The sequence below is a fragment of the Bactrocera latifrons genome, unplaced genomic scaffold (assembly GCF_001853355.1).
Source record: "Bactrocera latifrons isolate USDA-ARS-PBARC rearing strain unplaced genomic scaffold, ASM185335v1 scaffold_13, whole genome shotgun sequence".
Classification (NCBI taxonomy): Eukaryota; Metazoa; Arthropoda; class Insecta; order Diptera; family Tephritidae; genus Bactrocera; species Bactrocera latifrons.
Window position 1 is genome coordinate 2,226,356 of NW_017534741.1, and position 72,089 is coordinate 2,298,444.

The 72,089-nt window shown below is 36.5% G+C and overlaps 2 protein-coding genes across 2 annotated transcripts; one reads left to right on the forward strand and one right to left on the reverse strand.

Moving 5' to 3' along the window:
* Positions 1 to 25,768: 25,768 nt before the first annotated feature.
* On the forward strand, positions 25,769 to 37,253 carry LOC108978921 (glycine-rich cell wall structural protein 1). Its single transcript, XM_018949437.1, has 5 exons — positions 25,769 to 25,955; positions 26,049 to 26,117; positions 35,056 to 35,683; positions 35,816 to 35,884; positions 35,953 to 37,253. Exons 2-5 carry the CDS (start codon positions 26,109 to 26,111, stop codon positions 37,152 to 37,154), a joined length of 1,908 nt encoding a protein of 635 aa, XP_018804982.1. The 5' UTR covers positions 25,769 to 25,955; positions 26,049 to 26,108; the 3' UTR covers positions 37,155 to 37,253.
* Positions 37,254 to 46,811: 9,558 nt separating this feature from the next.
* Positions 46,812 to 50,580, reverse strand: LOC108978944 (signal transducer and activator of transcription C). Its single transcript, XM_018949464.1, has 4 exons — positions 50,194 to 50,580; positions 48,030 to 48,293; positions 47,680 to 47,935; positions 46,812 to 47,612 (listed from the first exon to the last, which is right to left on the reverse strand). The coding sequence occupies exons 1-4, from the start codon at positions 50,212 to 50,214 to the stop codon at positions 46,993 to 46,995; spliced, it is 1,161 nt and encodes a 386-aa protein (XP_018805009.1). The 5' UTR covers positions 50,215 to 50,580; the 3' UTR covers positions 46,812 to 46,992.
* Between the last annotated feature and the right edge of the window lie 21,509 nt (positions 50,581 to 72,089).

The window sequence follows — 72,089 nt, forward strand, 5'->3', positions numbered from 1 at the left end:
GGGTTTGTGGTTATGTCATAAAAATAAGAGGAACATCAATTTCATATACATAACTATACATGCCAAACATTTGGCGACTGCGAGTTACATAACAGAGGAGCAGTGTGTGTATATGTGCGAATGCGTGAGAATTTCTGTAAACAGTTAAAAGGTCTTTTGTAAGAGGCAAAATTCGCATGTAAATATATGAAAGCACAAACAACAACAGCTAAATGTATACTTTCAACATGCAACATGAAGCTGCAAACTGTATTTAGGTAATAACAAAACGAGCAGCAAGCTGCAGCTACAGTTATCCATCGATCACAGTGAAACAAATTGCGATCATTTCCGCTGTCGATTACTGATAACATTCATCAATGATTCTTCAACTTTGACTACATATTCATCACTTGCCACAAATGCGGCGTGCCGCATGTTGTAATGTTGCTCTCGCTTACAGTGTTGGCGGCCGATGTTCGCTGATTACCATTGGCAACATCACAACCGATTGCAAAAGATCGTAATTTTTAATATGCAACAACAAAGCTGTTTTTATCTATCAAAAGAGGATGCGAACTGAGAAATGTCTGCAATAGAAAAATACAAAAACAAAAAAAAAAACTTTTTGCCACATTCGTTTTGCAATCGCGCAATCGCAACGAAAATGTCCTCTTACTCTGGCGCTCACTCACTACTCACCTACTTTTGAATTGACGAAAAATCATTGATTAGATTTATGTGCATTCTCGAACCCTGAGAAATGTTGCCACCAACCTCGAGTGCTCACTTCCATCCATATGATGAGATGATTGCTCAACTACATATAACTTCATATAGGGAGGTATATGTAACACATGTGTATTTCCATAAGTGGGGGTATATTTGTGTGTGTGTAGAACACCGATTATCTCAGTGATATTTTCAGTGATTGGTGTGACCAACAAGTGATATGTTTACGATTGCTTACACAACTGCTGAAAATTTAGTTGTTTTGCTTAAAAATTCATCGTCTTGTGGTCATAATTTTCTTTACTTAATAACTTGTCAAGATTTGCAAATCGATTTTTATACCCTGAACAGCGTATATTAAGTTTGCTACGAAGTTTGTAAGACCCAACAGGAATCGTCGGAGACCCTCTAAAATATGCGCACATACATATATATAAATGAACAGCTTGGCGAGTTGAATACATTTAATCATGCTCGTCTCTCTGTCTGCGTCTTAGATATCAATCTGAAACTCTCAACATTGTCAAAACTGCCTATATGGAAACACCGCTGCATATACATAGCTGCCATACAAACAGAACAATTGTGGAAAACTGCTTCGTTTAAAGAGATATTTTCACGAAATTTTGCTTGAGCAATTTATTAGATCGATTGACTTATACGAAGCATATAGCTGAGATTCAAACTAACCGATCCAAGCGTTTGTAAGGGATTTTTGTAGCGGGTGACCCATGTAGAGGAAAATTTTTCACTGATATCGCATGAGTTGTGTCAAGTTGTCATGCTATTTTTGTTCAGCATTATTTTGAATTTCATCGTAAGAAGACTTACGCCTCAACACGTTCTATATAGAATGTGTTTTGCATGCTTCGCTCAACTTATGGTCAACATAATCGGGTACTGAACACATTATTCGCAACATCATCACCCATCTAGACACCCAGCATTAATTTTTGGATAATATTCAACCGAATAGATCACGTGCAAAACGGAGTGAAGAAAATATAGCAGCCGTAGCTGAGAGTGTACATGAAGATCGTGGAGAGTCGATTCGGCGCTGTTCGCAACAACTCGGATTGACGTGTGGGACGACTTGGCGCATTTTACGTCGATACCTTAAATTGACAGCGCACAAAATACAGCTCGTGCATGAACTGAAACCGTTCGATCTTCCCAAGCAACATCGCTTCGCTTTATGGGGTCTTGAAATGTTCAAAGAAGATCCGACCTTTTCGAGGCAAATTTTGTTCAGCTTAGTGGCCCATTTCTGTTTCAATGGGTATGTAAGTAAGCAAAATTCTCTCATTTGGGACGAAGAGCAACCTGAAGAGATTCATAAGCTAATATTTTATACAGAAAAAACAACGGTTGGTTCATATTTCTTCAAAAATTATGCTGGTGAGAACGGTACACTTCCCACACATCCCATCACTTCGGTGAGCAGAGAATTTCACGTTTTGGGGCTATGGCTTGATCACCAAAATCGTGTGACATTGCGCCGTTAGTCAATGTGGATAATCCCTCTTTGATCCAGCCTTTGATAACAGACATTATCCATTTAATTTGAAGTTTCTGTGTTGTTTCTTTAAAAAGTAGGGAACCTCAGAATACATAGATCACCTATTACATGTGAAGGATATTATAGCTTCGGTGTAGAAGTTAAGGTTTTACTTATTTTTTCTTATTATTTTCTATTTTAGATTCTTTTTTGTGTATATAAGTATTGCACAAGCGATAGTAGCTCTTCTAGGGCTAAGTGTTTTTGTTTTACAATACTTTAACAAATACAAAGGTTTTACAACTGCCAAAATGACGCTGATAACTCATTAAAATTAACTAAACTGACTACTCAAATGACATACATAAAATATTATATACTTTTATATATATAAGCATACATATATATTTTAATAGATATTTTACATATCCCCCAAAGTGATTATTGTCTCAAAGGTAGACATCTGCCAGGTGCAGTTGCTACTTGTTGTTGCTGTATAAGTAATGACACTGTACTAAAACTTTGCTCACGTTCGAAAAACGTTGTTGATTGTTTTTGTATTCGCTAATTGTTTGATTCTAACTACTATAAATATTTTTGAGCACCACGAATATTTTAATGTCTAAGGCATGAGGCTAGATGCTTTTCACGTGCTAAAAAGGTCGTGGTTATGTACATATGCATATCTTTGAGCACGCTAAAGAAAATTTAAATTTATTGCCTCACAAATCTTAAAGTCAAATTTAAATTATCAATTATTTCGGAAACTTAATCATACAAAAGAGCTGAGCGGAGTAGAGTTGTGGAAGATGAAATTTTGCAATTTGTAAATTTGAAACATCAATTCTGCAACTTCAAAACCAAGTTTTTCAATGTCTAGAGTTAGGCTTAGGATCATTGTCCTGCTGGAACCACGATTATAGTGGCATATCCTTTTCAGCATACGGTAACACCCCATTGTTTAAAATGTCGGTGTAAACAAACCGGTTCCTTATTCCATCTATTATATGAATATGTCCAGTCCCGTGCCCAGAGAAAGTGCTCCAGACCATAACATTACCACCGCCATATTTAATGTTTGCAATTTAATACTTAGGTTTGAGTTATTGTCCTTTCGGACTTCTCCGACATCTTATGCCATTCGATTTTTATACCCTGAACAGGGTGTATTAAGTTTGCTACGAAGTTTGTAACACCAGAAGGAAGCGTCGGTATAAAGTATATATAGTATAAAGTATATATGTAAATTATCAATATGTTGTGCTGAGTTGATTTAGCCATGTCCGTCTGTCTCCATATATACAAACTAGTCCCTCAGTTTATAAGATATCGTTGAAATTTTGCAAACATTTCGTTTTCTCTTCAAGAAGCTACTCATTTGTCGAAACTGCCGATATCGGAGAACTAAAACATATAGCTGTCATACAAACTGAACGATTGGAATCAAGTTCTTGTATGGCAAACTTTTGTATTTGACGTGGTATCTTCACGAAATTTGACATGGCTTACTGCTTAAGGTAATAATACGAGTATAATCTCTTAAAAAGCTTATCAGATTGGATTACTATAGCATATAGCTTCCGTACAAACTGAACACATAGTTACTAATAGAAATGCACCTATGAAGGGTACATTAGCTTCGGTTAGCCGAATTTAACGTTTTTTCTTGTTTAATATTATATTTGGATTCGTCTAGGAATAAAATTGTATTCAATTGCTGAATGATCCAATCGAGATGAGATGTCGMAAATATGAGTTTTTGCTGAAATAAAGGACTTTCTGGCGGGACGCCAACAAAACAACCCGCCCTCAACAGCTCGTCTTCTATTTGTTCGTGCATTAATTAGTAAACAAAAGGGTTTCTGATTTAATTGGAGAAGACTGTGGGATAAATTTGGGTAACTTTTTCCATCAATGACTCGTCTCTTTATAGTGTTTTTTGCTGCCTCCTCAGCTGTGCCGAGAAAGTACATTGCAAGTTTGCTGAAATTTATTTATTAATCTAGTTCACCACTGATCTTTTCACCGAATAATTTTAACTAATTTTATGTTGTGATAAACTGTTTTGCCAATCACTTATTACTTTATTAGTAAAGTCGGCTGAATAAGTACTTTCCACCATTTTTAATTTTTAAACCCTAATCGCAACTCAACAGTAACGTCGGCAAAAATCACTTTACAAGATATCCTTAATAATATTTGTAACGGTTTATTGCTCCCGACTTCAACGAATAACATATTTTTACAGTGCCGTGGTACTATTTTTCCTAATAAATATTTGGGGGTGCTTTAGTTTTATCCACTCAGATTTATACTTCTGAAAAGTTTTCTGTTTAAAATTTTGTATCTGAAATAATAATTAATATATGTAAAAATAAATTAATATATGTACATAATTGTAACCTATAGTAATTGTCCAACTAGTACTGTTATATTTTTCAAAAGTTTAGACATAAAAAAAACATAGTAGAAGGTTCTTTAGTTTTGTCCAAACTGTATATTCCTATATCTATCTCGCTTAGTCTTAGGCAGGATATGATGAACAAGGCAATAATACTTTGTTGCAACTGGTGGTTCGGTCGAATATTATCCAATAATGAATGCTGGGTCTCAAGATGGATGATGCTCTTGCGAATAGCACGCTTAGTAGCAGGGATAAAGCGATGCCAAACTTATTTCAGTGTGAGAGCACCTCAAAATACGCGTTTTTTCATATCATTTTCCCTTATAGCCAGATCGGAAAATTTTTGGGCATATAAATTAAAACACCCAATATTTATGACGATTACTTTTGACATATATGATAAAACTATCTAAATTTTGTTTAATAATTTTACGGTATATTAAAAAAAACTGAGTTTTTAACTTTCAGTATTTAATAAAATGAATTCAGCTTGTTAGCTCTCAATTAATAAATGCTTTTAATTATTTTTAATTGAAAATTAATATTACTTTGCATCATATTACAAAACAATTCATCAAATACATTTTAATTTCGCAATATCTTTCATTGCTTTACATTTTTTATTAGTGATCTTGAACGGCGGCAACAAATCCCTCCATTCGCATATATTTTTGTCACAATTTCAATCTAGCCGTTCCAGTTGTTCCAATTGCGAATCGTCAAAACCTACCAGATCCAGTCAACTGTCAAAGTGTGGTAAGTGAGAGGCTCTCTCATTTCCATTGACAGGAAAGTTGGGCATCTCGTTATCTCTGCTAAGTAGGCCGATTATGCTATCTATAAGTTGACCGAAGCGAACTGAATTTAGTTTAGAAAAACGTTGTTCATTTCTAAGTATTTCCATGATGCAATGCAAAAGGATACCAGAGATAAAGAGATGTTTAACTCCTCTCTCACTGGAAGTGAGAGAGTAATTGTTAAACGTCAAAACCTAATGAACTTTGACAGCTAATCGAGTTCAGTAGGTTTTGACGTTTATCAATTGGAAACGAGAGATGGCCAGATTGAAATCTTACCAAATAATATGTAAACGGAGGTATTTGTTGCATCGTTCAAGACCACTTGTCTTGTAACAGTTTGTAATTTGAAGCATCATCATAGTATTATTTTCAATGGGAAATTATTAAAAACATTTAATGGTTGAGAGCTAGCAAGCTTAAATCCTTTTATTGGATATTCAAAGTTCAAAAGTCAGTTGTTCTAATATACTTTAAAAAGATTAAAATAGTTTCTCCATATTATAAATAACCATTATATAGTAATTTTTATTCGCACTAAATGTTGGGTGTTTTAATTTAAAATGCCCAAAAATTCTTATTTTCTTCGATCTGGCCATATGGAGAATGTTGTAAATGCTTATTTTGAGACACTCTCACACTGGAATAAGTTGAACATCCCTTTATTCCTGAGAATACTGAACAAAATAACACATAACATTACCTTAACCTGTCGCGCCGTTTTGTTTCCAAAACTGTGGAGGCCAATGAAAGGGTGATGCTGCGCTACAGCTGTGAAGGTAAAAACTGGATCGAAAGAAGAGCTGAACAAAATCACTAAAAATATATTTTTTAAGTGGTTTGAAATATCAAATTTATTTCTATAAAATCTGGTCTAATTCCTTTTGTAATTGTTTTTTTTTTACTACGGATACGATAACATGATGGATATTTTGATGAAAAACTTAATTAAGCAATTTGAGTATAATTTCCTCACCTAATAAAGTATGCCTAAATTGGTACATTCCGTCCACTAAACTTCAAAATAATGGTCGAGTTGAAAAAATTTTGAATAAAACTGTCAGTGTGGTAACACACTATAAAACAAGTATAGTGGCGAAGTAATCAAATATGTCAAACTTTGGTCTATATGTTTTTCTAAATTATTTATTAAGTTTACTAATTCTTCTATTAAAGCTATTTTTAAATGGATATTTAGCCAATTACAAGTAAAGCAAATAATGCAATAATTTATATATTGAATTTTCCAAGGTCTTATAAATAAAACGAAGAAATCTGAATGAGTAGTGCTTTGACCGATTTTGTCTATAAAATAAGCGCGTCCTTTATATTAGTCACATTTTGTACTATCTTATGTGATATCTGATCTTATAGCCAGGTCAGGGTATATTAGCTAACTTATCAGCACTGACGATATGCAAAATGTTCTCTAAATAACAATAACAATATTGCCAATTAAATAATTAATTTTTTGATTTGATTCCGCCACCAAAGTGTTTTTTTAGAGATTGTCACACGCACCTTATGGCTTCTTGTACAATCGTGCTGCAAGCATTTAGTATTTGAAAAAATTAAAAAATTAAATAAAAATCATAAGTAGCGAATCATTTGTTATTAGAAAGGTTCCATATTCTGTTTAAAGGTGATATGAATAATGCTTTCGGCGTAGAAACCACAGTAGACCAGGATAAAATCTTAAGGAATGTTCACACTGCAACTACGGTGAAAGTTAACCATCAAGACTTATTCATAGAAGTTTTCGAGAAAACTATCTCTTGAAAATTCAATGTCTCTACAGGAACTCCATACATATAATGGGTACATATATTACAACAAATTTCAGTTTTGTCAAATATAACTATGTACTTCTTTATATTTTCATAACAGTATGTAAGCATACATATATAGTCGTGTGCTCGACATTTAGAAACCTGAGTTTCATCAGAATTAATAAGATAAATGACACGAAGTATCTAGTGAGCAAAGAAGCCAAGTTATAGAAATTTAATTACATAATTAATGTTTCTGAATGTTTCTGAATGTTTATGCTAATCGAATTTGAGTGTTATTTAAATACTCCATATCTCGTTCACAATATAAATTGATTGGTCTGCGAATACCATTTATCCATTACTAAGATTAATAAATAAATATAAATAATTATAATTTTAGTTTTTTTTTTTGTTTTGTTTTTTTTTCACTTATTTATATTTGAAAGTATGGATAATAAAAATTTCAGCTAGCATGTTCAAAGAAGTGGCGTCGGCGGTGCCAATTGGCAATGCCTTCCTTAAGCAATGAAAATGTTAATTTACTCCTGCATGTGCATTTTACAGTTTTATGAGAAGCGGTGTTCGCTGTTAAGATCGCTTGCACATTTTCAGTAATATAATATTGAGATACAGCTGAACTTGTCATAATTTTTTTGAACGAACCGAACAAAAAGAATTTAATTTCAATTCAAAACACTTGGGAATATTTCGTCGTGCATTTTGGGTTGACAATTGTCGAAAAACCGTTATCAATTTTGAAAAAATCTCTTTTAGAAATGGCCAAAAAATCTTGAAAAGTGGGCGTTGCCCCGCCCGATAATAAGTTTAATCTGCATATCTCCTACACCACTAAAGCTACAACAACCAAATTTGCCTACCATAAATATTATAAGAACCCTTAACGGCAGTGCGAAAATGAATGAAATCGAAAGATAAGCCCGCACGCAACCCATATGTAATGGTACCGATTAAAAAGTACTAAAAACGTAATAGATCAGTGACTACGAAGGGTTTTCAAAAAGTATCGCGAATTTTGAATTTTCACGGGTTACGTATATTCGAATTTCGAATTTTTTCGGGCGTTATGTTGGTACTCATGTCTCTCACTTATGCCGCCAAGCTCGGCCATTTTGAATGTTCGTTTCATTGTTGACAGCTGCTTTGCTTGCACGTGTTTTGGATCGTCTTCAATTTTTACCTATTCAAAAAAATGGATCAAAGAACCTGTATAAAATTTTGTGTGAAAAAGGAAATTAAGTGCGCGGATGCATTCCGAATGTTGACTGTGGCATACAGAGAAGCTACCTTGGACCGAAGCAACGTTTATCGGTGGTACAAAATGTTCTCAGAAGGCCGAGAAGATGTGAAAAAAATTGGCTTTTGCACCACGATAACGCCCCTGCTCACACATCGTTGCTTGTGCGCGAGTTTTTGGCCAAAAACAACACACTAATGATGCCGCAGCCACCGTTTTCCCCAGATCTGGCCGCCTGTGACTTTTTCTTGTTCACTAAACTGAAACAGCCCATGAAAGGACGACGTTACGCTTCTCTTGACGAGATAAAGACGGCATCGAAGGAGGAGCTGAAGAAGATAATAAAAATAATTTTTTGAAGTGCTTCGAAGATTGGAAAACCGTTGCCACTAGTGTATAATATCTTATGAGGATTACTTTGAAGGGGACAAAATAGATATTCATGAATAAATAAATAATTTTTGAAAAAAACACAAAATTCGCAATACTTTTTGAACACACCTCGTAAATACCCCAGGGACATTCAATTTTACATCCGATATAGTATGGAAGGGATTTATGGGAGCTGTTGTGAAAATTGGTTGATGGGCGAGGCACCGCCTACTTTTTGGTGCAGTCACATGCCCAAAGACCCGTCATACCGATTTCGATTCAATTTTGGTCGTGACATTCTTCTTACATCTCAACATAATTTTAAATTCTATTTGATGCTTTCACTTTCCAGTATACAAATCATGAAGCAATTGATATTACGGGATAAAATTTTGCACTAATAAGCGAATACGTGAACCCCAGTATCTATAGTTGAGAACCCTTTCCTGACCCTACTTAGCTATTATCAGGGCTTTCGAACTACCAGGGAACACCTTTTAAGTATGTGGCATAATAATAATTAATAGATAAAATCGGTTTGATACTGCCGCAACTCCCAAATGATACATACATATGTGTATAACAAACCTTATACCGAATATGTCGGTCATACACTGATAAATATATAGTATATGTATGTATATATAACGACATTGAAGAACGCCACTTCTTAAACCCATTTCTTACTTTAAATTGAATTGTACTAAACAATCTGCTATGGCATTCTCAGGAATGATCCCGCCCTACTTTTGATCTCAAAATCAACTTTTTGCTATGAATAGTAAACAATTTTGATTATATTGATTAAATGTGTATTATTTATGGGTCTCCACAATACAACATACAACGGTCAATTCAAAAACGTTTATATTTATTTTAACCCACTTCTTCAGCAACTTCCGTCTTAAAAAAAGTGGAACACTCGAAGCTAAAATCATTGAATTGATTTATGTCTCTCTTATTTGACATCCTACTGTGTCTAAATTATATTGCCTTTATGATGTGTGTCATAAAAACTAAAATATTAATAATAAAAAGCTATTAATCATTTTATGTACAATAAAAACAACACTAACGATGCCTGCCTAGCAATTAGTGGCGGCACTTCAAGTTTGGTTTACGCTTGCGAACCGAGCACAGCAACACCCCCTAATTAAATGCGCTGAAAAGTTAATAAGTAGGATATTAATCAAATTACAAATTAAATTACTAAAATTATGGCTTTTATGCAGATCTTAACGCTGTGTGCAGTTTCAATAATGTTCTCACCTCAGCATCTGCTGCCGATGCTGCCTGGGCGAAGATTAACATTAAACCCCTTGAATGATTCAACGGTGCATGAGCAATGGCTGAGCGCGATGCTGAGCCGAAGCCTAATCGTCGTCAGTGCAGTTATTGAATTTGCATTCAAAAGTTGCTGCATGCTGTTATAAATATTCGGATATGTAATAACCGCATTACAAAAAAGCTATAAAGAAATCTATAAAAATCAGCACCGCTTACAGGCGATACTTTGTCGTTCAGCTTGATTTTTTTGGCTGAAATATAGGTTTTGAAATAGAATTTTGCATTTGAAAAAAATACAATGTTTCTTATAAGAGAAGAATCAAATAAAAAGTGCTCATAAAGGCAATCTGCGTTGTTGTTAAATCCGTTTCGAAATGAATTCCACTCAAAATTTGATCCGGCAAATATTTATGCATATCAGTTTGAAATCGCAACAATTTAGAATGTTACAAAATTCCATTATTTTGAATCCATGTTATCCAGGTATGAGTATTTTTTTTTTTGCTATTTTAGCCATATGTGAGCATTGTTGCCATACAATTAGTAAAACAGCTCGTAATCAAGCATTGTTTGACTAATAAACTAATGAAATTGTTTGGGTTTGGGTTTTTGTTGGAACAAGGTAGCGTGCATAATTGATTTTCGCTAATTTAAAGTTAGTATGTGTAAATATTTTTATAGATTTAAAGTTTTATATAATTTGTTTGATAATATCTACATTTTTTTGCTCAACTTAAAACAATAAAGTAAACACAGAATATCTATGCAAATTAGTCTTGGTATACCGGATGTGAATTCCCTTCAATTAAATAATGTTCAACTTGTTGTTTAAGCAAAAATTTCATTGTCAGAGTTTGGTGGATAAAACTTAAATTGAATTGAGAATAGCTTAAAGCATTTACCGCTAAAGTTAACTTAGAATATGAGTAAAAACCTGCAAATATTATTATACAATTTTTGAGAACTTTTCAATAAATGTTCAGCCTCCCGCTTGCACAAGACATAATAATAATAATATATAATAATATTTTAATATATATTTTAATATTTGTCCTTGTACATGGATTTGCTGCTGAAGTCACTTGTAGAGACTTCCGCAAGAGTCGTTGTAGAATGCTTTTAGTAAAGGCCACGCTGACGTTATATACCGCCACATATAGAACATTATTTTAAAATATTTCCCTATCCTTCCCTGGTTATAAATTTGTTCAGCTTTTCTTGATTGATCTTCAGTCATAGAATCAATATGAGCTCTTATGCAATCCAACTGGCATGCAGTGTATACATAAACTTTAATGACACCTTACTTCCAAATGTAGCGGCACGTCTACAAAAGGCGTTGAAAGGCAAACGGTTTTCCTCTATTAATTGTATGCATCCGCCTTTTAATGCCTCAAGTGAATGGCTATTGCTGAAACGCGATGAATCAATAACATAGAAGGCAGAAAAGGCCGCATTAACCATTGTTGCAGTCAATGACACCGGCAAGAGAATGCTTCAGATGTGTCAACGCTGCAGACTTTATGTACTTACACACCTACTATTTTATGCAAGTTCTGATGCGCGCATAGACGCACACACACGTACGACAGCAACGATGATTTCTGCAATAAATAAGCCGTAAAGTGTTGCTACAATTCTTTGGCGCTATTGTGACACTGAAGTCATGCAAATGTTGCGATAATTGGCATACGCTCGAATTTTCATAATATTCTATATTTGCTAATTGCGCATGCGCGCGCTCTTAAAACACCCATACACATACATGAACAACTGCGAAATGAAGAAACCCCGAGAATTTGTAATTCAAAATTCATAAAATATTCTGCATATATTTCCGAAGCGAATGTGCAGCTATACGTACATATGTGTCTAAGTGTGTGTTTCGGCCAAATGATTAAGCGCGTCGCATCATGCTGAGCCGATGACAGAGTGGTGAATAGTCGATTGCAACAGAATTATTGCACTCAGACAGCGGTCACAGCGCGCGACAAGTAGGCAGACGAGTGCAACTATCACACACACACACACGTGTTTATCTGTTTGATGGTTAGCACGTGTGGCATGCGGCAAGTGGCGTGCGGCCGGTGGGCGAAGCAACATTCAAGCTGTTGCTGCAATCCATCGCTGGTGATGATCTATCAAAACGACATAACTGCATTCATATACATAAATACATATGCATATATGTGCAGTTCAACTGAAATCCACACTCAGAATTCGACAAGCAGACGGTCGAAAATTCTCAGTTGACTTCGGATTGATTATCACTGCGTGCTGTATGTTAAAGTCAGCATCATTTCGATGCACATATTTTTGACTTTGTACTTTTCCTAAGTTTTTATCTATTTTTGACGCAACTTTGCATTAGTTGTTGTTGTTGCTGTAGCAGTGTTTTTTGCTGCTTTTACTGGCGGCACTAAAGTTTTAATTGCTCTAAAGTTGAACGCGCCATTGATTTTCACAATCGAAGCGTTTCTGAATTGCTTTGTTGAGTGCAAAAACAAATAAACACCGAAATTTGCACAACAACAAAAAATAAAAACAAAACCAGTACATATACAATTGTCATAGTAAAATACTTGCAAGCTATCGTTAATGTTGTCAAATCAAATGCTCGCCAAAGATGAGCTAGATGCCGCCGATAAGTACTACTATTTATGATCACAAATACTATAATACACAAATATGTTTGGTTTGGGTTGCCCCACACACCCTGCAGGAAATACAGACTTATTACAAAAATTTGCGACAAATTCGTACGAGTTTGTAAGCCGTGAAGACAGCGAAATATTCGTTATGCAAAGAGCCACAATACAGCAAGCCATCCTTGAAAAAGTTGTTAAAGTCTATTTCCAGAATAGCATTCAATGCGCGTAGCAACGCTCATTTAATATCTTCAATTCACTCAAAACAGTTACTCCGGAGCGGTCGTTTGAGTTTGCCGAATAGCCAGAAGTCACGAGAAGCTAAATCAGGCGAATACGCTGGTTGCGGCACGATGTTGGTTGAAAATTTGGCAGAAACCTCGCAAAGAATCAAGAGAGTATGCGACGGCGCACTATTGTGGTGCAAAAAACCAAGCGTTGTCCCATAATTCCGGCCTCTTTTTACGAATGGCTCCACCCAAACGACACATACCACTCAAATTGTTTTCCTTGTTGACTGATTGGTCTGTCTGGAGGAATTCCGAGCGCACCAGACCTCAATAATTGATCAAAACATAACCTAGATTTTTAACCTACCTTGACATGTTTTTTCGGCTTTGGTTAATTTTTGGCTCGATATTCGGCTGATTGATCGGTTAATTAAGAGTCATAAGCATACATCCAAGACTAATCGCCAGTAGTAATGCGTTTCATGACATCCTGCTAGTCGGAAAGCATTGACAAATTGACTGCTTTTTGAACCAACCGTGCTTTCACTTTTCTTAGTTCCAAACAAAACTTGCCAAATGGTTTTAAGAAGGGCGCGTGTTTAAGTCATGATTAAAAAAAAAATACTTTTTTTGGGAGACGCTCTGTTAACGGCTTGTGCTTCAATATCTCTGCATGAAAAAATTACCCTATATTGTCAAAAGTGTGCTCAATGATGTAAAAAAGGTCCGAATAAAATTACTCAATCCATATTTAAGAAATAAATTCGCAAAAAAAGTAATTTTTTATCTTAAAACCCTAACGCCCCCTTAACAGCTCCTTTCAATATTCTAACAATGCCAGTAAGATATTTGAGTGTTAATTGTCGGTTCTCAAGCACCAGTTGTTGGAAGTGGTTCGTGGTCAACGTGTTCTCGGCCCTATTTGAATAAACTCATGTCTCAACTAAACCGGATTAAGTATCTACGAATGGAGGTTTATTATCAGGCTGCGCGTTCATTGTCTTTTAGATAAAGGTTGTCAAAGTGCCTGCCACAGTGGTATAGTCGCACGATGGCTTTCGTACCATCGCTTGATTTGGTTCTGAAGTCACTTAATCGAATTGCAGAAAGTCAATCGACTACGTTTATTGGTCCAATATATGGTTTTATATCTAGTGTCTGTATCCGGAATATATATAACATAACCGATATTATTAGCTTCACGGTTAAGAATCATCTAGGTGTTTAGACACTGCTATCAGTATAAGGTCATTCACATACGGATTTCACGGTTTTTAGTTGATGTTTTCTTAGTATTCTATCATACATCAGTTAGGAGGCCTAAGACTCCCATGTGCCCTTGTTAAATCCATTGTTTCTCTTCCTTTTCGTCTGCTGTTCAAAAACCGGACCGACCACTTATAGAATGTTTTCTGAAGTTACTGCCTCTTTTTGCCTTCTTGAACAGGATAAATACATCATTTGTGCTGATACGGTTACGATGAAATTCACCAAATCAGCGGTTAACAATGGAATGTGCTTAGGAAGATTTTTCGTAAGACTTATCAAGTTATTTGCAACAACAACAATGGTTTTTCCTATCAGAAAGCAATATTTAATCAAAACAAAAGAAAATATTTTTATTCTAAAAAAAAATGTCCGAGGTTGCGTAACCTTGCGACGGAAAGGATGAAATATTATTCAATTTTTACGGTATTTTAGTTAATTGCAGTATACAATAAAAAAAATCGACATTATTTTTGACATCGATATCTATGACAACTATTATAACGATCTGTCAACTTTTCGATATCCGTGTTGTAGGTTGGTCTTGCCAATTACATCCCAGTAAAAGTTCTCGTAGAATGTCAAGACAAGTTATGCTATTGCATTTGAAGTACAATTAATCGAACTTTCCTTTGATTCTTTCTTAAAATTCTAAACTTTTGGCACTACAAATGCTATATCTTAAGATTAATATTTTCCTACAGGGTACACACGTAAACATATTTATATTTATACTCTTATGTGCGTATATTTGTGTGTGTTGTATGTGCGCATTTTTGTCATTGTGATGCGCTCGCTCGCCGGCTGCCAGCGAAACCTTTCGAACGTCAATCGTGCAGTTCTGCGCACCTTTCAAAAATGTTCTAAATACATTTGTGATTGTTGGCGAACTTCGGAGCGTTTATGCGAATATGACTGAATGCCGACGACACTTTTCACTGACATTAAATATTTTCAATACTTGTGATTATTATTGTTGTTAATCTCTAGCGTTGCAAGTGCGCCTGCGCAAATTGATCTCTTGTCCTTCATATCAGTTTATGAGTTCATAGGAGAAATCTTTTATTAGTGTTTACTTTGATCATTAAGGAAGTACATCATTTATGGTAACATTGAAATTTTTACCATAACAGAATAAACAATTAAAGTTAACTTTAGAATCCGTGACACTGCTAAAAGGACACTCTCACATTCCAGTGAGTTTTATTCTTTACGAAGAAAAACATTTCTATATTCATCTTTTAATTCTTATAACGAATTAATGATAGTTCTCCGTAATTAACTGTTTAAATAACTTTAAACTAGATTATTCAATTGAGTATGTTGCTCCCATTAACTCAGATAAGTTTGTAATAAATTTTTATTCCATTAAACCAGTGTACAAACTTTTGCAAAACGAAATTCCTTACCTTTGAATTAAAGATAAGGATTTCTCTACCATAACTAAAATGATTATATATATATATAGGTCAAGTAGGTACCGTTGGCACGATAGCTTGCTATTATGCCGTTTTATTGAAAAATCTCGTCTCTGTTCTTAAGCTTCCTTTTAGGCGAAATATTCTTAAGCAAAATTATTTGCCATGCACAGGTCAAGTCCGAATTACAACGTGGATACATAAGAAACCACGAACCAATCACCCAAATCGTGGTCGGGTAGAAGTAATATTCTTTCGGCCAGAAGATCCGAAGAGTTTGGCCATAAGGAAGCCCGCGAACTCGTATTATATAGCTGCTATACATCGACCTCCTGTTTATTTCCAATCTTATTTAAATATTTTTTTTTTTTCGTAGACAGTAAAAAAATTGCTTCGAATAGGCTGAAATCGTCGATTTCCATTACTTTGCCGGTATTTTTGACGAAACAGAATGGGCGAATCTAAAATTGGGCGTGATTGTAGTCAAAGATGAAAGAGTGGCGTGGCACCACCTTCTTTTAAGTGTACATATCTGCCAAGCCGATTCAAACAAATTTGGTACATTACATCATTCCTACATCACATATGAAAATGAGCCAAATTTAACTTAACCAGGTCTACTTCCCACGTAACACAATTTTCAATTCCATCTGATTCTTTCCTTTGCAGTACTGAAAACTTGGACTGCAGGATCTATAGCAGTCTTTTTATCGAAAATAAAAATGGGATATACAATTCAAATTCAGAAAGAATCATTTCCTAAGTAGTATGCCTGTGGGTTGACTTTAGTGAATATTTCACTTCGCCCCATGTGCTAATATAAATATTTTCGAATCTCCGGGTGATACTATACCACATTCTCGGGCAATATGTCAGTTATATCTACAAAATTGTGAGAACGAGTTTTGCTTTTAACTGTGTGTCTACATAAAATGGATTCAATTGGGCGAAAACTTCACCTAGCCAATATAAAAATATTTTCGAACAACAGGCTGATTTATTCCATATGAATTCCCTCTGTATGTGAGATACCTTAATGGAACCCCCGGAGCAGGTTTTTAGTCTGTGTGCTTTTTCTATGTAAGCAATTGTAGGGACATGTGTTTAGGAGGAGATTTTTCCCCTCCTCTTTCTCATGTTCATTAAGCATTTTGTAGAGGCCTCCGCCTGAAATCCGCTGCATAATGCCATTTTAATGCTCTTAGCGAAAAAGACTTTGATTTAGAAAATTAAGCACCAATAAAGTTATGCAGAAAATCTTTCCAATAATGTGAAATCGTTTCGTATATTCCATTTACCATATGAAATATATACATATACTATATATTTTTCACCGATCATCATCTATGCTGTAGTACAAATATTTTCAAATAGTTGTACCTCTGTTGTCAGTTTGCTTCATTCAACTGCGTTTAATTCAATTTAAGAACTTTAGCTTTTCACATTTTACTCATAAATATTTGTTCTTATTTCAACTCTACCGTCCTTTTCGCAGTTGTGTCACCTAGTTTGGAAATCGATCGACTGTGTAATTGAATCAACAACAAGTTGTTGCACATTGTCGCGGAAAAACCTTTGTGTCTACGCGCATGTCTCGTGCAATCGACTCTCAGACAAGTGAGCTGAGAGGGCAAGTGAACAAGCCAATAACAATAATAACATAAATTATGGAAGAAAAATGTGCGGGAGTTATCGTTTTGGAATGAAATGTCTGTCAATGATTGGAATTCGTGATTTCTCGAACGTTTGCCAACAAAGAAGGGCCAATAACTTTTGTGGCACACGAACACAAACGGTGCAATAACTCTTTAGGGCTCTTATAAATTGGTGCTTCACATGCAAACATAGAATGGCTGTACATATCTGAACACATTGTAAAATTTCTAAACTATAATTTAACTTATTTTGCAATTGATTATCATAAATGTTATAGTAACAGGTTTTAAATACTATTTATGGCATTCTCTTGGAAGTGGATACCGAATGTAGACAAATATGTGAAACAAATAATTACTTAGAGAATGTTAGATAGGTAGGGTGGATATCTGACGATGCACATAGGCTTTTGTGAAATCAGCGGGACTAGACTGCTTTCACTGTATCATGCGCTCTCTGACCCACTTTGTGCTGTTGATGAAGTTCACCAAATCAAATAGTTGTATGTGTGCCATTTTTAAGACGTCGCGAAGGAAGTTGCTACCCATAATTACAATTCTTTCCTATAAAAAGCTTTGCATTTGCATAGAAGATATTCTACAGTTTCTTCTCTTCTACTTTTTGTTAGTTTTCACAATAATCGTTGTTTGTTATCGACACCTCTGCAGGCATATCTATCACTAACTCAATGGCCTGTTAGTTTTCTTACCAAAGAAAAAACGAATGACATATCCTTTTAAATTTAAAAAACCGACATTAAAGACTAATATTCCAATCATGCCATATTCGTGTGTTTATTGAGTAAAACAGGGTTTGTTTCCACCGATACTCAGCCATACTATATTTATAACATGTTTGTCGATTAAATATCTATAAATAGACAGAGTTATATAAATTCCCTCTTTATATGAGTATAATTGTGACAGTTACCAGGGATGTCATTGGAACCCATTGCAGGTATATCGTAAAATATGTTGTTATATCAAAATACTCCTTCACTATCTTTGATAAATCTAAAGAGTCTATAGCGGCTTCAACGCTGATTGGCTATATATGAATATGAAAATATATTTTGTTCTCCTTTAGAGAACAAGAAGGCTTTGATTAATCGCTGTGATCCCTGCTTGAACGACACTACGGAAATCTAAAAGTCGAAAGGCGATTCCGATATCTTATTTTGCTGAAAACACATCACCCCCCACACGATTATACAGTTTTAGCCCGTCCTTATAAATACCTATCGCTGCATCTTTGTCCACCTCATTCTATTCCAATTCTCTCTGGAGGGGAAGGTAATATCGAATTGAAGTACGTTTCTAAAGAATTACGATACAAACGCGGGTAGAAACGAAAGCGTAGTAAGCATCGTAGAAAGCGTATGGGGAGAAGTCCCTGCGACTAATAGGGTGGATTCACAATTTTCTAAATCCAACAACATTTGATCCAATCTTAAACTAATAATGGAAATAATACGCCTCATTTAGATGCACTTCATTGGACAGACTTACACAATATTAAAAAGCTCAGCTTTGAAAATATAAACATGCTGAGAAGCATCTGTTCAAAAAATGTTTCTGAGTGTTTTCTGAATTTGGTTTAAAACATGTCGGTTCAGTATGAGAGCTTTTGCCTACCTTCGGTATTTATATTTATTAGTATAATTATAAACAAAATAAGTTAAAGAAATACGAAAACACTTTTTCGACTAACCAATATTATATATGATAGTTTTAACGGGAAAACAGCTCATGGCATTCTATGAAATAAAAGAAATCATTGCTATATTCTGGTCTTGGTCAGTTCATAATAAGGAGTTTACGTATGATATTTGATATTTCTTCTAAACGTAAATTTTATTTTAACTGACACAAATAAAATCCTGATATTGCCCTCTTTTCATAACATTTAAGTTCCCTATTGTGTAGGGCGTTGCCTTGGTTATTATTTCTCCCATTTCCCGAAATATTACGGAATGGTAAATGAAACCAAATTTGATTATCGTTAATAAATAAATAATGTATATTAATAGGTTTTGTTCTCATCATTTAAAAAATATAATCATTTCTGCCCTTTCCCACTATGACCATCAATACGTAGGCTGCCTTTTTTATTTTTCAAAATATTGTCCATTAACATCTATATACTTTTTCGTGCTTAACCAATTTTCGAAGCAACTTTGCCACTCTGATTGAGGTATCTCCAAAACATGGCTTCTAAACGCAGCAACTGCTGATTAGCTTATCCTTTACTCCCAAAATAAAAATAAGTCATTCGATCCCAAGTTAGATTTATACGATGGCTCATCAAATTGATGTTTTGACTGCTCAAACATGCAGCTTCTTAGTCGATGTGTGGGAGATAGCATTGTCATGGGAAAGAGTGCTAAATCTTCGGCGGTTGGTTTTCCTGATTTCGTGAAAGACAACGTGCAACCAAAAGGTTGTACAGTATACTACTTATAATTTACTGTTTTGTGTTGTTCCAGTGGCATGCAAGACTAGTTTTTTCAGCCAACCATTTACTTGGAATTACTTTCGGGCTCATACGCATAAGTTTACGATTTATCACCTGACACGATATATTCTCAACCAATCAACACGAGACTTCTTTTGAGCGGTTGAATGTATGCTAGTCCCACTAATGTCCATAGTCGTTTCAATCCCACGATAGGTCATATGACCATCTTAGAATATCGGTTTAAGCACAGCTTCAATAGTTTCCGGAGGAACAACTCAATTTGGACGGCCTTTCCGAAATCCGTCTTGGAGCGATCTACGACTTCGATTGTGTTTTCCATACCACCGATAAACACTGGTCCTTGATGGAGCTTCATCGGCAAAAACTAAATTAAGTTAAAGGCTGCACGGTTGCTTTGTTAATCCACGTCGAAAGTTGTAAAAAAGTAGTCGCGCGATTGTAACACTAGGGGCCGAAATATATAAGGCAACCTTTGTACGAAGGTAGTCAAATGTCGAAGAACGTAGTTTATGGGTGGTTATATATTATATATTATATAGTGCGCACTCCAAGCGGCAATCCATTCAAGGCAACGAGTACCTTGTTGTAAATGAAACCTTCAGTTTTCCTGAAGTGATTTTTCATCTATGGACAGATAGACATCTGCAAATTAATGTGTATAGTTATCTTGATTACACTGTTATATAGAACCTTATATCCATTCCGGCTAGTTTTAGTTTACGAATAACCGTAACAACTGTGTTTTAGTAAAATATGATAATCATGTCTTCAGATACTTCTCTCTTTCTGATTCTTACACATTTCTTAGCTATAAAATTTCTTAATTTTTTCTTGCAAACTAATACGAATACTGCTCAATACACGAAGTAAATTGTATATATGTTTGTAATATTTATTTATTATTATCTCCACTTCATTATTCCTTTATGGTAATTATATTTACTACACACATTACTAACTGTCCCATTTCCCATAACCCTTAGTTGAGGTAATCCGACAGCAAGTGGGATTACGTAATATATTTTTCTATGGCTCATTCAATACATTAACATACGTTTTCTACTGAGCAACAGAGAATCGCCAACAGCAATTACTACCAGTGTTGAGCTTCCGAACGAAGTATAGTAATATATTCAACACGTGACTACCAATAATTGAGTTGTTTCCAACACTAGTAGCATTTCATAAAGATTTGACGCAGCAATTCTGCACACTTAACACCTGTTTCTAGTCTTCCATTTTTTGGATTGCACAAATTTCTGTAAGCATTCGCATTAATACTGGAAACCACGAAGTTTCGGCTTGTTAATACCAAGAAGGTGGCGCAATACCTCATTCTAACGGTATAAATTGTAATAACAAGATATGAAGAATAATATTAAAATATAAGTTCTCCAACTTCTCTTAATGAAACCGGTTAATTCATTGTAATATGGACTCCTCTGCCGAAATCCTTACTTCACATGTCACTCAAAGTCGACGATCAGCCAGGTTCCATTAAAAATATGTCTTCGATGATTTTTATAAGATCAAGAAAAATGTTTGCAAACAAAAATGTTGTTGTAATTTATTGCCATCCGCTTCTAAAATTAAAAAGCGTTTATAAATTACAAGAAAAGCTGAAGAGTAGGCGAAAGAAAGGCCCAACCGGAGACTAGGTAAATGCTACTATGAGCTCATTGTAATTTCCAGCTGACACTAGCGAACTAGTGTTAGTGCCGCTTAGCGTCATCCGCGGCATGCGGTAATGCGGCACGATCGGTTTGCCGGTGCCAGCAGCAACGCTGAGCGTAGTATTGCGCCAACGGCCTATGCTGGTGTATGGAATATATGTTTGCCTGTCTGTATGCAGTTAACAAAGTAAAACTGTTGTTGTTCTTGGCTTTAGTTTTGTTGATCGGTGTCGAATGCTTTAACAATGCTCGACTGCAATTAAATTCGTATAAAATTTATTGGATTTCCCATTATGAAAATGCAAAACCGAAAAAAAGGAAGAATAACTAAACAGAAACTATGCGAATTGGCAATTCTGACGCGTTGCTCGAGCGATCTCGTCAATAAATGCGGCTCGTTTGCGGATGCTGCAATGCGGCTGCTGAATTATGATGAAGAAGCGCAGTAATTCGAAAAGAGCGCTGCCTCGGACCGTTTGTGTGGAGCAGTAGGTATGCACATGAGCTCGCAGGCCCCTGAGTATAGCTGTCGATGGAGATTGACGGTGAATTTATGAGCTCAATTGAGAGTGCACTTGCGAAAAGTCGGCAACAAGATGTTTGAATAAGTAGGCGTGAATAAAATAGTAGGTTCGTGAACGATTTCGGTTCAGATGCAGACAATTTTTTCTTGCGTTCAGTGGAATTGACCGCTCGTTGCATTCACTTAATATTTTCGCCAAAAATAAACCCAGAGTCCGCTGTATACACCGTCTAAGAAGATTGAGTAATCAAAAAAGTTACTCCCTAAAAATATAAGATCTTCAAATCTTTATCTACTTAGACAGTTTGTTCTCTGTTGAATAAAAACTTAAAAACATTTCTGATTCATATCTTCATATTGCTTCACGGATATATATCTAAGTGTTAAAAGATTTCATATATGGGCTATTAATCAACTCTTTTGTTTTTGCTACCATTAAAGCTTACTTTCCATGATCAATAATTTTATTGAAAAATATAAGACGAGCAATCACAGATATGCAATCTACTGAATCCGCCATACCTAGTTGTGACATTTAAACTTTTAAAACCCGTTAATAAATAATATTATATTTAACACATATCTGATTTCATTGCCTCTAAGCTTTGTAAATTTATTGGCCAGTTGCTGTTCATACTCCTCCAACTATTCTACAGCCGAGGAATTCGGAAATTTCACATTTAAAACATCATCCAGGTATCCGTTGCCGTAATTCCGCTCGCCTTCTTTTATGGTTAGAGACTTAAATGCCATGTTTGGGACACTTTGCGGAAATTTTAAATGAGTGATGAGTGCATTTTATAAAAAATTCGATCGAAAATTTTTTAAGTGAAATACAGTCTGAACAAATTTGCTCCACACAGAGCTCTGACAAAAGGAAATTACATTTTCAAGTATTTTTATATCACTCGTTATTTCGAAAGTTTAACCCAATTTTCCATATACATTTTTATTCTATAAAAGCATATGCTTTAATGGTCTTCAATGCTTTCACCAAATTTTCCGTACTGACGTCATTTTGAAATTTGTATAGATAGCTTCTAAATCCAGGTCTCCATGTTATCTAGTTGTCCATGTATGGATCTTAGATATAAGCATATGCGCCTACCGTCCTTTAGTTGAGGCTTGCTTCCATATAATTATGCTCTTCTTTCTTTTTTTGATTTCTGACAACTCATATAATCTCGCGAATTGGTCTCTGGTCGTTTATGGGCGGCATACTGGCTAGTTCTTCGGCTGCTTTGCTGGATCTTATTGCTGTGAGTGTATGCACCGCATTTATTGATTTAGCATACGCTTTTGTGTCTAGTGCCTGTATCCATACTGGAGCTGTATATATTATTATTGAGCTCATTGCTTTTGCGGTTAGACGTCGAGCCCACACAGCCTCTATTTGCCATCATTCTTGATAAGGCATATGTTTGCCAAGTGCTCCTTGAATTTCAGTTTGGAGTCCAATATTACCTCTAAATACTTCAGCTATGGCTGTGAAGTAATTACACACTCTCCTATAGTGATAGTTAGTTTTTCCCTCAATTTTCCTGGTTCTTATGAGCAATACTTCTGCTTTGTGCTCGGCCAGTTCCCAACTCATGGAAGAAAGCCATTGGCTCAGACCATTTATGAATTCACTACATTCATTTTGGAGCTCATCAAGTTGCTGCTACCACTGTAAGGTAGCCCGGGTATGCGATTAGCTTGACGTTTTTGGTTATGGTATTCTTAGTACCCCATCATACATGAGGTTCCATAAAATAGGGCCTAATACTGAACCTTGTGGTACGCCACTTGTAACAGGGTAGCTCTTGGTGCTTCCGTTGGTGTCGTAGATCATCCTTCTATTGTCAATATAACTCATAACAAAATTTATGAGCTACTGAGGTGCGCGTATATCTTATAAGACTTCGAATATACTTGTATTTGTCTATTTAGCAGAGTTGAATGCACTCTTCACATCGTGGGTAATCAGTGCACACTAATTTTTTGTACCAACTTTCCATCTTTTGCCACTTACTGCACATTTTGCAGTGTCGGTAAATTCTTTTAGTGCATCTATAGTGGACCTTTGTATTCTGAAGCCGTATTGCCTTTCTGATAATCCTTTCGTCGCTCAGCACCAGAAATCGTGGCGTGCTTCATGAACGGAGCGCACTTGGGTTGCTATCACTTTCAATACTTGTCTTCATGGTAAAGTAGACTTTCCCAAACTTGTTTGCAATATTTGCAATTATTCCGTAGCCGCAATTTGTTTGGAAACAACAAGTTTTAGATAATATCGCGGTTAAATTTTTTTCTTTGTTAAAAGGCGCCAGACTAACTTTTCCAGTCTTAAATAAATATCTGCAAATTGACAAATGCTGATTAAACTTTACACGAAGTTAAAAAAGTTGTACCCAAAAAATTGTGTACTGTTTAGATCTGATATATCTATAACAATGTTTAACGGACTCTATTGCGTTTAATGATCGAGCAATGATCAATATTTAATGGTACACTATGTGACAGAAATAACTGAAAATGTTGGAAAAGTAATAACTTATGATCGTGTTCGATGACCATGGCAACGAAGACCGCTATACATTTGACTAGGGGTGAACGCAGAGTGGTGTTCTCATGTGTTTCGCTTCTCACTTCACCTCGCTTTCAAACGGATGTTTTTCGGCTACCCAGAGGATAATTGGTACCGGAAATCGTTATATGAAAAATAATTGTTTCTGGTCACTCAAAGAAAACTTCGGGTGACCTTAAATAACAAAATGCGCTTGGACCGACTATAAGCGTTCACTCTTCGAGCAGCCTAAGCTAAGTTTTTAACGTCTTTTGAAACATTGGCCAACAAAAGCTGATGACAATTTGTCTATCTATAGAGATGAGGTCATATACATAAATGTCAGATCAGCCGAGAGCAAACTGAGGATGGCAAATTGTCTAGCTATGATAGCCGATCAGCCATATAAATAAATATCAGATCTACTGGTCTTAGGTTCGGGATGCCAAATACTACCAGGAAATTATGAAATTGTGTGGGAGTTGCGCTCATCTTTAACTAAACAATAAGCGAGTGAGTTGCAGTTACTGCACAATGATGACGTCGCCGGCATTAGCTGAACTGCCAACAACAAACGCGTTTACTCATGTTTTTGGTTCTCATTAGCTGGTGTTTCAGGTAACTCACGAGCGCAGTTGGTTTGTTATTGTTTGCACAGGTTTGATTCAACTGACATGCTAACACACTAAATACAACGATTTCATTTTCCTTGTTTCTCTTTGCACTGCTCATCTCGTGGCGCGCACGATGCTCAGCGCAACCTTTCGTGGCTCAATTGCCGCCGTGCTATTGATGATGCTGTCGCTGAGTTTGCTACTACAACAACTTCACCTACTACGATGCGCTGGCCGTTGCTCGTGGCGTTTGTTGTTCTTATATTACTGTATTTGCAAATACAATAACAAACATTTTTCATTGCAAATACCGGTGTTGTAGGCAAAATTGGCAGCGACGCTCCGGCGAACTAGACATTACCGCTTACAATAACGGCTAGATGAGTTGGCAACACCGGCGCACGATTGTGTGTGTTGCGCAGCCGCAATGCGATTCTTTAGCGCACATGTGTGCCGACTGTGTGTGTGTGTGGGGGTTTGTGTTTCAGATTGTGTTTTGTGTATTTGCGAGTGCATTTGCAATTTTCAATTTGGCGCCAAACATTCAATACACGAAACAAGTATAAAAGGCGGAGAACTTTTGTCACTGACAGCATATCATTGCGAACAATAGATCGGAGTCAAAGTGTGCGGCTCCAAACGAATTTTGCGCTAAATCATCCCAAAGAGGTTAGCGTTGAGGCAGCTGTCGACAGGATCACAAGCGGCAAGCATAAGGAATATTTCGAGTGTGAAGCGATTTCTATTGTGTGCGTGGCAAAGTGTCAAAATCAAGAAAGATACAGTTTTAGTGTTCAATATAACGGTGTGTGCTGCATTTTTTCGAGTTGATACCAAAAAATAAGGTCTTTAACAAATTTCGTTTTCTTTCTATCACTTGTGCGGTGTTTGTTTGCAGATTCCCCAAAAACAGTAGTCCTCGAATATTTGTGTGAGGATTTCTTTAACTCCACTGAAAATGAGAGTGGTGAGTATGAAAATTATTTCGAAATATATGGGCTTGTGTGCGACTTATGTATGATAAGGACGGTGTTTATTTTCTAGTTTCGAAAAATTGAATAGAACATTTAAAGGCAATAATTAATTGTGGGAACATGTAGAAGTATGAGGGAAAATTAATTAATTTCTAGAAACTGTGAAATAAGAAAATAATAATCCAACAAAAAAAGTTGTGCTCAAAAGTGTTGTTTTCATTCATTAAGTAATTCCAAAATAAATTTCAATATTGTGTGTACAATCAAAAAGGGGTAAAAATATTAAAAACAAGAAAAAACGTTAGCTTCGGTGCACCCTTCACAAGTGCATTTCTGTTAGTAACTATTTGTTCAGTTTGTATGGAAGCTATATGCTGCAGTAATCCGATCTGATAAGTTTTTTCAGAGATTACATTATTACCATACAATCTCTTATATATGTTATAGTGATCCGATATCGGCAGTGCCGACAAATGAGCAGCTTCTTGAAGAGAAAACGACGTTTGCAAAATTTCAAAACGATATCTTAAAAACTGAGGGACTAGTTTGTATATATACAGACAGACAGATAGATGGACATGGCTAAATCGACTCAGCTCAGCATACTGATCATTTAAATATATACTTTATAGGGTCTCCGACGCTTCCTTCTGGGTGTTACAAACTGCGTGACAATCTTAATATACTCTGTTCAGGGCATAACTTAAAGCCAAAATTGAAAATAGAAGACAATGATAATTTAAAAAAAGTTAAGTAATGCATAYTTTTTGATTTTCTTAAGAAATACTTTGGATTTTCGATTTGTTTGAAAAAAAATGTAATTCAAATTTGGACTAAGTTTCACATTTTGAGTGAAAATTTTAAAACTAAAGTTTGAAGTCGTTGTATGAAAGCTCATATTGAACCATGGACAATTCTAATTAATAGCGGGGACCAGTAATGATGGCTTATGTGTGGCCTCCTCTGGTTAAGCGTTCATGTATGCTATTTTTTCAAGAAATCAAAGACTGATATTAAGGTTGTAAAATGAGCTAAATTATATAATTAAAAATTTCCAACTCAAACATTTGTTTATAATTGTCAATATATTAGTTTTAAATACAAGTTTTTTAAACTTGATAGAAATATTAAAAAAAAATGTAAGAATTTGAAAAATTGCCAAATTTCGGAAGTATTTGAGAATTGTGAGAGCTTTATTTTTTATTCCCCTTTCCAATTGTAAAAAAAAAATTTGAAAAAACTAACTATTGCAACACTAAAAGTTGAGTCCAAGAAGTGTTTACTTTACATTAAATCTAAATTAAAAAGCAGCTTTAAGCTCTTTTGGCCATGATACAGTTATCTTCTTCTGAATGTCATTGAGCTTTTTCTGAAAAGATCATTGGTACTTATATAAACACTTTCTGAAAAAACGCGTTTGCTATTTTTATACCCTGAACAGGGTGTATTAAGTTTGTCACGAAGTTTTGAATACCCAAAAGAAAAGATCGAATACTCTAAAAAAAATATATATTATATTAGTAGCTGAACTAGTCCCTTAGTTTCTGAGATATCTGCTTAAAACTGCTTAAAAATTCAATTCTTATAATATTTTCACTTTTCAAAAATACGAACCATTTCAGTAGGGCATCGAAAAATTTGCACACAAATAACGAAATTTGTTTAAGGCCATGAGAATAGATAGGTGAACATAAAGTAAATAGCAACCAATTTTTTAAGGAAACTTACTACTTAACTTGAATTTTAAGCTTAAAATATGCTTTTAGAGCTTTAAAATGTAAATAACGGCATTTATTTCTCTGACCCGATGCGATTTCAAATGCACACTCTTCTTGAAATAGAAAACAATTTTTTATTACATTTTTTTAAATTATTTTCATCAAAGTCTCTTAACGCAACTTTTGTTTACTAAAAGATAAAACATTTTTATTTATCAGTAAAAAACTTAAACATTTTTGGTTGAAGTTGAACCTTTCAAAGCTTTCGGTATAAATTATTAAATAATTTTTATTTGTATCCTCTTTCTTAAATCTATTTTGTATTTAATTTTTTCTATTTTATTATTTATTTTGTTGTTGCTATTATGCATTTTGATTTGAAAGCCTCTTTGTACGCGGATCTACCAATCAGTCCAGTATGCCATGCAATCAATTTGATATTTCCGACTAAATGCCTCACTTCACATGCATAAACAACAACTAGCCGACAGCAACACGGCATGGCAATGCCTTTGGCAAAATGTTGCTGCAACATGTGTCTGGCAGCACAAAGCATTTTCGGAAGACGCGGCAAATACACACAAAAGTACAGAATATGTACATATTAATGGAAAATTCTCAAGCATTCGCATAAATTATTGAGTCAGGCGATTTTCTCCCACCACGCAGACGTGACTATGACAGCGGCGCAGTGAAGATACCGTAATAGCAGCTAGTCCGCTTTGATTTGCATAAATTAAAATTCTCGTGCGATTGGCAATGCGATTGCCGGTGGCAGCTTGTCGGTTAGCTGATTTAGCGGTTTAACCATTTTTTATCAATCAACATTGCCACTGACAAGCCGTCTTTCTGCGTTGGTTTTTGTAGTTTTTGTTGGTCTGCTGCGCTTCCGAAAGTAACTGCCAAAATAGACACGCGAGCAGCATTTCCCAATCGGAATTTTACGGAATTTCCTACTGACGAAATTCGCGCGCTAAATGGAGAATGAGAATGAGAAAAATAAGCGGAGGCAGAGGCCGCGAAGAGTTGGCCTATTAATTGGCTGTTACAGGCGTTTAGTTACAGTTTGATACGGCTATGATATGTCAATCAAGTCGGCAAATGATTAAGTCGTTCGAGTAATGCAATTTCAGGGCAGTAACGGTAGTAATCTTACTAATAACCGTTATAATCATATGACTTTGTTGTTATACTCCACTTGGGCCGATTTTTGGGTTGGTCATAAATGGCCATTAAAAGCGTTTTCGGCTTAAACTGTAACTCTATCGCCCGAAAAAGCATCGCAAACAGTATGAAAAAGAACACAACAACAAAATCAAAATGCGCTACGCAGCAGCAACAAGGAGCTACGCGAATATGCCCAAAGCGCAGCGCGCGTATTTCGTTGGTGTGTCGAAGTGCAACAAAAATTAGTCACGATTCGTGTGTTGTCAGCGCTGCCCTGACGCTGCAACTTGCCGCGCTTTATTTGATTTTCATTTTTCATTTAATTTTTATTTTTTATTTAATTTTCGTGTTCTTCGTGGATATTGCCATTACGGATGCGCTTTGCGCAGCAATTGTTGCAGCTGTCGGGCGCTTTGGCAATATGCACCGTTTCTTTTGCGATTTTCATTTTTACTTTTTGTTGTTATTGCAAATTTGATGCGCTGCTGGGCACAGGCGTAGCCGAAATGCCCGTTGTTCTGTCGCAAATATTGCCGCATGCAAATACTTGTGGCGCAGCAAATGTGCAGACAACCGTTTGTGGCATGTTCAGCAGTTTGTATGCGATGGCCTTTTACATCCATCCAGCCATCCACATACATATATGTTTGTACAACAATGCTAAGTTGTCATTCCACTTGTTCGTTGCCGCTGGCAAATGTCAACTATTTAAACCGCATTAGTTTTTATTGTTATTATTATACTTTAGATTGTTGTTTTCTATCGCTTTCCGTCGCCCTCACCTCTTCGGCTTGGGGGTTAGCCTATTTTGCACGAGTTCACTCGCCTTCGTGCGATATGTTGACAATGTTGCCAACAGTTATGTCACACACATCGCGACTGTGGTGTAGGCTTCGCTTTATCACAGCCGAATTGCAGAATTTTATGACGGAACTGACATTTGCAGATGCTGATGATGTAAATACTGACAGCGTTTGCTTGGATAATTAAAAATAGCATTGCCAGTTAGTTAATTTGCAAGCTATTTTTAGTCAGTGTCGATTAATTCTACAGCTTATAATTAAACGCTGATAGGTATTACATAAGCTGCCCAGTTATTGAGTCATTTTATAAGTGATAATTGCTGGCAGTTAATTGGATTTGTAGTAAGCGGATTTAGTTTGCATGAAGTTTCAATCAAATTGCTCACATTTCTTCAGCAATTCACGAAATAATTTCAGCAGCATAATTAACGAGGTAGGGGATTTTTTGTGCCTGATCTGTCAGTCTTTAATGATGAGCAAAAAGCGTTGAATGCCTTTATTTTCAGAAATTGCGCGAAAAGTGGGAGCTGTCAAGAATAAAGTGCTTTGGCAGGTCGTCAAGAAATTGCTACTATAATAAAATAGAAACTTTTCTTAATTAGTTTCTGCCTTATGTATAAGCTGCTATGCTACTCAAAGTGGTATTTGGGGTTAAGAAAAAAATTCAAAAATAGTTCAAGTTTCACTAATTTGGATACTTTATTTGCCATTTGACATTTAAATATACTTTTCGAGATGATACAAATTATTAGCTAGAGAGTTTTTTGAACTTTTTTTAATTTAGTTTTGAAAAGTAGAAGATACTTAGATGTGCTTTTTCTTAAATAAATGTTTATAAACAAAAAAAATTGCAAGCAAAATAAACCCCAATTTCGTTCATTTGCCGTAGGGATGTGAATAAATGCAAATAACAGAATCAAAGGGTCTGAAATTTAATTACCTTCCGTGCAAAATGTAAAAGATAGAAAAACCCTGTTTTTACTATGTAACAGGAATCGTGGATAGGTAGGTGGATAGGGAGGAGTGCAGCCACCGGGCTTTCAATTTGCACTGTATGCGTCATTTCGATACCTTTGCCCTTAAACCATTTGTGGCTCTCTTTCAAACTACTTATTTTCGTTATGTTTTTTTAGACGGCGACCCACGAAGTTATACTTAACCGGAGGTTTCGTGGGATAGTTTAGAGCTTGGAGTAGGTTATGTTTAGCAGATTAAAATTCTGCACTCTTGCGTTCGATTCTCTCCCCATACTATAAGAAAAAAACCAAAAATTCAATATTTGGTTCCTGATGTGTTCCAAGTATACTGTTCCTGGTTTATGTTAGAGCAGAGCATTCAGAGAAAAAGCGGTAAAAGGTTTGGTTTCCTTACTTCCTTCTAGCTTGCAGTGGACGGAAATATTGTTTTAAGGCAGTTTCATTTTTAACGCATACTCTCCAAAAGGCCGATACCCGCTATAGTAGGTGTAAGTCTGTATACACTATTACTGAATCCATGTAATATGTCTCTAGCTCTAGGCTTGTTACACTATCGGCTTCGCTATTTTGCAGTTCGTTATTGATTTTCCTCCACTCTGAGCTATGTATTTGTTCAAAATGTGTATATAGCTATTTTTGCATCGTTTCCATTGAACGCAAATTATTGACATATGCAGTTGACTTACCAGTGAGCTTAAAGTCTTCCTGCAATCTTTGACTACTCTGGAATTAGCCTGGACAGACAAGACCAGCAATGTATCCTCCCACAGTTATTCAATAGAATTTATCAAGTCTTCTCGATGTATAATCCTTGTAGTTGGATAGAGTTCAATACCATGGGATTATACACTTGCCCTTACTCTGCGGTCCATTTTGGACCCGTCGATGATAGATGTTGAATCAGCCCCCCTACTAAACTTCTTCCCTATTCACGTCTAAAGGATATCCTCTACCGAAAGTACCTATACAAATCTATCATTGGGCGGATATACTCTGAGTTATTTTAGCTTTTTTGTTTGGAGGTTTACAGCCTTTAGCATCATCATATAGCTTGAATATATCTGGCAACGATTTATGAGCCGAAATACACAAATGTTCAATAAGGTGGCAAAAACAAATCAATAATTTTTTTTCGCTTCCTACCCTGAAAAATATTTTTTGACGCATCACCAAGAATGCCATTACAAAGATGAGCTCTTAATTGTAACTCTGATGGTTCTCGGCCTTACATTTTTCCATTTTTTCATATTATCAGATAGATAAGTTCATATCTCGTTTCCAACTACTTGAAAAAATATTTCAACTCATGGATTTGAAGGAAATTGAATGCTCTACAAAATGATCCTTAACGTATTTTTCGTTTGCCTAACAGTTTAAAAGATATTAAGGATTGAAGTCTGATTAGTCTAAAGTAAAAAAAAAAAAAAATTTAAATATTGTAACACATTGAAAAAGATAATTATAATTCGGAAAAGTAAGTGTCAAAGTGACGGTCAGTCAGTGAAAAAAATAATAATTTACAAAGCTAGCGTAACACTCTAAGTACAAGAAATACGAAAAAAAAAATTCTAACATCTCTTTGCTTCCCTTCTCTGCACACTTAAAACAAACTTCAACTTGACACTTCAAAACCACATAAATGTCACTTAAAGTTTATCATTAAAGATAACTTAAGTTGCGTTTAAATAAAACCAAGCGGTATGCGCTTATCTGCGGCAAAGTGTGAACACATAAATACATACATAAATATGTCTAAACATGCGAGCACATCTACTTATCATAATTTTCTGCAGCACCTTCGTGGTGAGCAGGCAACTTGAAGTGCAGAAACGATGTACAAGTAATTTTAGCCAAACATGCAACCAAGAGCGGTATATGTACATACATACACATATACATATGTGTGGTGCATTTTTTTGCTGTTGCTGCCACCATGGTTGAGCGTTTGAATGATGACTCTGGCGCAGTTGTAAAACAAACTTGACAGACAACAAAAGAAAAAAACATATGCTTAGTTGAGCTAGAGGAAGAGAGAGAGAGAGTGAGAGGGAGCGAATAGTGAGCTGGCGCTGAGCAATAAATGTCAAAGAACGCTTTAGAAGGTGCCTCAATGTAGCACAAAAATAAAAAAATTCAAATAAAAACTTAAAAAAAAATTAAAAAAATAATAAAAAAAAAAATCAAATTACCAAAGTTATGGCGAAGAATATCAAACGAACACACATAAAGCAAAACTATTTGTAGCAACAATACCAACAGCCAATTGTTAGCAGCCAGGGGAAGCACTTAGTTACTAGCAGCGCATCCAAACATAAATCTTTGGCAAAAGATCTTGGCATAAAATTTTAAGTTTATGATGCCGCAAAGCACAGTTGCAATAAAAACGGCACATCTAAGTAAATCAAAAACGTGAGAAGATGCATGAAATGACTATTACAAAAACTAAAAACAGCAAAAATGTGACAAAGAAGAAATTCCACAGCATGTTTTCCACCTGAAAAAATAAACAAATAAATAAATAAAATAACTGTAATCCGCGCCAAAACAGCAAACTCATTTCTCATGCAGACAATCGCCACTCGGAGGCTGCCACAGCGTATACGCAACCTGGCGACTGCCGGTGTAGCGGGCGGCAAGCGGCAGCGCAAAGCAGTTAAGCGTTGATTCATTCATAGTTTTATATATACATATATACACCGCGTGCATTCGCAATGTTGCAGCGTTAGTAGTGACTTTGGTTGTGGCTTTTTTTTTTTTTTTTTTTTTTTTTTTTTTTTTTTTTTTTTTTTTTTTTTTTTTTTTTTTTTTTTTTTTTGCTGTGCTTGTTGCAGCGCCGCTTTTGTTGCTGTTGCTGACCTACCTCCCATTTTAAGTTGAAATTGACAATTATTTGAATCGGTCGATCGAATTGCCATAAGTTCGGTGCAGGCATATGCATATGGACACATGCAAGCACACACACTTAAACACACTCACATGGCTATGCGCATGCAATATTCGCTAAAAATAGGAGTGTTGCTTTGAAGCGAACTCTCGTTTGAAGATGCCACCAACAAACTGAACGTGTGTGTTGTTATTGTTGCTGTTACTAGTTGGGCTGTGTTTTTGTATTTTTGTTGTTTCAGCATGCCACTATGTTTTATTTAGCAACATTGCTGGCAGTAGCTTTCAGTTCACACTCATTGCCAACTGACCTACTAGTAGGTGCACACCAGCAAATCTGGCGAAAATATATACGCGAGACTTATTGCTAATCTGACATGAAAGCCTTTATGTATACCTATTTGGTTGTTCATATGCCTGCAAATCGTTGTGTTTGGTTTTATTGAATTTTATATTTTTCGCCTTTCGGTGCGCAGCGATTCCCTTCACTTTGGGGCTAATGATCATCGAAGTGTTGCTGGCGACGTTCATTAGCCTGCTGTTGTTGCTGGCTGCAAAGATGATACTGATGACTTAATTTTTCACGTTTTGTGTGCTTTTTCGTTTAAGAAATGTGAGAATTTGTAAATTGCATAGGCAGTTAACTGCTATGAGAAGTAGATTTCAGAGCAATGATGGTTTTTTAAAGCTGTGATATTTTTGAGATAACCTGTGAGTCAAAACAACTTGTGGGCAAAGAGGACCAGGTGCATTTTTAATATATAAAATATATTTTTAATATATAAATATATAAAAAGTCTTTTTCTTAATTTAGATCGGTTTGTTTATATGCCAACTATAGGCTATAGTTCTCCGAACTGAACTATTTTTGCAGAGATCATAGCAATCTCTGTGCCAAATTTTGTGAAGAGACATGGTCAAATAAAAAAGTTGTCCATACGAGGACTTGAATTGTAACGATCATTTGTATGACGGCTATATGCTATAGTAGTCCGATTTCGACAAACGAGCGATGCTTAAGAAAAAGAAATGATATTTTAGTTCGAAATCTAGAAACTGTATGTCTTGTTCGGCTGTTTACAAAGGGTTGGATATGGCTAAATCAGTTCAGCTCTATATTTCAGTATCGGCCTAAAAAAAAAAAGCTTATTTTGAGCTAGAACGATTAGTTTTATAATTTGACCTAAAGACTAAAACTTCATTAAATCGGGTATTGACATTTTTATTCATACATAGGAAAATCCCAAAGAAAATTTAAATAATATCTTTGTCTTAGAGATCATAAGTATCGCAATATTTAATCTACGAAAATATTTTGTTCTTTACTTTATTATTTTGTATACACTCCCGTAAATATATACATATCTACCTCTCCAATTTCAGTTTCTCCTCATATCGCTATTAGCTGTAGCGCAAAGTGCACGGTTGGACAACAAATACCTGCCTCCACCGGCAAGTGCAGCCAGCGCGGGTGGTGGTCCGGGTCTGCAAGGTCCAGGCGGTAGTAATTTCGGACTTGGCGGTTTTTCAGGCGCCGGCGGTCCTAGTCGCCCCATAGGCGGCGGTGGAGCACCCGGTGGTTTTGGTGGTGGTAGTGCGCCCGGTGGTGGTTTTGGTGGTGGCGGACGTCCTGGTCCGTCCGGGCCTGCGCAACCTTCTGGCCCACCAATACCAATATTGTCGTACGTAAACGAAAATGATGGCGATGGCAATTATCGCTTCAGTTACGAAACTGGTAATGGCATTAAGGCAGAAGAAGAGGGCACAATTAAAAATAAGGGCTCAGAAAATGAAATTGCCTCTGTAATGGGCACGTATTCGTACACAAATCCAGAGGGTCAACTTGTCGAAATTTCGTATCTTGCTGATGAGAATGGCTTCCAGCCATCTGGAGATGCTCTCCCAACCCCACCACCGATTCCAGAAGAGATTGCTAAGGCTTTGGCGGCACAAGGTATCTCTGTAACACCTGGTGGTGGCTACACCGGCGGACCTGGTACTGGAGCTGGTGGTGAGTTAGCTGTCACTTTTTAAGTGTGATATAAAGAATTTGAATCGAATTGATTGTTAATATTTGATGCCTGTTTCTACCTAATTACTCTTAAAGTTGTTAACTAATTAAACTTAATGGTGTACTTAATAGCATATGGCGGCGCAGGTGGTGGAGCAGGAGCTGGCGGTTATGGCGGTGCCGGACGTGGCGGTGCTGGAGGTATGTTATTGAAAGAAGCAAATTAATGTAAATTTTCAAATAAATTATTTCTTCTCCTTTTTTCTCAGGTGGTTATGGTGGCGGATCTGGACCCGGCGGTGCGCCAGGTTTCGGTGGCGGCGCTGGTGGACGAGGACCTGGTGGAGCTCCTGGTTTCGGTGGAGGTTCTGGTGCTGGAGGTGGTTCAGGTTTTGGTGGTGGTGCTGGCGGTCGCGGACCAGGAGGTGCGCCAGGTTATGGCGGTGGACCCGGTGCTGGTGGTGCACCTGGTTTTGGTGGTGGAGCTGGTGGTCGTGGACCAGGAGGCGCACCAGGATATGGTGGCGGTCCGGGAGCGGGTGGTGCAGGCGGAGCTCCAGGTTTTGGAGGTGGTGCTGGTGGTGCAGGTGGTCGGGGACCCGGCGCACCAGGAGCAGGCGGATTCGGTGGCGGAGCAGGTGGTGGTMGTGGTGCTGGAGGAGCTGGTGGTGGATATAACTATAGCCCCGGCGGATCAGGTGGTCCTGGAGCTGGAGGAGCTCCTGGTTTTGGTGGTGGAGCTGGTGGTCGTGGTCCTGGAGGTCCTGGTGCTGGTGGCGCTCCCGGTTTTGGGGGCGGCGCTGGCGGTGCTGGCGCTGGAGGCTATGGTGGTGGTTCCGGTGCTGGTGGTGCACCTGGCTTCGGCGGTGGTGCTGGAAGACCTGGAACCGGAGGTGGTGCCCCTGGATTCGGCGGTGGTGCTGGAGGTCGTGGAACCGGTGGAGCTGGTGGTCAAGGCGGTTATGGTGGAGGTGCTGGCGCGCCTGGATATGGTGGCGGTACTGGTGGTCGTGGGCCAAGTGGTCCTGGCGGAGCACCCGGCTTTGGAGGTGGTGCTGGTGGTCCCGGTACTGGTGGTGCACCTGGCTTCGGCGGTGGTGCTGGAAGACCTGGAACCGGAGGTGGTGCACCTGGATTCGGCGGTGGTGCTGGAGGTCGTGGAACCGGTGGAGCGGGTGGTCAAGGAGGTTATGGCGGAGGTGCTGGCGCGCCTGGATTTGGTGGCGGTGCGGGCGGTCGTGGACCAGGTGGTGCACCCGGCTTTGGAGGTGGTGCTGGTGGTTCCGGTGGACGCGGCGGTGGTGGCCCTGGCGCTGGCGCTGGTGGTTTCGGTGGTGGTCGCGGCGGTGCTGGTGGACCTGGTACACAGTACGTGCCACCAGCTACAGGTGGTGCTCCCGGGGGTGGACCAGGTGCTCCCGGTCGGCATGGGAGTGGTGAATTCAATCCACAAACCGGCTATAATTATTAAAATGTCGGAGTTGATATCAAACCTCGAGACGATCGCCCTCCACAATACGCTGACGTTATTCCAAAATACGCTGCCCTTTATACACCTAAATACTCATAAGTGCGCACTTACTTGAATTTGCGACAGTAAATTAAAGTCCTTAGCGACCAAATGTGCCTCTTTAGCGTTATTTTATTTTCGCAAGTTAATACTGCTTTCTCAATCACTCAAACCTTCAGTTCATATGTTAATTCAATCCATCCACTATACATCCAATTCTAACTTACTATAAACAAACTTGTGTACATTAATATTTGTATAAACCGTTATGTAATAATAATTCGTTTAAGAGAGTGAATATTTTAAATGGCTAGTGAAGAAGAAAATGAACTAATGTACCATTGTAAAATTATATTTTTTCTGTGAATGTTAAAGCTATAATTTTTCTGTATGTAAATAAGTATATGTTTGATTTTTTCCTTTAGTTTTTCCCTTTCCATTTTTGTTAACATAATTGTTTTCTGTCTCTTTTTAATTGTAATGATTTCTATGTACTCGTATTTAGGAGAAACAAGATGTATAAATGAACGAATAAAACCATGTTCGAAAAATTAAGTATTCTCTGTGTGTTTTCCTTTATTAGAAGGTAGAAGGTCTTAATTAAGATCAAAGGTGGAGATAGGTATCTAGATTTACACCCTACAACACGAGTATTATTTGTTTTACCCAAGAAAATTCTTAATTTTCGTTCCAAAAGTTCAAATGCTCTCAGAAGCTCTGACGTCCTCAAATTCTCAGAAATCTGCACTGTCCACAAGTGGAATTGAATGTTCACCCTCCCATTGACTAAACGAAACTGTTTTTCCAAAGTGATAAATCAGTTTTCCAAGTTTTTGAACATGGAAGGCTGTTGTTTTAACTGTAAAATTGCCAATTAAAGCCAGAGAAGTACCTTCACGGACATAAGGCGTCTAAGTTATATGGTGACCAGGGCGAGTTTTCACCCGATTTTATATAGGCATTGTTATAGGAAAAACACTCTCTTTCAATGTTATTAAGATAACTCACATATTGCCCGAAGTATGTGGTATAAAGTAACTTGAAAGTTCGAAGATCTTTATATTAGGTATATGGGGCTAAGGGAAGCATTGACCCGATTCAACCCAATGAACTATTCAACAATCAGAAAAGAATTTTCTCGGAATTTCAATTATATATCTCACATATTGAACGATGTTTTCGGTAAAAACTATATGCACTAAGTCCACAGTACCTAGGGTTTTAAAGTGTTTAAATTTTTTTTTATAATAAATAATAATATAAATTGTATTATATGGGAAGTAGACGTGGATGTAACCGATTTCGCCAATTTTTACACCCTAATACAAAACTGTCCGAGAAATTTCACGTACCAAACATGATGCGGCAGGTCACGAGATATGTGATTTCACCTGACCGGTCCAACGCCCATTGTTAGTCTTCATTTTTTTGCCAAGATATGTGAATACTTAGTTCCATCATGTCGGAGAGACAGACAGTCACCCGGATTTCAACTTTTGTCGTCATCCTGATCATTTATATTATATTATATATTCATAACCCTGTATCTATTTCGATTAGTTTTAGGTGATACACATAACCGTTAGGTGAATAGAACTATTATATTGTTTGTAGCAACATGTTGTTAGAGAGTATAAAAATGAGGTAGCCTGGAAGCCAAATCCGGTGGATAAATGGTTGATCGATGGTATTCAATGCTTTCTTGGCTTTAAATTCCGTCACAATCGTGAGTCGTTGCAATGGTGCATTATGATCTCGATCCATGAATTCATCTTCCACAATTAAAGCCGTTTTCTTTCGGATGTTCATGCGCAAACGCCTTAATACGACCAAATAGAATTTCTTACTGACCTTCCGAAATAAATTAATGAAGCACCAAATCACGAATATCGAAAAATACTCGTACAATGAGCATCACTTTGATTTTTGAACGGCTTTGGAGGCTTTTGTTTTGGTTTCGGCTCGTTTTTTCTCCTCCATGAATGTGGGATCGGTATTTGCACGATTATGCATGTCAAAAGAGTCCTATTTACGGTGCTCTTTTTAAAAAATAATTCAGCTTTATTGCGAGGGGTCAAGCAGGAACGCTTTTAATACCCAAAATATTCAAGAAACTCGCGAGCGATATCAAGCTCTCTAACACTTTCCTGCCGATTTTCAAGCATCATATCCTTCACTTGTTTAATACTTTCATCAGTTGAAGAGTTCCACATACGACCTACGTATACAAACTAAACGATTATTTCGGATTTCATAAATGTATCTAAATCAATAAATAAAAAAATTTAGTTGCCATTTGTTTGAGTGGTATGTGCCATGCGAAAAGATGCCTATGGCCTGAAGCCCTCTTAAGTGTGCACCATCTTCATTAAGTAATAAAACATACGATTTTTAAGAACTGTGATTAGCAATTAGTTGCAGAAATAAAGCCTTCTATGTACGATTGCCTTTGGGGATCTTGTAAAAATTTTAATTTGATTGTAGTTGAAAGTAATAAAAACAACACACAAATACATACACATTGGTGGCAGATGTTAATTTGTGGAGTAGAGTCAATTAATTGCAGGTCCAGCGCCGATTCCCACACATTGCAACAAAATATGTTGCATTGCACGATCAATGAATGAATTATATAATCAAACGATGGTGAATGAAGGTGGCTGATAGAGATATTGAAGAGGCGCAAGTCCGCTATGTTGTTGAACTAACACGTTAATTACACTCTTATACTAGAGCATTTGCGTGCATTAGGTAGGGTTGCTATTTTAACTGTTCATAAAAAGTATATACTGTTATATTTCCTTCATTGTTTAGTTCTTTCATTGAGCGTGAACACTACTAATGAAGATTAAACCCTAGGTGACAAATATATCATCTTGTAACGCTCTCCTAAAACTGTATAGTATAAGAGCTAAAATTGGTATAAGGTAAGGTGAGAGCCAGTGATGCCAGTTGCATTGCCGTTACGTTACGTTCATGAGAAATAATCATCCTTGAGAATGTCGGAGCTTAAAAAAAATCAATAGGTTTCGCGGCCTCACTAACGATACTTCTTCTAGCACTCATACTGCGGGATCTCCAAATCCTTTAAGCGTTGCTAAGGTCGCAAACGTGCTCCATCTTTCCCTGTGGGCTTGCTTAGAACATTTCCTGCAGTCTTATCCATCTGTCGGCCCCATACTGCATGCATGTGCTGCCACCTTATTATTTAAGTCTTTTAAGTAGAACCACCCTAATCTACATTTATGATGAGAAATGCGTGCAAAATGTATTCTGCTTCAACATTATGTTTATTCTTATAAGTACACAAACAAGCACTTAGACATTATTGCTTCGCATGCATTTAATTATGTATATCAATTTAAATATGTGGCGATTATATAAAATTGGCATTTTTCAAGAAAATCGCAAACGAAGACGTTCCGTACCCGTTAGTGAAAAATGTTGCAAGTCAACTGCAGTCGATGAATAAACATCTGTATGTATGCGTATATGTATTTGTGTTTATGTATTAATGTGAAACTTGCTCATCTCTATCTGGCTGGCTTAGTTAGCTCATAATTTGGTGCAATTCGTTACAACAATAAAAAGCACACAACACAAAAAATTTTTGCTGCTTTGATTTTTTTGCATGAAAAGGCAAAGTTCAAAGTTTTCAGGTTTATCGCTCACTTTAATACTCACTTTTCATAGCAAGTACATAACATGTATGTGCGTTGCGGTCGAGATTAGTAACGGCGTTTTAAGTAAGTGACTGGTGTTGCAAGCAACGGTCGCTTAAATTTGTTGGAGGTGTTTGGCCATAAATACATTATCATTACCAGTGGGGGTGAAGGGTCGAGTCCAACTGTAGGTTATTATATAGTGTTTGGACACTCACTAAAAGGAATAATTAATGAGCGGTGGTATCAATAGTCAGATAAAAAAAAAAAAAGTTAGTAAGAATAAGTTATTCTTAGGCTAGGTATATATGTATCTCGAAATAACATAAGTGACACCTTATAATTTAAGTCGCGTTATTGCGTTACAATGCTCTGATATAGTTTGATATTCAAATGTAGGGTAGTCGAAAAAGTCTTTGTATTTCAAATCAAACTTTAACATTTTTTATATTTATAATGAACCAAATATGTATCATTTTGATCGCCCACTTTTGACATTTTTCTGCTAGAGACATTATTCCATCAGTGTAAAACTTTTCTGGTTTCTCGGCAAAAAACTGCGACAAATAGTTTTCACAGGCTTCTCTTGAAGCCAACTTTACTCTATTAAGGGAGTTCTACATTGAAAAACACAAATGGTAGTACGATGATGCAAGTTCAGAGCTATATGGTGGATGCATCAAAATATTCCCAGCCAAGCTCTCCCAGTTTTTGCCTAGTCATCAAAGATGTGTGTGGTCTAGCGTTGTCCTGATGTGTGACGAAGCCCTTTCTGTTGATCAGTTCACTTTTATTTCACTTTTATTTCATTTAGCGAAAACTCTAACCATTAATGTGCTACACGAACTGATACAGCACCGTCTCCGTAATTTAAATTGCAAAATATAGCGAATTTCTTCACTATTTTCACTCATTTTGAACAGGTGTAATTTTTTCAACTTTCCCGTATTTAATTTTGGTTTAATAAAGCTGAAAATCTCACTTTCTAAACACTATATGGTATGGCACAATGTGATTGGTAGCTCAGGAGATATACGACTGCAACGAGATCTATTGAAGAAATAAGAAAATTATTTTTCAACTACCCAATATTACGACTTACGAACTTTTGTTTACTGGCGTATAATATCATACAAAAACTGTTATTTATCAAATCTTACGAAAGATTATTGAAACGGTTCGCGCAGTTCGTCATACTTTCCTATAGTTACCGTTTCTAACGCATTAATAAATATTGAAGTGTTCCGATCTGAAAAATTTGTTCAAAGATTATAACATTGCCGTCTACAGAATAAGGATTGTTCAGCTTCTGTGGCAGATATATGCAAAGTTCCAGACCGAAATATCACAAACTGAGGCGGCCGATTGATTGACGGTCGAGCTTTTCAAACACGACGGCGAAGAACTGATAAGGAGCATGTATCAGTTTCTGTGTAAAATATGGTCGGACGAAAGCATGTCAGACGATTGGAATTTAAGTTTGCTTTACCTAATCCACAAAAAGGGAGACCCCACAATCTGCGCCAGCTACCGCCGGATAAGCCATCGCACATAAGGCAAGGCTATATCGAGGGTATTGTATGAAAGATTAAACCACACCGTCAACAAACTGAATGTACCTTATCAGTCGGGCTTCAGGCCAAGAAAGATAACCTACCATTCGCAAAATCGTGGGAAAAGAGGGGAAAGAAGATCGACACACCACCTCTTCGTCGATTTGAAAGCTGCTTTTGACAGCACGAAAAGGAGCTGCCTTTATGCCGCTATCTCTGAGTTTTAATCCTCGAAAATTTAATACGTCTGTGTAAACTGGAATATCAAAAGTTCCGTCAGGATCGCAAAGGACCGCTCCAAACCGTTCGATATCAAACAAAGTTTCAGACAAGGCGACGCCCTATTTTCAATCTACTGTTGGAGAAAATAATTCGAGCTGCAGACCTGAATAGAAAAGGTACAATCATCTACAAGAGAGTACAACTGCAGGCGTAAAACCATAAATACCACCATAAAAACCACGCCGTTAATTTCACTTTCTCCAGGTTGGACGGCAAAGAGCTGAAGGAAATATACGACGGCTACGCTGTCTATCCGAGTGGATGAGAACACAAATACCCACCAGGGGAAGCAGAAAAAGAGAAAGACCGAGGTGGAGAAGGTCCTGTCTACACTTGGAATCTCCAATTGGCGCCAAACAACGTAAAAGAGAATTTCTGCAGTCTAAGAATTCTTTCAAGCTCTCATTTCAACTAACCCATCAAAACTTTGCAACAAGAGACGAATGACAATTCTAAATATGGTCCATAAAAAGTACCATGGTGATTGGCAACATTTTTGGCATGAAAATTTGTATGAATACCTGTTACACTATGCAAAACGATTTACATATTCGATGTCCTATATTTTGCATCTATCATCGACTTATGTAATTGCAAGCTACTAAAAATTAAAAAAAAACAAAAATATTTTAAATTTTAATATTATATATTACTTTATGCAAATTGCACTTTACTATAGACTAAATCACCATAAAATATATTTAGCACCCGCTTTTTATTTATTTGTTTCTGAACTCTTCAAAACAGTTATCCATTGACATTTGATGACTATGCTTTTGTCACGTTTTTGTTATAAAAATCCGAATGCGCACACATTTCAGCCGTCTTGAATCTTCTTATTCGCATCTTCACCGAAGTTGCACGAGAAAAGAGTGCGGCAAGTAAACTTGAAATGAATAACAAATATTGTTAAAGCAAACATGTTGTCGAGTCTTTTTTGTTTCATTTTATAAGTTCTTAGTGCAGACGAGTTGATTGTAATTTGTTTACACGAATTGAAGTTTAGAGTTGGAACGACCCCGCTAAGCTTGAGGTGAGGTTCGCAGCAAGAATTATATAAAACAATAACACAAACTTCATTCTTCAGTGGCGGTAAAGTATTTTATCGTAAGATCAATTACAGAAATTTGGTTAATTAAAATGTACTTTGTTTGATGTGTGTCACATGCGCACATCCCATGCAAATTTTATAAAGTGCAACCATAATGTAAGTTGAGGGTTTACCGTTTCTAAGTAAATATTAGTAAATCTATTCGAGAACATGTTCGTAAAATAAATGATAAATTATTATCATTGAAATTATTTTAGACAAATAGCGCATGTTTATTAAAAATTACTAGAAACTAACGCAACCTTTTCTTACCCCCAACTGGAAAATGCGAAGATCTTCGTCCCTTTCCATACTCATTTGAGGATTTTCAAATTTCCGTGTGACATTACATCGTATAATCTTCAATAAAGTACAGTTTGGTGCCGCAAATGAGTATATCTGTCAATGATGAACTTAACTCTCCATAAATGTAGCAAGAAGTAGTAAAATTTCGAAAACTCATACGACGAAATATTTTTTCTAGGTTGGTATGAAAGTCATTGGTATCTGTGCCAAATGTCACATCAAAATAATCATTAGTGTTTAGTATAAGCTTGCCTATCGGAAGTATGTGAAGTACCTTCGGCGATTTTTGCGATGAGTGAAATTATTCAACAAAGAAGTTCCATTAAATTTTGTTTGAGGAATCAAATTTCTGGTACCGAATCGTTCAGAATGTTGGAAAAGGCTTTCTGTGATAATTGTTTGTCGCAAACAAATGTTTTTCATTGGTACAAATTATTCAAAGAAGGTGAGAATGCATCAAGCAAGGCCACCAACATCAATAAAATAAAAAAATTGGTGCTTGAGAAGCGACGATTAACAGACAGAGATCTTACTGGCGTTGTTAGAATATTGGAAGAAGCAGTGAAGGCCACTTTGAAAGAACATTGGAGCCTAAGAAAAGTGTGAGCATGATTGGTGCCAAAATCAATTTTTTTTTTTTTTTTTTTTTTTTCGAAAAACAGAATCGTGTTAATGTTTGTGCATTAATGCTTTCCGACTACCAGGATGCCTTTGAACTTATTATTACTGATGATGAGTCTTCAGTCTATGCTTACGACCCGGAAAAAAACGATCAGTCGGCCGGTAAAAAAACCACGTCAAAACTGGTCAAAAATCAAGGCAATGTTGACAGTTTCGTAAGATTGTTGAGGTGTGGTGCACTCCGAGTATTTCTACCGTCCAAACTGTCAACCGGGAATACCATTTGAGGATTATGCGTCGTTTGGGTGAAGCTAATCGTAAAAAGAGAGCGGACGACGATGATGCACTATCGCTTACTTCTCTGATTCTTCGTAATTTTTTTTTTTTCTAAACTTTTTAATCTATCTCGTGCTGCAACCACCGTCTTTGCCTCCATGATATTATTCAGCAAACTCAAACGATCGTTTCGAGGAGTCAATTGAAGACATTAAACGTGAATCGTTACTCGCATTGAAGGCTATTCCGGAAACTACTATTGCGATGATTGAAAAAAACGTTGGCACAAATGTATTAGAAACAAAGGGGATTACTTTGAGTGACATAGATTGTGAAAAATAAATAAAGAATTTTAAAATGAAAATTTATAAAATTTATGAACAAAGTTTTACAATTTTTCGTCGATTAATGTTAGAGTTATTGTAATCAAATTGCGACAACATCGAGAAAACGACTTTAGTTTCATACCAAAAAAGACGAATTCGGTACATTTCACCCTAATGTCAATATATTTTACAAAGACTTTGTCTTAGCATCCATATACCCAATATAATAACTTCTGCCAATTTATTTATTTGACTATGTGCATTATGTGAACTTGCTTTAGACTTCAAATTCTTTTGTGCTAAAAATTTATAAAATCGGTATATATTTTCCATTACAATTCCCAAAATAAAAAATATTCATATACACAATAAATTGAATTTAGTTTCTATGATAAATACCGGTGTAAACTCAAGCTATCCTAACAAAAGAGTATTATTGGTTTAGTTTATAAAATAACTGCCATTATCAAGTCGGCACCCTAAAAGTATGCAGTGCATTGGTGGAATTTCTTACTAATTATTTATGTTTGGAGAGCTTTTTTAACCCTTCATATACGATTTCATAAATTTTTAAGCAATATTATCTATACAAAAATATTAGGTTGTCAAAAAAGTCTTGCGGCATTTCGAAATACGGCATATTTTACAGTACTACTACGATAAAGGCAAAATGCATCTCAAGCCGCCAATAAAATTTGTGCAGTTTATGGACCCGATACAGTTTCCATTTCCACCGCCCAACGATGGTTTCAACGTTTTCGTTCTGGTGTAGAGGTGGTCGAAGGAGCGCCACGCTCCGGAAGGCCTTTCGTAGAAAATTGCGATAAAATCGCTGAATTGGTCGAAAGAGACCGGCATAGTAGCAGCCGTAGCATCGGTCAAGAGCTGGGCATGAGTCATAAAAAAAAATTATTTGAAGAATTGAAAATTAAAAAAAATTCAATAAAAATACCGCAAAACTTTTTTGACAATCTATTACATAAACATATGTACATGCATACGCCAGCTAAATAATGTAACTATAGTATAAATCAGAAAAATAATGGAACTATTGAATGAGTTGGGTTAGTATCAACCCGATTTTACCTATTAACGTGCAACATACTAAAGAACTGTATCCTGGGTTTCATTAAGGTACCTCATATACATACATTCACCAATCATATGGAGCAAGGCCAGTCGGTTGTTCGAAAATCCTGGTAATAGTTATATGGGGGTGAACCCTTCGGGCGATTTTATCCATTTAGAGCACAAAGACGCACTGTTAAGAGTAAAACATGTTCTGTAATTCTAATTGAGATAATATCTATAATGACGGAGCTCCCGTATATACAAATAGACGGACAGAGGGACATGGTGCTCTGTAAGATATCTGACATCATATTAAAAACCAGCAATTTGGATTTTCCATGCACATGTATTTCATGTAATTGAATTACTAAAAATGACTATTTCATTAGATTTAATCAGTAGTAGTAATACATAATATAAAAGATGCTTAATTTATTAAAAAACCACACACACAAAAAATGTATCTGAATTAAACTTAAAACACTTAGCGAAATAACTTGAGCAGCAAACGATTGAAAAAGTAAGTAAAATATGAAATCTAATATTATATATCTAATATAGAACCCGCAGGTAACTGTTTACGTATGAGTAAGTAGTTGTTGGTATGGTTGCTTAGTTCTTCGTCTGTGCGGCCTTTTTGTAGCGGCGATATTGATTGTAGCCGAAAGGGTTCACCAGCTGATTGGGCCGTGAGCGCAACTCTTGTGTCGCCAATTGCTGTTGTTGTTGCTGCTGCTGCTGCTGTTGCTGTTGTTGTTGATGTTTCTGTTGCTGCTGCTGTTGCAACGCTTGCTGTTGTTGTTCATGTTGTATATTCTGCGGCTGCTGCGTGAAGTTTTGACCACTCAAATCGCCGAACTGACCCGGAAACTGGCCTGCACCTCCCAAACCAGCGCCGCCCAAGCCAGCGCCGATGCCACCGCCGAAGAAAGCATTAGCTTGTGGCTGCTGCTGAGCGCCTGAAAACTGCGCGAAGGGCGGTTGCAGCTGACCGGCTAGTTGCTGCTGGTATGCACGCTGTTGTTGTAGTTGAAATGGCGTCAATTGTTGTTGTTGGCCGGGTCTTAGCTGCTGACCGCCGGCCAATTGTCGAAAGGGTGTTTGATAGGGGTTCAAATTGGGGTTGCCTGCTTGCTGGTAGGGTTGCACGCTCGCGATGTACTGAAGTGATTTGGCTATTGCGTCGGGTATGGGGGGAGGCGTTGGTATGTGGGCTCCCTCAGCACGAAAACCTAAAGTGAATTTAAAATAAAATAATTTTTTTTTCTATTTAAATTATGTAATCCAACGGCAGCTAACCATTTTCATCGGCGATGTAGCGTACGGTGATGGGTGTGCCCTCCGGTGAGGTGTACGAGTATGAACCTTGCACCACCTGCGCCTCCACATCTTCGCCTAGGCCCAGATTCTTTACATACCCCTGCGCTTGAGCGGTCGTGCCATCTGCAGAGGCGTAGCCATATGAAAAGCTGCCGTCGTAGTTGAGTTCGTTCTGATAGGCGGTGATCGGCACGTAGTTCGGTTGGTCCAGTCGATTGTAGATGCGAAAGGGATTCTTAAAATATATGGAAGCAAAAATGTGCATAATTAAATTTCATGAAAAACATAATCAATTATGTGGGGATATTAAATGTCAAAAGGTTCTTTACCTGCGGCACTATGCTGGCGAGCGGTGAGATTGGCGGAATTGCGCCCAAAGTCGTGCCAAGCGGCTGCAGCGTGTTTAGTGCGTTCGGAAAGCCTTGCTGCTGTTGGCGTTGTTGCTGTTGTTGCTGCTGCTGCTGCTGCTGTAATTGTTGTCGTAATTGCGTCTGCTGTTGTCGCTGAAACGGTGATTGATTGAAGAGTGAGTTCTGTTGACAGCGACAAGTGTGCTGCGACAAGCTAAGCGATAATACTAAGCCGGCTAAGAGCTGGAAAATATGTTGATAAGTTCAAAATAAAAGGAACATCAGTATGTGAACATAAAGCAATTTTAATTATATGCAGTTATGCAGAGGTTATATGGATTACTACATTCGTCTGATTTAGTTGTTGCATGTGTAAGTAAATACTTTCAGATATACTTTTAAAAGTATCTGATATATTTCAATATTAAATTAATTTAGCTCGACATTTAGACTATATATATCTTAATAATGTATGGGACTAAAAAATGTTATTTATTCGCTCCTGATTTATTTCCAAATTTTTTCTTTAGTTTAGCTACTTTCGTATTAGATTCCGATTTTCACTTGCGACTCCCCAAAAGATTTAATAGAAATGCCTCTCTTTCAATTTTAATTACTGAACGTTTTTTGTTGTTATTAACTTAAAACTAAAGTCTAAAATTATTGACACTTTTCATTAGTCAATTATATTATGGGACTTAGCAAATGATTTTCTGCGAATTTTTTATCTCGACATATAATAATCTATGTTAATATCCAAATTGAAAGGTACAGTTGATAACACGGCTTCTCCGCTTTCCTTTTATCGGAAAAACATAGATATTCCTCTCTAAACGAGGTATTTTATCACTAAATCTTCCAAAGCGTTCAAATGACCGTCTTTGAGACTTTAAACCAAATTTTTAAAATCCAGGTTTTTATTTTTCCTGAACTTACTGCACGCCTTTTCCTAATTACATAAATAGCTGTTAAATTTTTCAGTAAATATTTCTCTTCTTCTTTCGTTTTTCCTGATAATAATATGTACTCTACCGTTGTCTACCCTGAGCGATCTTTTGATCGCCAGAATTTGTATGGAATTTTATGATATACTATATATTTTATCGGTGATAAAATCTCAAACTTAGCCCAAATCCGCACATTTCAAACTTGCAGGAATCAAAGCCAAGGAAATACCGAAAGGATCGGAATCCAAGCAATGAAGAAAATAATCAGAATATACTTCAGTTGATGGAACTGTTTGGAATAAAGTTCACCAAACTCCTGAACCTAGAAGATCTCCGTTTCTTACAATTTTTCATAGAAATACCAACTGAGATATGCGAAACGCAGCATTATGAAGGCCAAAGTGCGTTTTTGTTGATACTTGGACTTGCATAAGAAACTTGAAAGTTTCATATTTATGGAATAAGAAAATGAAGTCCCGTATTTTTTCACGAACAATGAATAGATATCGTTTCACAGAAATTATGCGAATTATACGATTTGATAAAAGAAGCGAGCGGAGTTAGCGTTTGCAGACTGAAAATTTTTGTTCTCAACTCAAAGGTATGGAAAAGATGTATAGAAAATAGTAGAAATTAATCCGAAACTGCTACAAAATAAGTGCAACAATTACTATTGATGTACAGCTTTTTGCGACAAAGATGGGATGCCGATTTATACAATATACTATATGCACAATAAACCCGATAACTACGGAAGCTAGTTCTGGTAGGGGGAACGTTGAAAGTAAATATATTTTGAATGGATTTCCGGAAAGATAAAGATAAGACGAGACAGTCAGCAATACCAATTAGTGAATTTGTTGTTTTCAAACTTAGTGAACCATTTATAGGATGCGCACGATATATAACCGCAGATTGGGTTTTTGCGAGCACATCTTTAGCAACAAAACTTTTCTCAAACAAAAAAAAAAAAATAATAATACCTTAGTAGGAACTATTCGAGCGAATAAGGGAATTACCCAATCAGTTGACCGCCATGGGAAGAAATTGATTTATATACTATGTTGGTAGGCTTAGTGTTAAGTTTGCCACGATTTTGTAACACTCAGATACGATGGACACCGTAAAAAATACGATGGAGATAAAAAAAAACCTATATAAAAAAAAAGAATACTGTGTTCATCATTTTTACATACCCGGAAATTCGACTTATCCATTGCAAATGAAACGTTTGTCACCACACCGGAACTATTTTTCCATACACTTGTTGTATTTGTAAAAAATTATCGTACACTGCTAAATATGTTTTGTTTGTCAACTCCAAACACAATGCGGCAATTAACTTCCCACCTGCGATCAGCGCTTGTAATGAGTCGAGACAACTTTCGATTTCTGGAACATTGTCGCGCTTGAAAGTACTTTCCAGACTTTCCAGCGAAATTTATTTGTTGTATTGTGAGAATTTTCACCGACGCTTTCGCGGCACTTTGCACGTCAACAACTGCGATATTGCCGATAAGAGGCTGGTGATTTGTATTTATTGGCGTGTGTGTGTAGGTTCAGCACACAGGTAATCCCTTAAAGGCCGCGCTGCAACTAATTTCCAGCCACTTAAGCGCTTTGTATTTATAGAAACTCCTACGCGTGCGAGTTCAGTGGAAGTCATTTGAGCGCGCACTAGAACCTAGCGCGGGGTCAACGGGGGCGCTTCATGTTCACTTTAGCGGCGCAGCTTATTTATGCCTATGAGCTAAGCATTTTTTGCCGCCCTAAGCATGAGCTGTAGGTTAGACAGCAGGCGGCTCATGTGCCCTGAGCTGCCACAAGCGCGCTATCTGCCAAAGCAAGTCTGCAGTTCAGGCCGGCCAACGAGCTGTCGGTAGCTGGCTGCCCAGCAGGTGGAGTGGGAGGTGTCGATGTTACTTCGGCAGAAGCATTTGCGCTTCCTGTTCAAAAGCTAGGCTAACAAGTGTACATAAATTGTTGTGCTAGTAAGAACAACAATAAGCGCGCCTAGGAGGCACAAATTGCAAGAATTTTCTTGTAGATTAGCTCGTGTGCATATGCGATAGTGTAACTGCAGCGGCTTATCGCGGCAGCTGTATCTTCAAAGACGCTTAGCGGCTGGAGCATTATTTACTTTATGGCGTTTTTGTTGTTGTTGTGTTGGTTGGCGCATGCGCTACTTATAGACGGGTAATTAATTTCCAGCTCTTTGTGCTACCGTTTTGTGGATTTTTTCCGCTAGTCGCTTGACTCGCTGACTGCAATGCAAACATAAGCTTGTTAACGACCGGCGCGCGCCGAAGCAGCTAAGCGCAGTTTAATACAATTTCAACCGAATTCACTTACTTTTTTGTCCAACTTGTTGTTGTTGGTCGCTTCAATGCTTGCTACGGAATTTACTGGCTTTTTATTGAACGCTGACCGAGGGACAAATGGTCTTCGCCACAGCGCCTTTGAGATTAAATCTAAGCTTCGTTTGTTGGTTTTTATAGCAGTTGTTATTGTTGTTTTTGCTTGTTGTTTTGCTTTGAACTCTAAGTTGGCTGGCAAAGCGCTAGTCATTAGCATTTCTTTCTTCTTCCTTTGCTTTTTGTTTTCTTTGCATTTGCCGCTCGTTGGGTGGGAATTTATGTGGCAGCTGTGGCAGCGTGTTGCACATAAATTTCACGGTCTCAAATCGTTTTGCAATGTTTTCAAATGGATTGTGCACTGTGCAGTTCGCATAAGATTTTTGTTGATTTATTTTTCTTCAGGAATTTTGCCGTTATGTAAATTTGATGCAAATTCAGAGCTGAAGTGCAATGCTTCGGATTTGTTATTGTTGTTATTGGCATGGCTGTAAATAAACAAAGTGAGGAATTTAAGAGCATTTAAATCACGAGCGTTTACAAATGAAATTTTGATTTGAGGTCAAGGTTGTTGAGTAACCGGGTTTCCTTAGACTAAACTAAATTTTTATATTGGTTGGGTTCAATAAGAGATAGTAAGAAAAATGTGCAAGGTTTTGACCTTAGTAAGTCGGTTATATGGTACTCGGGCTTTTTGAAGTGAATTTTGTGGGTAAATAACATTTGAAATGAAAAGCTCCCGGTCTATCACAGTAAAACAAGGAGCACTTTCTTTTTTTTTTCTTCTTTTCTCGACAGTTTATCGGCGATAGTTGTTGTTGTGGTCCTAACGGTTATCAACTGCGATAGTCATTGATGATGGTCCTTCCTTTAGTAGTCAATAAAAGATGTTCATCCCAAAATACAGCCGCCATAACTTCGCCAGTCGACGGTTCCGTTTTCCACGAGTGCTCATGCGGCCCCCTTTGCTCTGGGCTTTCTCACACCCATATTCCATATTATTATTATAGTATATGCTGCCACGTTCGCAACACACATACGGCCAATATAGCGATTTTGTAATTTTTTTGTAGTCCAGTTTATTACTCGGTTAGCTTAACGTTTTAATTATTATTTTTATTAGAAAAGCTCTATTAAGATTTAAGGAGGAAAAAGAGTAAGAAAAGCTTTACAGTAAAGAAAAATCATTATCAAAATTAATAATGAATGAAAAATAAGAAGTTATAATACAGATATCAAAGAATTGAGGTTCATGGATTATTATAATGGGGAACATCGTCATATTTCATATGGGCCTACGGGTTTGCATAACTAACATGAAACAAATTCATGAACCAAATTAAATTTTTTTTTTTTAATCGTTAATGTCAAATATTTTTTTATGTTTGTTTCAGGTCCGTTTTTGACATTTTAATGATTTCGGAACATAGTTAGTACCCAAAAAATACTTCTTTTTTTTTGGCTGCAACGTTTGAAATGTATATTTCTTAATTATGTAAAGAAAGATAAAGAACTGACTTTGACACGAGTGAGAACACTTTGGACTTTTATTCTGGGGTTAACGACATTGATTGAATACAAAGTAACGACAACCGTTTAAAATATGGGTTTTACATTCAGATTCTTAACATCTATAAAACATTTTATTGTAATTTGACAGTAAACAGTGATGAAGACGCATCCAGTGACTATAGCTGCTTTAAGGAGCTCTCTTCCCTTCGCTGTCATATTACTACAAGGTGCATTCCAAAGTAGACAGGACATTTTGAATCTAGCGCCATCTATATGTCGACTAGTGCGTTAGAATCTGCTATCTTTATAGATTGTCCTGAGAAATTTTCATGACATCTCATTGATTGGAATTGAAGTTATTGCGTTTTAAGTGTCAGTATGTTTGTGTTATCGCTGCGAAAATGATCATCGAAGAAAAAGCCAACAATAAATTTTGTTTTAAAATTGGTAAAACTTTTACCGAAACATTTCAATTGATGAAACAAGTTTATGGCGATGATTGTTTGTCAGGTAACAGAGTGCACCGGACGTTATCAAGGGGGTCGTGAGGACATAAATGACGATGAACATGTGGACCAATCAAAATCCGTGATCACCGGAAATTCCATCGAAACTGTGTGTGAATTCATCAAAAATTAGCCAAAATCATTATTACAATTCATGAAAATAAAATTGAACATCTCCAAAACATCGATTTATCGCATTTCGACCGAACATTTGGCATGAAAGGTGTGTGCACAGTTTGTTCCGCACAAATTGCTCAGAACCGAACATTCGTAGGACGATTATTTGGCCAAAAAGCACATTTTAACCATTAACCACTCCCCGTATTCACCTGATATGGCACCGTGCGACTTCTTCCTTTTCAGAAAAATGCATTTGGCTATGAAAGGAAAGCGTTATGCAGACGTAGAGGCCGTAGGTCAGAAGGCTTGCACTGGCATACTGGCCAACGAGATGATACACTCGCTCGACATGCTTTTGGACCGTGCAAAAAGCTCTATTGAAGCAGAAGGAGACTATTTTGAATAAAATAAATTGATTTTGTCGAAAAAAACCATATGTTCTGTTTTTTTAAAGTCCTTTTTACTTTGAAACGCACCTTGTAAAACACCAATGCGAGTGTTTTGCGTTAAAGTCACCAACCATTATGTTTTAGAATAAGTTCTGGGTAAAATTTCTTTTTGATATTGTGTCTGTTGGGCTATGTATTGCAGTAATACTTACTTAATATCACTAATTTCATTCGAGAATTTGTTCGTTTTGCAGACATATGATGTTGAACTGTTTAGGTGGAAGTGAGGCTTTTCCAGATTGCTGACTTATATTTGTATTTTCCTACTGTGGATCAGTAGAAGGGGTTGTACTTAAGCGTTTTGGTTGGTATTCGCAGGGTGATTTTGATTGCGGTTACAGCATTTTGGCTGTAGTTCGGTAGGTTCTGTGCAGCTTAGAGTTGTATGAAGGTTACCTGACCTGATCAACTTTTTCGAAATACGCGACATAGATCAAAACGCTTCATTACCAATGTATTGGACTTAAATTCCGATTACTCGCCAGTATTCCGCCTTATCTTTGGAACATAAATACATATTGGGAGTATTTCAAAATTATACTCGACAAATATATTGATTTCAAAGCAAATTTAACAACTCAAAATATCTTAGAATATTAAGTTCATACATTTACGATTGACAAATCACGCGGTTTCCTCTATAAAAAAAATTAACTGAGCTTCTCAGTATCAAACATTGAGTAATTACATTGAGAAATCAACGCCAAACAAATATACAGACTATTCTCTTTGGAAAGCTGTAAAAAATATTATTGAATACACACTTCAGAAGCCAAACAGATCCTAAGCCAAAAGCGACGATGAAACAGCAGAAATTTGTTCAGCGAAACTAACTAAAGTTGAAGTCTATCCATATAAACTGCACTAACAAATGTGCTCTTATATTGCGTAGTCGAAAAAAGTCGCTTCGTATTTTGTCAATGGATGTCGTTGCAGTCGTATATCTCCAGTGCTACCAATCACATTGTGTTATACCATGTAGTGCTGGAAATGTGAAAAAATCATTTAAATTTTTGTATAAAATAGGGAAGAATACCAGGCAAGCCACCAATAAAATTTGTGAAACTTACGGAGACGATGCTGTATCCGTATAAGTTCGTGTAGCACAATAATGATTCGCTCGCTTTTGTTCTGGTAATTTCGATGTGAAAGATGCACTTCGCTCTGGTCGACCTATCGTTGAAAAAGTCGTTGAAATTATGGAAAAGATTGACCAGGACAACACATAATCAGCCAAGACATCGCCAAGGAACCTAGCATTCATCATCAAATCGTTTTGAACCATTTTAAAAAGGATGTCTACAAAAATAAGATCGAAGTTTTGGTACCACATTAGTAACATCAAATGAAACCCTAGTATATATATATTAGATTCTCAAAAAAGTCTTGCGGTATTTTCGCTAGTTGGCGCTGAGAGCGCGTAGTTCTAGTTTTATTCGTCGAATCGGGTCGTGCTATACCTTTTGGAAATCTCATTTCACGCTCTAACACGTGTTTGATTGTTTGATTGGTCGAAAGAGACCGGCATAGTAGCAACAGTAGCATCGGTCAAGAGCTGGGCATGAGCCATCAAAAGATTTTTATGAACAATTAAAAGCCATCAAAGACTTTTATGAAGAATTAAAAATTCAATAAAAATACCGCAAGACTTTTTTGACAAACTAATATATAGTATGCTAAAACCCATTTGGACTTACAGAATTCAAATAAAGGGATGCGCTGCACCATTATATATCGAAGTTAGCGGAAATGAAGCTTTGCGAAAAATTGTTAATGCCTCGTGGTAAAGACGCAATTTCATTTCAACATTTTTCACTAGTTGCAATTTCGTATGAAAAGTGTACCCATAATTTATTAAATTTCATTATATTGGAAAAGAAATGTTATCATAGCTTTCTGTTGAAGTTTTTTTTAGATATGTACCATATTCTTCCCATTAATATTGCGCATATTAAAATCGTTGAGTTCCCCTAACGGTTGTTGGCAACACCTAGGACTAACCGGAAGATATGTCAAGTTACATATTTTTATATATCTAAATATGATGAGACATATTAATAAATTATCTCAATAATTCTTCTAATGTATGTTAACTCTCATCTTAACATACATGGTCCATGTATGAGGATCTTAGTGACTGTAGCTGGCTTTATATAGAAACTATTGATGAATGTGTAAAATGTCTAGTCAAAATCATATTCTAACCACCAGTCAATATTTAAAATATCTCAACGAAATTAAGTGTACATATGTTTTTAGTTGTATCGAATTTTTGTAACGAGTTATTTATGAAATATCCCCATAACTCAAAAAGTACCTATTAGTAGATATGTATGTAAAATTTTTGTTATTTTAGTGGCCTTTTTGCCAAACACATCAATCAAATTTGAGTGCTATTAAAACGCTTCTAAATGTGTTTTCAAGCAAGTCTGCGTTTAAAACCAAACCTAAATGAAATCAACCCAGACCTTCCCCTGCCCTAATTAATGCAGTATAGAAAGTTTCGACTTTTCGATTTGACCTTATAACGTCGACCGATATGAACTGTGTAATATTAATATATCCGAACTTACAAAATGCATAACTTACTTACCTTTCATACGAGAACAAATATTTTTCTCGCATGAGATTTTTTTGCATTTACTTTGCGTCATATCTTCAGTCAATAAGAAGTATAATTCCTAAAAGTATGCTAAAGTATTATAAATAGTTGACTTGGCTTGTTGGTTAGTTCATCTTAAACGCAACAGGTTTGTCTCTTAAGTCTTTTGTATGGAATAATTAGCAAACAACAATATTCTGTAACAAATTCTTTATGATGAGTAATAACTTCTTTTTTTAAATCAAATTTTGATCTGATATTTCATATTCCATGGAGAACAACTTGTCAGACTTTTGCAATTTTGTGTTAAAACAAAGTCAATGAATTTCATAAAATAAACTCTCTCAGCTATATTAAAATATTGTTTTAATTTTATTATTAAAAAATATATATTTATTTATGATTTATATACAGAATTGAAAGTAAGTAAGTGCTTACAAGTTTTTATTTTCATACTATTAATACTGCAAAGTTAAAATAAACAACAAGTTAAATGGAAAATCTTGTCAAGTGTCAAAAAAATATCAATATTTATGGCTACTTAATCGTGCAAAGGGCACGATTCAATGCGCGTCTAACAGCACTTGTAATCGCGAAAAATGTGCGGCATCAGCAATTAATAAAACACTCCCACACACATTAGATAAACTGCCAGGCGCACCAGATCGATGAACCGCCGTCACAAAAATTCCCCAGCGCAGCATTGCAAGCCGCCAACTGCATTGCGGAGATGAGTCAGAGGTTTTTACAAACACAAAAAGCCATGCACACATAGCCGCAGCAACAAGAGCCTACAATTTGATTTTACTATTGAAAAATTGTTGAAAATTCGTGATCGCTATCGGTGTGGAATTTCGGATCTTCGACAACTAAAGCGACACTTTAGCTTTTATATATCATTATATACAGTTATAGCAAAGCATTTAAAAAAAATTTTTTTTTTCTCAATTTCAATATATTATATTTGAGATTTTAGTTGTAACAACGTTGATTTTTAATGCCATGTTGCAACAAATGTTCACCCGTAGACAAGTGGTAAACAAGTTGCCATCGCTGCTGGTGATTAGTGTCGCATGCACCGAAGACATTAAATTGAGTAAATTGTATTCGAAAATTCGGATTAGCTTGATTGGGTTGGTGCCGCACAGCACGAGCTCTTGCTTATTGCTAAAGATGAACGACGCTCAGTGGCTGAGGAGGAATTTACGAAATTTAATATTTATTTGAGATATGTACAAAGAGCAAATTGAAAATGTGTAAATGAAATTTTGGTAAAATGTTGAAGAAGCTCATCGAAGTAAGTATTTCCGAAATACAGTACTTTTATTTTATTGTTAATTTAGTAAGTGAGATATTAATTTAACAAGCAAAAAGTGGAGCGGTTTTTTTTTTTTTTTKTTTTTTTTTTTTTTTTGTATGATGAGAGCTGAATTTACAACCTGACTTTGAAAACTCCCAGAAAAAACTATAACCAGAAGCGATGATAACAGGGGTACTGACAATATAGGTAAGTTTTAATACTTTAAAAGTCTGTCAAATAAGTATTAATCTACATACATCATGCATTTTTATTACGGAACATAATATGATATTATTAACTTTATCTGTATTTCTGCTAAGCCATTACAACCCAATATAAAATGGTTAAATCACTGAAGGTATTTAGAGTAAGAGCAGGTAATAGTATAGTATCACGTTCCCATGACAAACGCATATAAGTAACCAGAATATACCCGGAAACTTATGCGATTAATGACTGTCAACTCGGCACCATTCCTCGAAGTTACTTCAGAAAAGTTTTAATATGCTGTATCCAGAACAAGGTAGTATAACATCATACCCTATATGAGTTAGAAAAATATAGAACAAAGAAAGGTTCGCTGAATTTTCGTATCAGAAACAGCTTTGTTATCTTTAATATGTAAATTTTATTTCAATCGATCACCCCTTTTTCGATTCTATTGTACAATATTAATCGAAGTATTTAAGGTGCTAATGAAAGCGCCGCGTATGATGTGCAAACGTGCTCAATTTAATCTGGAGAGCAGCAAATAGGCCATAGGGTTAATCCAAAACGATGGATCTCACTTGAGCAGATATTCGTTTCTTGTGTAATCATACGTTACTTATAGTGGGATCATCATAGGTCGACGAAGCGATTTGAGTTTACCATACCCTTTTGAAGGCGGCTTCGCTAGCATCGTCGCATGTGTGTCTTCTGATGTGTTACATCTCAGTCGTGCAAAAGCCAGGAAATAAAGGTAAAAGTGGCAAGATGATTCCACTTCACCCTCTTCGATACAGCTCCCAACTGATTGCGAAGAATGCAGCCAGAATACCGACAATTGTGGCATGAGTGACTTTTGCGGATAACCTCTTACTGCTTAATCTGGGCCAGAAGAATCTTTCAATGAAAAAGGTGCTGGTTGTTGACTAGCTCACTAGAAGTCTATATATCCAGCGCTAGAATACAAGGGGGATATCGGAAACCCGTCTGGCTTCAGATCGAACAAAATTGGGGTAACTTTCTTATAAGCTCATCGGATTTGCAGATTCAGCTGTGTTCGGGCACCAACACAAGTCTAATATGGAATTCCTTGCCTGCTTTTGAGCACACAGTTGGCGAGCTCAAAGGCAATATAAACACTCGACTATCGGAGTAAATGCACACCATTATGAAGGAAACTACACTTCGGAACAGTATATCTACTGCTACCTGGGCATCAGCCACCTCTGCTTGGAAGACGGCACAGTTGTCTGGTAGCCTTAAACTAGTGTTGATGATAAGCTCCCAACAGAAGACTTAACATCTTCCCTTTGCTCTGAGTCTCGATCCATCCCTCGTAAATCTTACTGCACCTCTCTCTCTATAAAATAAAATTTGCGGTTCCTTTAGTTGAATAAATAGTAAATAATTGTAAGGGGTTCCTAAAATATGATAATTTAATTAAACGTACCGGAAGCAGTCTTGTGAATTACTGTATTTTGCACCAGAAACTTAAGACAGCTGCATTGGAACCAAATTAAGTTTAATCGTGAAGAATTTTATATAAATTTTATTTAAAGAGTAAAAAATCAGAAATTGAAGTAAGTATCAATATCGGATTATTTTTTCACTTACAAGGAACTTCATAGTTGCTAATGTGAACAAATAACTTACTCCTTCAGTTTTTAGTATGGCATCTGAAACACATTAATTGTTCTTTGAGGAGCTACATAGCCATCAGATAATTGTATTTCACAGACGTTATTTCGTTACAAATTTTTTAAAGCAAATAATTAGTAATTCATACAATAATATTATCTTTACATAGCTATTTAAATAAAAATTTATAAATTAGTATATCATTATTCAGGAATAGAAGAAAAAAATTTGCCTCGCTTCAAAATAAGGATGGTCAAATGAGAGCATAAGCCATAGAATAATAAAAAAAGGGCTGGTTTATAAATAAATTTGGCACGAAGAAGTTTTGGCTTGCTTCGAAACAAATGTTCTAATATTTTTATTGAAATATTATCTCAGTGACGCGCCATCTCTAAGAAAAATTAGTCAAAAATTGGCCAAAAGTGTTCAATTGGAAGTAAATCCGGTGGCTGAGTTAGGCAGTTCAGTTTTTCGATTAAGCTTTTTTTCAAGAAAGCGAGTAGCTAAGCAGGATGTGTGTTTGAGATCGTATATCTTCCAACAAGATAACGTCCCCAAGCTAATTTTATCCGCACTTATTGTCAAATTTTTGCTAAGAATGTCAAAATATGAAGCATTCGTCGTTCGTCAATCGTTTTTACCAAAATTATCTACACAAAATTCTGCAGTACCAAAGCATGAGAGAACCTCCTCTATGCTGCACTGATGAGTGTATACACTGTGGTTTTAAGTGTTCAGAAGGTTTACACTACATGCGGTTTCATTTATTTATTTATTTATTTATTTATTTTTTTTTTGATTCAATTTGGATCCAATTATTTCATCCCAAAATGTGGTTGGTATACTTAGATACCTTTTTGCAAAAACTACTCTCTTTTCCTATTCGCAAGAGAAATCCTCGGCCGTTTTTGCGACATAGTTTTTCAAACCAAATGTTCGTAGTTTCCTTTGCATTGTACTAATGATGTCTGTTTCCAAACCAACACTTATTACCAACTCTCTCGTTGAAATTTCAGCCTTTTAAACACCTTTTCTTCGTCTAAGTTGGTCAGCGCATATGGGAATTTAAAGTTATGGACTGAGTTTGGCAAGTCTTTCACTTCTTGAAGTCTTTAAAAATCTTGCTTCCCTCCGATGGAAATGAAATACAAGCTTGCTCCAAAGTAAACAAGATTAAAAAAAAACAGATCAAATGGTTTTTCGGCAAAATCATTTCTTTTTTCTCCTCCTGCTTCAATACAGCTTTTTGCACGGCCCAAAAGCATGCCAAACGAGGGTTTTAGCTCGTTGACCGGTATGGCCACCAGTATGCCGGTGCAAGCCTTTTGAATGGCCAGTACGTCTGCATAACGCTCTCCTTTCATGGGAAAATGCATTTTTCCGAGAGGGAAGAAGACGCGCGGTGCCAAATCAAGTGAATACAGGGAATGATTAATGGTTAAAATGTGACTTTTTGTTAAATAATCGTGAATCAATTTGTGCGGAACAAACCGTGCACACACCGTACGTAAGTCTAAGTATTTGGTCGAATGGTTTTGGCGATGAATCGATATTTTGGAGATGTTCCATTCCATTTCCATGAATTTCACTGATGATTTCGGCTTATTTTTGAAGAATTCACGCACAGTTTCGATGGAATTTCCGGTGATCACGTATTTTGATTTTCCCACATGTTGATCGTCATTTATGTCCTCACGATCACTTTGAAAACGTTGAAACCACTCATGCACTCTGTTACGGGATAGCCAATCATCGCCATAAACGTTTTCGTAAAAGTTTTACCAATTTTAAAACAAAATTTAACATTGACGTTCGAAGCTCATTTTCGCACCGATAACTCAAGCATACTGACACTTAAACGCAATAACTTCACTTCAAATCTATGAAATGTTATGAAATTCTCACTGGACAATCGATAGAGCTAGCAGATCCAGTCGACATATAGATGGCTCAACCAGGGCCGCTAGATTCAAAAATTCCTGTTTACTTTGGAAAGCGCCTTGTATTTGTCAGATATTTTTTTATACTTTTCACCCCTCTTCCTGTCGTCTACAACTAAGTTCAGTTTTCCATATTTTTCATTAAAAGCAGAACAAAAAATACTCACCACAACAAAAATTCAATTAATATTTCCAAACTTATTAGATCTGTAAGACTCAGTTTTACTTGAAAAAAATGAATCAAAACTAAAATTAAAGTTTCATTTGAGACGCACCCATAGGCTCACGAGGGAAATCTCTCGATCGAGTAAATATTTCTTGTTTATAAATAATAAGTGAAATTTTGACTCCATTTGAATTTATTCTTAAGCGAAAATGCAGGAAATTTATGAATGTTCTGAAATTGCTAATACATATTATATTTATACTTCCATTACATGGCTAGTGCATTTCCTATTCCTTTTACGTATTATTGCCTGCATTTGTCGAGCAGAGATGCTAAATATTGCTTAAGCCTGTGAACTGTTACCAAACTAGTTAAGAAGCATACAGAACTCAGCATATATTCAGAGAATCAAGTAACATAATAGCTAAACTGCATCGCAAATGCCAAGGTACTGCAAGTAAAGGCATGAGTTCTTGTTATGAAGAGTATGTAGGTAACTTTATGAAGTTCAACGCTACTTCGGTTGGCTATGTCCTCAACATAGAGGCCTAAATTTTTGAAATTACTATGGTTTATTCTATCATAACAATTTCAACATCATTTTATAATGCAAAGCATGCCCATACAATATAATTTTCAATTGGAAAAAAGTATTATTCAATCTTACGCATAACCTTTGAAAACCAACCATTTCTATCGACGTGTGATCTCCTAACCTTCCCTGGACCTTGGCCTTATTAACTCTTGCACTCATTCCGTAATTCGCCACACCGGAGATCTGAAGATCGCTTGACCAGCGCAAGCCAACGAAGTGACGCGCCACGCGGCCAAACAAGTAGCAATGCAACAATAACAACAAAGGCAAGTGTTGACAGTTGAAAAATGCAAATTATGCACAATATTGCAACAGTAGCACGGCTTAAAGTGGTGTAACCGTATGTTCACATATTAACAAGTAAACTTGATTTAATTTTTTATTGGCAATTTAATAGCCAGCAAAGCCAGCCAGTGGCATTTGCGTTGAGTTTAATTAAAAAAAGCGTTTAATTGAAAACGCTGCAGGCATACTTGAGCCACACACGTACATATGTATATACATATGAGGGCACGTATGAGTTGCCGATTAGCAAAGGTGTCACCCTGTACACCATAATGTGTTTGTATGCATGTGTGTGCATGTGCGAGCGGCCGCTTGTTTGGCGCAACGTTGATTGCGCTGTTGCAAGCTCGTTATAAAGCAGCCATTGCTGTCGTCTAATTACAATTTTTACGACCTCTTGGCAGTGCGACCAATGCAATGGCAGCGTTGAAACATCTCTTATTATTATAATTCCGCTTATGACATTTTAGTCGCCAAAGTAATGGAAATACTTCGATGACTCGATGGGTTTTCCTTATTATTGGATGTTACGATTTATGCGCGATGCTGCTGCGGAGGTTGCCACTTGCCGCACAGCCATGAGGCCAATCGGTGATAATGGAAATTATGGATTTTATGAGCTAGTTGACCTTGATGCCGCGGCTGAAGAGGATGTGTTTGGTGGTATGTGGTCAATATACATACATATGTACAGAATCAGGTGTTTATATAAGTGCAACGGTATTTTCATACATACCAGCATCTACACCCACTTCGACACTCTTAGGCATTTTTAATTGCTTTGATTTTTCTGCTTCAGGTAAGAAATCTTTGGGCACAGATGTCAATATTCACATACATATTTGAATGGATATTCACATACATATCTGCTTACATATTCAAATATAAACACACTTGCTTATAGATATGCATATGGACTTGCTACTTGCACCGATTTTCTTAGGATCGCAGTTGTGCGGGTGTTGCTGCCACCGCTATGGCAAGTGTATGTGTGTCTATGTGTGTGTTTGGCACTTGCAAAACACCCGTACGCCGTGTAACAGCAATTCGAAATTCGCAATCATCGCAATTTTCGATTCGCCATTCGCATTCACCGGCAGCCAAGGTAAATGCCAAACACACTTAACCAACCTTAAAATTGTGGCTCTGAATTATGATTTGGTTTATGCTTCTAGTTTTTGTTTGCCGTATTTCTTCTGGTTTTATTGCTTGATGCGCGCCAAATGAAATTGCCAAGCCATAAATGTTAGTCGATTCTCAGCACAGCCCGGAATGGTTGCGCGGTTCGTGTGTACGCCCACCACTGCCGTTACAGTGATATGCATGCAGGCCAATTGGTGTGTACTTAGTCGCCGCTGCCATCTCCGTCATCATCATAATCATCATCAACCAAAACATCGCTTCAGCAATCGCAGAAAAATTACAATCAGCTACAATTCTACAGTGTCTCCAGTTTGCTCTAGTTGCGGTGGATATGAATTATGAAGAGACGATTTTGCAGTTATTACCTTAATTAAATCCAAATGGAATCTTTGAAAAAGTAGAACGAGTTTGAAGGCTAAGTGTTGAGTTTTAAATTTCTGTGTGGCATTCGACAAGTCATCTTTTCCTACTCTGATCACATATTGTAGTCCCATGGTTCCCACGTATTAACAGACAGTCAATCATCTTCAGTCATGAAACCAGGCACGTGACTTATTAACCACTGCTGAGTGGTTTTTGTTTCAATTTTTTTATGGTGAAGCAAAATCTTGTTACAATGTCCAAAGCTCTCCAACGAAGAGAGTATTGCTTAACTGATTTACTATGTCTTCTTAACCATTCTCCTAGTATATTTTTGCTTCAGTTTTAACCTCTCTTCAATAGAAATGGTGATGTAAGACTCCATTTTTGATATACTCATTGATTGATATTTTCCTTTCCCTCGACGCAGTTTGATATTTTCTGTAATTATTTTTAAATGGGTTCACGAACAGTTTTTGTTGCCGAATTAGTACGACAAGTTTTCGACCGATGAACAAAATCAATCAAATAACTCAAAATACTACGATTGGTTCAATAAAAATTCCATTGAGAGCAATACAACGATAATAATAATATTTCCACTTTTCGGCACTAATTTTGTAATACGATTCTCTTCAGAATAGTCCTCAGTATTCCTGCCAGTTGCTTGGCTCATATACGGAGAATATGGTGAATTAATTTTTATCTGTTTTCCTAAATACTACAACTTTTGTCTTTAGTATTTCATAACTCTTGAATTAATTGCCCGACCAGTGTGAAATTTATACACACGAAGTCTGCTAATATTTATGCAATTTTTCTTTGACAGAAGAAAAAAACATTAACTTTCGTTGCACCGAAACTACAGACATAAAAAACACATCGATTACGATTGTGGAATTCGTTAGTAGTTATATATGTCATACTGATCCGATATCGGCGATTCCGACATACGAGCAGCTTCTTAGAGAAAAAAGAACATGTGCAAAAGCTAAGATCGATATCTCAAAAACAGAGGGAAGAGCTTGCGTGTTCACAAACGGAAAGACTGACTGATAGACAAACGTTGGTATGAACATGGACAGTGACTGACTTTATTTGTGAAAGCAATGCAAATACTAGTGCTAGAGAGCTAATCGAACTAAGCCGGTTTAAATATTTCGGTATATAAAAAGACAAAGGACCAAAGCCGGAAACACGTCATGTTAGTGTTATACAAATTGTAGAATTTATAACATCTGTAGTATTTTTTTTTTTTTTGTTTTTGTTTTGTTTTTTTTTTTGCAGTGGGAGGAAGCATTGTGAGTGGAGTGCGGGACTACTACACAAACTTTTACTTCATGGGACAGAAGAAGACATTTATCAAAAGCTTCCTCTTATATACGGATTAATTGACGAATAATCTGTTGTAACTGTCTCAACCTTATAATAATTAGAGCTGTTGCTTCTCTGACGGCTTTCCAGAGGTTTCGCAGTTAGGTGGTATTAAATTTTCTAAAGTGAAAATTGGCTTTCAGCTTTAATCTTATACTTGAAAACGATATTTGTATAGATATAGGTTCGTCTTCCTGAATGTCAATCGGTTAATACTGGCTATTACATACATCAGCACCGTCGCTTGATATGGTTAGGACAAATTAACAAGGTCTACCGTATGACTTTATATCTAGCACCTGTATCCATATTTGAGGCGCATATAGTATAACTGACCTCATGAGGTCAGCTACCACACAGCCTTTATTTGCCATCATTCTAGATAAAGCATTATAGATAATATTTGCTTTACATGTCCTATTTTCCAAGTGCTCCATGAATTTGAGTCTTGAGTCTACTATTACGCCAAGGTGCCTCACTGTGACCGTGAAATAATCCCAAGTTCTCCTGTGGTGAGCGCTATCTTATCTTCAATATTCCTGGAGCTTATGAGCAAGACTTCTGTTTTCTGCTTAGCCAGCTCTAGGCTCATGATAGCAAACCATCGGCGCAAACCATTTATGCAGTCATTGCATTTGTTCCGGAGGTCATCCAGATGTATAGCCACCGCTAAGGTTATTCGAAAATGTGATTGTTTTCACCTTTTTATTATTGATGTATACTTAGCTCTCTGACATTCATCAGATTCTATAGTAGCCTTGAGGTACTCCACTGGAGCTAGTGTAGCTCTGAGTGCGCTCATTCCTGTGGAATAAAAAATTCTTATTTTGAAAAGAGCTCTTTCTAATATTTATCAAGAGCGCGTATTTCGTATAGATCTTTTATAATATTTGCCCACTTTGCGGAGTTGAACGCAATATTTTTTTGTACCACCTTTCCATCTCTTTCCACTAATGGTTGTATGAAACATGCAAAGATTGATAAAAATATGTAATCGAATAATTCAAGAGTGATAAATCGATTGAAGATCTTAAAGTTATTCGCTTATACTAAAAAGTGACACAATAGTTATACATTTTTATTAATTTTAAAAACATAAGACTTGAAATAAGGTATAATTGATTATAGAGAGCCCAATGCCTGGCCAGACACTAAAATATTACTTGGTTCGGAAATAAGCACATAATATTCAACTCAATTGTGCTTGCTCTAAGCCACATATTAGCTCATGGTTGCGCTGCAAGATACCAATCCGTTTAGCAGCTACTCTCTACCGCTAGGCGAATCGAAGACGTATATGTAATATATACAATTTCATTGTATACAACTTTTAAATAAGTATTAGCTTCATTTCAACGATACCACCCCACTGTGCCACAAGTAAGTATGCACGACGCCTCAGGCCAAAAAAATGAAGATGCAAATTTCCATGGGAGTCAAATATTTGGAACTTTGGCGTACAAGTAGATAATTTTCGGCAAATACTTAACTGTTGCTAATGCTACAATTTTTCTTAATTTTTGTTTTTGCATCGGTGGCATGCAGCAGTACACATGTAAGAAACCATTCGACGCAACAGCCGAAATTTGCAGGCAGTCAGGTGTAAAATGCCGTTTGTATAACTATTTGCCTTACATTGGCTCTGCCGAAAATTCCACTTGTAAGCACACACACACACACACACCTACACACTTACAATGTGGAACAATTTTTTGGGTGTGCGCACGTATCAACTGGGATGGGTAGGTGTGTGTGGCAAGTTGGGCCAAGATCTGTAACCACACATTAAAAATGTTGCAACATCGCTTTAATCTAGACAAAATTGGTGATTGGGAAGAGTGATTGTCAAAATTTGTTAAAAATGATGAACATTTTCTTAGTGAACGATGTGGCGGAGTGTGTGCTTGTATGTGTGTAGCTGTAGGCTTTGATACTGCGGTCAGTCACTTTTTGTCTAGAGTAATTGTTTGTAGTCTTTTCGAAATGTGAAGCAGTTAAGAGTGAATTATTGCAAAAATTTCAAATGAAAGGTTACATTAAAAATGCTTAAACCGTTATATATTAGATGCCACAGTTGAAGTATAAAAGCTGTGAAACTTTCCTAGTTGACATAAGTAAGGAGATCGATGAGTTTTAGTTATATAGCAATTAGACACTATGTATAATTTAATACCTAATTTCTATTACCAAATATTCTTTACCTTGCAAATCATAAACGGCATATTTTAAGAAAGATTTCGAACTGAACTAAGATACATTGCACAATATAATTTTCATATTATTAATAATTTTTGAATATTAATTAATTTAATAATCGGTTGAATTAGATTTTCCAAATACGTGCTAACATTTCTCAAATATGACTGAACTGTCTTATTCTAAAATTTAATGGAAACAAAAAACGTTAACTTCGGCTGCACGGAAGCTGTAATAACTCTTCATAGGTTCCAGTCTTCTTTCAGCAGCTGCATTTAAATCGATCAGTTTGTATCATAGTTATATAGTATAATAAAAAGGTTTTCTATGCAAGGATTTGAGTTTGATCGGCTGCTTATGCTATAGTGCAAATGGTACAATCTATTGAGAAAAGGACGTGTGCCAATTTCAGATCGATATCTCAAAAGAGTAGATTGCGTGTAGAATTAAAAAATATTAACAAACGTTAATTTTACAAAAAAAAAAATAATAATAATAATAATTAATTAACATTGGACTCTTTTGTTCTCAAACCAGGAAATGTTAATATTTATATTGTTCCATCATCTATCGTAGAACAGGTATTGGCGACATGAATTATGAACCAATTTGGTAATAAATTCAGTGCTGGTGGTAACTATAATGCTCTACCACTTGGCTCATTGACCGCAAATATCAAAAACTTACTTATATCGAAGAGAAAACATTTGAATTGCATTTGAAATAAAGGTTTGATGCGTCATACAGCTGGTGAAACCATTTACTGGCCATCCGACCTAACGAAAATTCCCAACGTTCTTGATTTTTTCTACAACCTGTTCGGATCTCCTATTTGATTAAAGCGCAGTTCTGCTCGAAGCAAATACGCCGATACTCGCAACGAATAAACCCACCAGTACTTGGAAAATATTTTAAATTAATTAAACATCGTCATTTCCTGTGAGACAGATATAGATTATGCGGAAGTCTTGACTAGAAGCATACACAATGCTGCCCATATACATAAGTAAAGCTACAACCGCACAGAGCATCCACAAGTGAACAGACAACTCTGGTTCAATTAGATAATGCGAAGCTCAGAGAGAAGGGACGTCTTTGGCATGCGTGGTAAGTCAGTAGAAAGGAGCTGAAGTATATTCCCTGGAAGTTGCCCAACAAAACCATAGAGGCATTTCTGGTTGATACCAAGCCAGGAGATCCAGTAAATGATATTTAGAATGCGACCAGACAAAACAATAAGCCGAGATCTAAATGCCCACCAATTTCAAATAGCAGAGGCAATTGGTGCCTGACTAATGCAGAAAAAGCAGAGGTGTCATACACTTCGAAAACACGTTTACTCCTAACGAGTTCAGTGATGGATCCAGCAATCTTTTTGATGTTGCTTGTCAAATGGAATTTCCGATTGCTGAAATAAATGCTAGAGAGAATTAAAGCATTGGTTGACAAAATGTTACCGCATTATGACAGAATTAGCTGAGGATTTTTCATTATTTTTCTTCTTTACTGGCGTAGAAATCGCTTACGCGCTTATAGCGTCTTCTTTTCGCAAAGTGGCGCCAATTGGAGACTCCATGCGAAGCCAGGTCCTTCTCCATCTGGTCTTTCCAATGGAGGGAAGGTCCTCCTCTTCCTCTACTTCTCCCGGCAGATACTACGTCGAATACTTTCAGAGCCGGACATGACCTACCCATTGAGTGCAATATTCGCCGTGGGCAACGCGCAAAGGACCATAAATCTTTCCCAGAACTTTGCCTCTTTTCATTCTTAAACCTGAAAAACCTGAACATCTGGTTGATTCTTATCGAACAATTAGTCTCCTAGTAATTATTTCGGAAGCATTTGAAATAATATTTTTATGCAAGCGTTTGCTTCTGTTGGAAGACAAACAGCTTATTCCGAATCATCAATTTGGCTTAAGAAAACTTCATGGCACAGTTGAACACTGTAATTTTATAGAACACTTTTTAACTGATGCTATGGAAAATAATAAATACTGCTCTACTGTGTCGCTTGATGTCCACCAAGCATTTGATAAAGTCTGACATCTGGGACTATTATTCAAAAAAAGGAAAAACTACCAATGCATGATTATTTGCTGCTAAAGTCTTACTTGCACAATCGGATATTGTACGTTAGATGCTGTGATGCTGTGGTCTGTTCGTACTAGCGTGCCTCAAGGCAGTGTACTCGCCCCCTTTACATTTTTTATGCAGCAGACCTTCCTGTGGTCTACTCTGACTCCACAGTGACGGCAACCTATGCTGATGATACTGCACTGATAGGATCAAGTGGCAACCCACCGCTGCTTCTACAAAACTGCAGAGGTAATTGAATGTTCTAGAACCGTGGCTCACTAAATGGAACATTGGCATTAATACCGAAAAATCCGTACTAGTAGTATACCCTCAAGGACAAAAATTATCCCAAATTACAAACAATACATGCGAAAATATTTGGGGATTACAATTGATAAGAGGCGCACTTGGATAGATCACGTATAAATAAAAATAACTTAGATAAGATTCAAATTGGCGCAGCTCTACTGTCTCCATAGGTCAAGAACCCGCCCCAATCTGAAGAACAAGTTGCCATAAATCTGGGGCAGTGTAGTGCATTCAAATTTAAAAGTTATTCAAGCCTTTAAAAATAAAGTTCTGTCCACCATAGTGGGGGCTCCTCTCTATGTGAGAAACGATCTCCTCCTCCTTGATCTAAAGTTGTTCACTGTAAAGGAAACAATTGAGAAATTTAGCAGACATTACCTCTACCGTTTGGAGCATCATGAAAATATATTTGCGATAGTTTACAACGTTGAAGATAGAAAAGATACCACTTGCTAGATCTACACTTTCGATTCAATTAATGCATTAAATTTTTATTTATTTTACCTTATTTTATTTTAAATTTATTTAATGTCTTACTACCATAATTTGTCAAAATTTTGTTTGTATGAAATTAATATTTTTTATAATTAAGCAGATTATAAATATATTGAAATGTTACAAAAAAGTCTTAGTGCGATTAAAAAATGTGAATAAAATAAAATTTTTATTCATTTTAATTCAAACTGAACTAACGGAACCAAGTTCTCTAACAATTATAATTTTTTTTTTACCAAGTATATTATATCTTCGGTGCCACCGAAGTTAACTCTTTTCTTGTTTTTTATATTTATTATTCATTACTTAATTTTTTTTTTTTTTGTTATCATTAACATTCCATTCATTGCCACGCAAACATGTGTAATGTGCGAAATAAACAGCAATTACAACAATGCAACAACAAGCCGTTACTCACTACAAATTGATTTCAATTAAAATAATAAAATTGGTTAAAGCGGCGACAATCTGATAGGTGCCACAAAGCAAAAGAGCCAAAACGCCGAACGCGAATTTTCATTGCATGCAACGGTAACTATGTGCTCCAGCGCATGTGTGGCTAATCAAATTCATTCAAATCGACGTAGGCAGCAAATTACGCCTGCGCGTATCGACTGCGCACGCTTAACTACGTCTACGCTTGCATGCCTTCACATGTGTTTGTAGGTGCGCCAGAGCTCACACCAGCCGCAGCCAAGTGTAGACAAATCCACACGTCGCGAATTGGAAAAAAACGCGCGAAGCAATTCTTCAAAGCGCATCTTTAATTTTGCTGTGCACCGCAAGTGCCTTACAGTTATAGTAGATGTCTGAATGTATGTGTGTTTTTGAACTTCTCTTTGATCTCAAAAATATTGAATTTGCGCATAGCTCATCAGATTATTATTTATTACTAATTTTTGCAATAAATTCTTGCGAAATTAAGAAAATAAATAACTCTGCTGACTGTGATGAGAAATGTAAGTGGACGGAATATTGGTTAACTTCTTCATTTTAAGAAACACGTTTTTGCTAATTCAGATATTTTCTGTAATTAACTCAAGTTTCGAAATTTACCTCAATAAAAGATGATTTTTACCGTTAAAAATTCGAGCGGAAAGACCAATTAATTTCACAATCAAATAGGAGTCTACGTTCAAGTGAAATTTTGTCTTTAAAAATAAAAATTTTAAATATTATTTATTTTTTTCTTTACATACTACATTTTTTATATGTTTTTGTTCGTCATATTTCAAAAGATCACCTAATAGCTTAACAGTAAACCGAAGTTGTGAATTGAAAGCTTAGAGCTTCTCACATTACGGAAAGATTTCGTTACTAATAGTGCGCTCGCTTCACATCCACACTGCAATTCATACATAAAGTTTGATGGCCGAGACAGGCCTTTTTAAAAAATATGAAACATAATATTGAAATATAGCTATAGCTAGTTTTTTTAAGCTCTCATTTAGAAAGAATGATCC

Bases quoted from the DNA above. Each gene is read 5' to 3' on its own strand.
- LOC108978944 (XM_018949464.1), bottom strand. From the start codon at position 50,214: ATGGATAAGTCGAATTTCCGG. The intron at 48,294-50,193 runs GTATGTAAAAAT...CATATTTTCCAG, and splicing joins TGGATAAGTCGAATTTCCGG to CTCTTAGCCGGCTTAGTATT. The intron at 47,936-48,029 runs GTAAAGAACCTT...ATATATTTTAAG, and splicing joins TCGCCAGCATAGTGCCGCAG to AATCCCTTTCGCATCTACAA.